We start from the raw sequence: 72,089 nt of genomic DNA, 5'->3' as shown, positions 1-72,089 counted from the left end.
AATTTAATCTTGTTAAAAAATTATGAAGTCAAAATAATTAAGGGTATTATAGCTTTTAGTAACTTTACCCCCTGTTGCAGGTAACATATTCATCGACGGAGAGAGATTGACGATGGAGTGGAAATTGTTTTCTCTAAGTTTATGGGTGTGAAAAATGTAATTGTGGCAAAACATGGATTGCGAAAATTGTCATCACTCTTCAAAAACTTTAGGAACAGGGAACCTTGAAGTGCAAAAGTCAAACTTATCCAAATAAAGATGACAGGAAACTCCATAGTTGAGTAAAAATTTACTTCTCCAGCATTAAAAATAAATCTTTGCTCGTCAACGAAGAGTGGACTGAAGGCGAAAGTGTCCTGAGTATCCATTCCAGTCCCCAGAAGTGTAATTTAAAATAAAATAAAAAAACCAACAAGAAGTACAAAAACATAAGAAAAACGTTAGTTTTATAAAAAATTTAGGTGGTTGGTCATTATTCTAATAGTTTTTTGAATATATTTGAAACAAGTTAAATTGAGTGGGTATTAGGATGTAGAATTTGAAAATTAACAAAAATATCCCTAGTTTGTTTATTAACTAAACACCCATTATAATAAAAATATTCAAGTAACAAAAAACACATCCAACCCATCATTAAAATTACGGACAGGAGGCCACCCCGTCGAGGGTGGCCGGAGTCACCGGATCAGTGCCCCACTATGCCCGATTGGATCTTGTGGCTCAGTGACAGTGATATGGCCTTTTTGACCAAATCCACGGGGATCTAGGACGGCCAGATCTGGCCTTTTCCAGAATTTAGTTTTATAAAAATTTAACCGAAACCCCAAACCACCCTCATAAAACACAATTGACACCAAATCCCATAAAACTATAAATTGACCTCCTTTCAGATAACGCAAAAAACTAGCTTAAACCAAATCCGAAAAATCCATAATAACCAGCTGTAACAACCAAAAGCAGAAGGATACTAAACCAAAGTTACAAGACAAGTGGTGGGAGATTTTTAGGTGGAACTTTAAACTCCAATCTTCAACCAATAAACGTTTTAAACTCAAACGAAAATCAAACCAGTTAATAGAAAACACAACGGAAACAAACCCACAAAGCAAAACACACACAGCACAAAAAAATTTCATTAACTGGACATATGAAAACAGTAGTAGTTGGGTTAAAGCTGGGAATTTATGCTGAGGATTCTTATTTGGCCTATCAATACAACTTTTTCCCTCAAAATTCTTTGTTGAACTAAAGGGACTCATTTTTACTCTCTTCTTGCATTGGAACAGCTTGACAGTGAATGTCTTTGCTGTTAGCTCTTGATTGTTTCGATTGGTTCCCTGATGCAATCCATTCCATTGCAATGAATGTGTAGAGTGTTTAATTCTCTCTTTTCCTTTGGTTTTACGGCGGTGTGGATTTGGCCGCTATAAAGCTATCACTCTGTGACAGATGGGATTTGCCTTTTTCCTTCTCTTCTCTCAACAAATTTCAGTTTCCATTTCTCTCTCCACGGTACAATCCACAGTTTCCAATCGGGGCTTTCAGGTAAGTTGTGGCTGAGTTTGTGGTGGTTTTGTGGCTCGGTTTGTGGTTGTTTTGGATGGTTTGCAGCTTGAGTCTGTGGTGGGGTTTGAATGGGTTTGTGGATGATTTGTGAATGATTTGTGATGGTTTTGGGGGGTTTGTGGCTGACTTATGAGTGATTTGGTGGTGGGTTGTGGTGGTTGTTGGTGTGTGGATGTTGTAAGAATCAGCATGCATGAAGATGGTGGAGATGGAGAATAAACGCATTGAAAGCATGGATTCAAAAACCGGTTTTAAACAAAGCATGGAATGGGATTATACATTCTCCTTTGCTTTAGATGATGAAGGATTAGCCCAAAAAGGAGACCTCCACACTTTAACACACAATTGACAGGCGGTTTAGAGAGTGGCGTGGCTTTTAAGAGAGTTTTAGTTTGCTTTGAGTGAACAAATGGTGTGTTCTGAATAAAAAATGCAACCTTTGCATTTATATATACTTGGGCCAAATTTGTAATTATTATGTTTCATTTCCAAGCACACAATACATCTTATTGTATAAAGGGACCCCACGAAGTTAGTATGTACCCTGGAATAATCAATATTATTCAAGGGCTGTTTCGTTAATGAAACACCCATAAATTTACCCTGTACCCTTTAAACTATTAAAATGTTGTTTTTGTTAATCGCATTAATTTAAACACTTTGAGAGTTTATCTTAACACTGAAGATTTAATATTAAATATAATTAATTATTGCTTGATCATTTTACACCCTGAAAAGGTACACAAAAGTGTTTCTATGTAACTATTACTATAGAAATCCCCTTATACCCTCGGAAGGTGCTAGCCCTCTTCAGATAATCATTTCTCTCTCTTAATCCTTCTCATTTATCAAGGGATATTGGGGTGACATGTAGGTACACGTGGATAGCCATGAGACGGTTCTGGATGAATCCGAAAAGCTGTCCGGAGGCAAACGACTATGGTAAAATCTAGCAATGGCCATAGTCCTTAAACACGAGGAATAACATACTTCATCGAACACATTTCAAGATCATACGTACATGAGGTAAAGGCCCTCCATTGAATATCCTGATCGAGCACGGATTCATGGAACGTCCCAATCCTCAAACTGATCTTCTCACTGAATCATCGATCAAATATTGTCCGGAACTCGTTCATCACAAAACGGGCTTTTGTTATGATTAATAATAGACTCTGGCCAGAGATTCTTTTTCTAACATTTATCCAGTTCATCTAGGAACTCGAACCGGATGGAGTCAGCAGTACTCCCGATATTATTTTACGAGTCAATGGATCCACTCTTGACCATCGTTCGTTTCTGCCTATGAACAACGCATGACAATAAGGCTTTATTGTATGAAACATGATTAGTCGTACTTATACCGTATTGAAACCAACAACATCCATATCGGATCTGACTCCAAGTCTCAGGTCAAGGACTACAGCGGCATGATATAACCAAAGAGAAATCATTGGACTACATGCTTTTACCAAGTGATTTGCGTATTCGGGCACGTTCGAAAAACATTCACCACGTAAATCCATACAATGCCCCAGTGACATGAACTATCATGTCATCCGTACTATATAACTCATGATATCTTTTGAAAGCATCGATATGCTACTGTGCAAATAATTGCCCAAATTATATTGCTTCCATAGGGAACCTTTTGGAAATTCACTTTACGATTAAATGATCATCTGGAACAAGGCATATACATACTTTATTTTAAATGAATGACTGAATAAAGGAAGCAATTTACATATATGAATTGAAGATAACTCTTTCGTCTATTATATGATATATATAGATACAAGACAAAATGTTCTGAAAAACCGACAACCGAATGCTTTCTAGGGCATTACACGAATATACACTAACAAACTCCCACTTGCACTAAAGCCATTCGTGTTGTATCTATACCAATCTTCTCAAGATGATGGGCCAATTGCTTCAGTGTCATCGCCTTGTCAGGGGATCGCTACAGTTCTACGGAAGGAGGTCTTCAGAATCAAAATCTCTCCAGCTCCAACGAATTCTCTCAAAATGGTGTACTTACGCAGAATGTGTTGGATTTTTGGTGTGCCTTTGGTTCTTGCATGTGCAATAGCTCAAGTCTTATCCACAAAACATGGTTATCGGCGTAGCAAGTTCGGAACCACACCAAGTTCAATACGAACTTTCGCAGTCTCCAAACAGCCTCTTCGCTGCTTCCGAAGAAGCAATGTATTCAGCTTCTGTAGTGGAGTCAGCTGTAGTTATCTGTTTGGAACTTTTCCAACTAACAGCACCTCTTTACATATAAAAAGTACCCGAGTAGACTTGATAGCATCAAGATCTGATTGAAGCAGAATCTGAGTGATCTTTGAATGTTTACCTCTGAACATCCATAATCAGAATAGATCCTTAGTTCTTCTCAAGTACGTAAGGATGATTTTACAACCGACCCTGTTTATACCCTGGTTTGGCCTGATATTGCTCGTAACCTTACATCATAAGCTAATCAGGTCTTGTACATAGCATTGAGTACATTAAGCTACGTACGACAGACGAATAAGGCACATTACGCATCCGCTGCCGCTCTTCATCGGTCTTTGGCCCCATTCCTTAGAAAGATAAAGGACCGTGAGGAGGGGGCAAGAGACCTCTCTAGAGTTCTCCATGTAAATCTTATTAGCATTTTTCTATGACAATGTCTGGTATAATCCAATTAACCTTTTCGTTCTATCTCTATAGACACGAAATCCAAAAAAGGCATAGGTCCTTCTCCAAGTCTTCATCTAGAAGGGTTTGGACAACCAAGGCTTAAACCTCGTCATATGCTATATCATTTTTCCACAAAATATGTCATCACATATAATATGAGAAATGTGATGCATGACAGTCTTTAACCCAGTTGTATACACAGGGCTCAGTCGGATTTGACAAAAAACCAAACGATTGATTCTGTCGTCAATCGAATGTTCCAGCCTCTGAAGCTTGCTTCAATCCCCGAAATGGATGATGCAATTTGCACACTTATGCTTTCAGCAGAGGATACAAAAACCTATCGGTTGTTCAGTAGGGTTGTCCTCAAAAAACCCATTGAGGAAAGCTTTTTACATCCATTGCCAAATTCAGAATCATGGTATGCTCGATGGCTGCATTTTATACGGATGGATTTAATAATAGCTAAGGGCGAGAGAAGGTTTCCTATCATCCACTCCTTGTTTTAAGAATAACCTTTGACCAGTCGAGCTTTTGAGGTTCTACCTCCCCATCCTTGTCAACTTTTCTCTTGAGACCCATTTCCACACTATAGGAACTATTCCCTCCGGTGGATCCAACAAGCGACCCTACTGACTGCATGCATTGATTCTATCTCAGAATCTACGCTTCCAGCCATTTTCATGAAATCTATCCGTATGCTTCGTCGTAGCTTCTAGGATCATCCCATGCTCATCTACTCCCACTAAGTAAGAAAGATTCAAAAATAGCTCATGGTAGGAAACCCCTATCTCTCTGGAGGTTTGATATTCTAGAAGAATTGTACTGGAACCATAGTATCATGATGAACGAGGGTCGTAAGTGGACGTTCCACTCTTCAGCAATCTCGGTTCTTGGCTCTTCGAACTCTTAACTTGAGTTAAATACTCTTCAACACCGCCTTCCTCCCAGAATCATTCTCGAGGGAAGCACGCATTTCTAATGTGAGATGACCCAGTTTCTTTAAGGAAAAACTCTTGAAACTTGTACTCAAGTATTCACCCACACGATCTGATCGTAGTATTTAATACTTTTTCCAGGTTTGATTTTCTACTCATTCTTGAATTCTTTGATTTTTCAAAGGATTAAGATTTGTATTCATAAATACAAAATACCCATATGTGACATGAGTTCATCTGTAAAAGTAATGAAGTATTCAAATCCTCCCCTGGCTTAAAGTACTGAATGGTCCACATACATCTGTATGTATGCGTTAATAGTTCTTTAGCTCGATTCTCTTTCTCGTAAGGAGACTGTCATCTTCCTGGGACTGATTCTGTTAGTGTATGCCATGGAACCAATCGTGGTATCGGTCCGAGGCATTTGTTTGATATTAGAGTGAATGATATAGTGTATATAATTTTATCTTATCAATAGAAGAAAGTGTGCTATTTTACACGTGGTTTATTGCTTCATTACTATATGTATAAATGTGAAATGTCCGGATGGATACAATCTTTAGAAGATCAAAAATCATCAAAAGGATTCCCTACATAGGTAATATAATTGGGCAAAATAGGACCATAGTAGCAATGCTGAATGCCTCCGTTAGAATTCATGGGATGGTAATTGGTGGGGGGTGATTATAAAAGTTATATCACTAGGGCATTAGCATGGAATACGCGGTTAGTGAAACTGTTACGAATATGGCCATTTATGTGATCACATGGAAATTTAAAATGTAGTCAATGGATTTATCATAAGAGCGTACTACGGTATTATTAATCCTTAGACCTAAGATATCAGGTTGGATTCTGCAATAACGCTTGGTGTACTAACATAAGGCTATCATGCCATGTGTAAAAGCCAAGTTGGCCCACAGGTTGTTTATGTGTTGAGGACAAGTGATAGTCAAGCGGATCCGTTACTTAGGTATAGATGATAGCACGTTCCTAGACAATGTCAGATACATTGGAAAAAGGAAATCTCGGCCGGGGATAAAATGTTACATGAAATGTTGTTTCAAGTGGACCGTTCCTATGCATAAATTAAAAGTCGATAAGATTTTGAAATACCATGAATAACATTCTTAATGGGATTAGATAACGGAAGGATTTGATTATACAACGTGTATGATTGTAAAAGGTTTGTTGGAGTTATGTATTGTGACTGAGGGGTTATGGCAGTGCTAGCTGATATCATAATCAGTGCTTTCGTTTTGTCATAAAGAGTATGACAAAAAATATCGAAAATAGACTGTTGATATTGGGCCCACCGGCCTAGGCCACAGTGAACCCCATAAGAGATCACACATAAAAAACGAAGGAGAATGGGGAAATAGTCAAAAGAGAAGTTGATTAGACCAGGTTGGCTAGCACCTACCAGGGTAATAAAGTGATTTTATTAAACATTTCTCTTATATACATTGGATTTACAAAGGGTTTGTGATTGTAAAAAAATTAGGGTTTAAAGGTATGTAACAAACATTAAGATCGTTAAATGTTATTTGATTAAATGTTATCCAATGTTATCATTTAAAGAAGTTTAAAACTTCATAACAATTGTGGAATTGTTTAAGAAGTCCAAAACAATTTGAAATTGTTGACAAGGATTCCTATATAAAGAAACTGATCTATCAATGTTTGTGTGTAGAGACAAAAAATCTCTAAGAACCCTAAATCGCTCTCTGGCCAACTTTCTCTTCCCTGGTGTGGATACTTTTTTGCTTAATTCTCTTGAAATTAAGAGTCTCCAGGTGGCTAAGGACTTAAGGTAACATGTCTACCTTACTATTCTCCAATTTGATGAAAGTTATTTTTTTAAAATAGACTATCTACTTGGTTATAGTATGATATGCTGGATCTCCCTGCATCTATCTTTAGATTCAATAGGTTGGAGAGGGTTCAGAAAGCATGAGGGTCAGGATCACACTTTCTCCAAGTTGTACTAATCTTCTCTCTCGATATGACCCAATCTATGAGGCATAGAATTTTAGGATTGATTCAGATCGAGTTCTTTATTAGAAAGGGTATGATTGAAGCATAGTCATTCAATATAGACATACAAACCATGTGGATTCACGTTTACCAATAAAAACATTTCCAAAATGATGAACATTCATTTCATTAAATAGTACATAATAACCTAGCTTTACACAAAGCAGAAATAGAAAATGATTGTTCTAGTGGCCTTTTCAAAGTACAATACTTTAAAACAAATCAAAACATGTCCTGAAAGGTAGTCTTAGTGGGCAACGTCCCCATGGCCTCGGCTTGAAAACTCGTGCACCATTTGCATCCTCAAAAGGATCCGCTTTGTCACCGCGAAAAAATTATGAAGTTAACTGTAAAGACATACAAAACAGAGATGTTTGCTTCTGGAATCTAATATCCAGGAATGCTATCATGACGTAACACTTAAATTCATAGTAATCATAAGACATGGTTCGTACATGCTTTCTTTTGCCTTTCTTCAGACTGTTTAGGTATGAGGAAAGTTCCTCTTCCAGTGTCCATATTCTCCATCGTGGAAACATGTTCCCTTTGCATTGCCTTCCTCTGCCTTCGAAGTTTGGATTCTTGAAGCTCTTATTCTTGGGTTAACTTTTGGGACCTTTCTTGGTAGCACTTGGGCCTTTTATGGCCTGCTAGTAGAGGCCGGCAAAGACATCCTCATGTCCTTTCCCTTTCACACTATGAAATTCTTTAAGCTAATTTAGCAATTCAGAAGAGGTTTCTCTCATCCTATTGAGATTGTAGTTAATTATAAAAGGTTTATAACTTGGAGGACAGGATTGTAAATCCAAATTCACTTGAGGCGGTCTGGCATGACCATCAGTTACCATCTAGTCGAATCTAATCCATGTCTTTAAGAGTATGATTATCTGGAGGTACCCCTTCCTCACTTATGCTAAAGAGGATCGCACCACAATTCATACTAACCAACTCGATTTTGCTCTATACAACTCTTTTAGGCTTGAGGATATCATAGCATTGAAACCTCTTCATGTTTAGTTTGAAGTTCTCTATTCATGGCGGACAGCATCGTAATTTTAGCCCTCTGGCTATCCTCTCTCCACTTTTCAGAGGGCATCAAGATCAGCTTGTGAGCATTCGATCAATATCAAAGGTGGAAGAGGTGCTTCCAAGACATAGGCAATTCTTTCAAAATCTAGAAAACAATTGCTAAGATTCTTAGCTAATCTTTTAGGTGGGTTCGATAAACATGTATTATCCATACCCTTAGGAGAACACTTTTGTTGGGCCATTTTTCGAATATTTATCACAAAGATGTGAAACTGCAAAGAAAAGTAATTTTATTAGTGTCTTGTAATTTTTTAAACCTTGTAGCAAACAAATTAGCTCCCACTATTTTATTCGAGTCCTACACTCCCTTAATAGGATCCGGAAACTTTCGTTGGATTAAAAATTTCTTTAGTGGGGAATCATTTTATCAAATTCAATTAACCTCAAATAATAGATTATTGGTTAATTAAGTTTAATAAGAGGACCTCTTTCCTTTTTTCCACTATATAAGGTTTGATCATATTCCTTGTCCTAGCTTCGGATACCTCACCTAATAATAGGCATTCTTGGTACCTAGGCTAAGTAAATCCGCAACCATTGTGCTTTCTTAGGATGGCATTTTTCATCATGTCATCACCATAAAAGAATCTGTCAAGGTAAAAATATCCATCCAAGAACAAGATCAGCTTACTTCTATGATATAAAGATTATGATCCCTCACATAATGGCAATCGTGGGATATTAAAATTTTTATCAAAGAATTTGTTATCCACCAATGTGTGGAGACTTGGATTTAATAATTTTAAATTGGGGAGATTAAGGTTTAACCCTTAGTTAATCATTTTTAGTATGCCATTTTAATTAACCATTCAGAACATATCAACATATATGCATAAATTAACGCATGTGGTTGACCATTGCTTTTTCGAAAATACATCCTAAGGCAAACTATTTACCCTATAATATATCTTCATTGGATTGTCATCACGGTGCCTTCGGTTCCCGTCAGCCGAGGCAATACAAATTAGATCTTAGGCACGGCAGCCCATAAAATAAATAACTAAAATTTACTTAACAAGCCAATTTATTAAAAGAATATTACAAAATTTTGAATATTTTGACAACAAAGGGCGCCAATGATCAACCCTCTAATCTAAATGCATTCATCACATAAATAAATATTAAACAGTCATACCAATATAATAAACAATTATTTAAAGTATTATATATATCTATATATTCGTAGATTATTATATTATATGCATGTGGTAATTTAATTATAACTTGGGTCATACAAACAATTACACATTTACTAGGAATCAGTACACAAACACTTTTTTATATTCACCCAAAGAATTATATATTATTAACTATTATCACATTTCAATACTTTTCACAAAAGTCATGCATGACATAGTAAATGGGATATATGACTCAAAAGAGTAATCATTCCTGACACGAGTTACTTTAACTAAAGTAAATACTTTTAGACACATGGTTTCTCAAAGCAATATGTCATTTGTATCATCCAATTTTGAAACCGATTTCCAAAACTAAATTTTACATTTCAAAAATATAATAATTCTGTCATGCAATGATGCTTATAGATAATTTACTCAAATTGTAAACATCCTACATTAAAACGTACCACCATCATACAACCATAAGATCACAATTCATCATATGAATGAAAGAAGGACATAAGTTGTACTAACATCAATTCCCACCACTAAACACTTGAAACATGTGCATACACTTCAGGCCAAAAATATACTTTATCAATTAAAGATACCACAGTTAGCATGTCAAAGGGTATTAAAACCATATAATAAAAAGTAATGGAAGAATCATGCATGAACATTTTTTAAATGATCATCATGGAAACATTTCTAAAACATCATTCATCTAAATGAAGGAAAAAATATCTTTGGCAAAAACAGTCATGGCCCTGAAAATGACATATATGCATGCATGTAGTTCTCAACACATTCTCATGCCATAACATCATCCAAACATGCTTTTAAATCTATTATAAAATACCCAAAAATATTAGAGGAAGAAGAAAAAATCTTGTTTTCCCAAAAAAAAGAGATGGCGAGAATCACACATGTCAAACATGCTTATTAAATCAAACAACTCATCCACCCCCCCTTACAAAGGCATGCTCATTATAAGCATTACCTCATCAAAAACATATGAGAATGAGAAGAAAATGTTTCTGAACATCTACCTCTGATATCCGTATGGCCGAGCATGCATGTAAAGATTACTATGAAAAACATCATTTGAACCATATACTAACATGCAAACTCAACCAAGTTTGATGAAACATATGAACACATGAAAAATGTCATTTTAGCTATAAATCCGACCATGCAAGGAGATTTTAGCTCTATACCATTGTAAGATCAGCATTGCATGACGAGTGGTGAGTGGAGAAATGAAAGCATGAAAGCATGGATTCAAAACCGGTTTTAAACAAAGCCGAAAATGCGATTATAACCTTCTCCTTTGTTTGGGATTGATGAAGAGTAGCCCCAAATAAAAAGATGAGACCTCACACTTTAACCCCCTGACAGGTTGGTTTAGCGAGTGGTCGTGGCTTTTAGAGAGAGTTTTAGTTGTGTTTGGGTGAACAATGTGTGTTATAAACAAAAAATGAATCTTTTGCATTTATATATACTGGGACAATTTGTAATTTTTATTTTCATTAAAGCCCAATAAAATCTTATGTTATAAAGGATCCCAGAATTTCTTATGCTGCGTTGAATAATCAATATTATTCAGGCCATGTAAACTAATTAGTTTAATAAGTACATAAATGTACCCTTTTACCCTTTAAATATTAAAAGGTTATTTTTGTTCATCTCATTAATCTTAACACTTTAGATATAATAATAAAAATAAGTAAGATTGCTGACATTTTAACCTTAAAAAGTCACAAAGTAGTTTCTATGAAACGATTACTATGAAAATCAGGATTACCATCGGAGGTGTGCTAGCCCTCTTCGAAATCATTTCTCTCTCTCATCTTCTCTAAACTTCTCAAAGGCGTATGCGGTATGACCATAGTAGGTACAAAGTGGTGATTAAGCGTGAGCCGGTTATGGATGAATGTGCAAAACTGTCCGGAGGCCCAACCCAACGACCTATGGTAAACATCTAGCAATGTGCCCCCAATATAGTCCCCTAAACAAGAGGAAGAATACTTATCGACCATTTCATGATAATACGTTACATGCAAATTAAATCTCATTGAGATATCTGAGCGAGGGCCAACGATTCATGGAAGTCAATCCTAAACTCGATCTTTTACCGAATATCGATCAAATGTCTGAAACTCGTCATCACAACTGCTTTGTAGGACTAATAATAGAATCTGTCAGAGATTATGGTTTTCGAATTTATCGAGTTCCGTCTAGGAACGCGAATCCGCAATGGAGTCAACTGTGTATCCCAATCCTTATATTTTCGATTCACCAAAAGTGGATCCCCTCTTGACCTCGTTCTTTTCGCATAGACCAACAACATATGCACCAATAGCTTTATTGTATGAAACACTTATTGTCTCGTATCTTACACCGTATGAACCTTACGCATCCATAGTCGGATACGACTACAATGTTCTAGGTCAAGGAACATCGACTGCATAATATAACCAAACGATAAATCATGCTACCATGTTTTTCCAAGTAATGTTTGTTAGTTTCGGTCACGTTCGAAAACAGTTCACCAACCTGTTAATCCTACCAATACCCCAGTGACACGACTATCATCGTCATCCGTACTTATATCAATCATGATATCTTTCGAAAGCATGAGATGACTACTGTTGCAATATAGTGTGGCCCAAATTATATTGCTTCCGTGAGTGGAACCCTTTTGGATATTCATTTACCGATTAATGACATCATCTGTAACCATTTTATACATACTTATTTTCAATGCATGACTGAATAAAAGGAAGCAATTTAATATATATAAATTGAAGAACTCTGTTTTTTATTATTTATGATATACTAGATACAAGACCAAATGCTCTAGGAACCGACAACCAAGAATGGTTATACTCGGGTCATCACTAATTACAATAACAGATGGGTGGTGTTTCTCTTCGAGGTTCGTCGTTGATGGTGTTGAAAAGGTGGATGGTGGTGATGGCTAGATGGTTGACAGTGATTGACGTGACGTGTAATCAAAACGTCAGATACAGTATAGTACAACGGTGTTTTGCAACTGTATAGAAGTCAAAAAATACTATTTGACTTATGCTAATTTAAGGGTGGGAATCTATAATTTCACAAAACCGGGAAACTTGCAACTTCACTAAACCTGGGTAGGAATAGTCATAAAGAATTTTGGTGAGTGAAGCCTTAGTTTTGTCATATTCATAACCTAAAGCGTCAAAAGTTGGGTCTTATTAACTAATTTTAACATAGGTTTTGATTGACTCGACTCAACAGTACGACGAGCTCCTATTGTAAAGGTGGGCACGTTTAGGTACTACACTATTTTTCCAATTCCGCAGGTACATCAACATCGTGACCTTACCATTTTAATATCATTCTACCAAACGGTTTGTTTGCTAGTCTTAAAGCAACTTTCGTGGTGACAGATACACATTGTCCAGGGCAATTGTATATACACAATGAATTGTATAAGAATGTCGCTCCCACAGTAGGCTCATTAAACTCTGTCAGGCCTGGTGTCACCTGAATATACAATCTTGCACCCCAGCATTAATTTTCCACACTATTACTACTTTCTGCTGGCCTTCAAACAATACCAAATGCTGGGGACAGTGCACACCAGGAAAACTAACCAAGTGTCGGTCCAGCCTGCTTCACTGAGCACTGTTCTTCAGGCTCTTTAAACTGGAAAAGCAGTGCTGTATCAACTGGACTGCCTGTCTTCCAAAAACTTTCATACGGCTTTCCTTTAACAAAACAGATTTGGATTCAGTATGGGGACCACATTTTTGGTTCAACTTCTCATATTATCAAACTTCCTTGAAGTGGATGAGATCCTTGTTTTGATCACACTTGGCACTCAAATTATTCCATGAAGCTTCTGTAGGTACCTGCAGTTAGACGAACTGCATATTGATATCTTCAAGTCTTTGATATGCATCTAAAATCTCTTTGTGTGGCGGCCTACAACAAGCCAATGGTCATGAGACACTCCTTCAACCAATCACGGCGTAGAGAAAGAATTCTTGCCAAACCGATGTTGAATCCATGAATATGAGAAATCCAAAACACTCTTAGATTCCTCACAGCCTTGTACCGCACCCCCCCTCTCACCATATCTGTACGCCAAGCAGTCATGCCAACACCATAAGCTTTGTCACCTCAAAAGAAATAAAATCCACGAAACCATGGCAAACTTGTAGGCACAAACTTGTCTTAGTGTACCTTCTTTTTCGCTGTCCCAGGGGTTCCTTCCCCCAAAATCTAAGAGCAAGCTTCCTCCTAGAAAAATATTAATATAGATAGAACGACGTTCCCGGTATTTAGAGAGTGGGATGAACCAGTCCCCATCCAGAAGAACAAATCTACAGGTCTCCTCTCTTACATGTTCCAACCATAGGAAGTCTATTTCATCCAACCATGGCTCTCGATCATTAGTTCGTTTTCCTGCCAGGAATATCGCGCTCTTTGGTTCCTGTATGCTCTTGCCAGCATGGACTGACATGTTGTGCAGCTTCTACAATCTTCGGAATCTCAAAAGGACTCATCCATTATTTGAGGAGGAGGCCACCAGACTCGAGATATTTGTCTAATCAAACCAGAGAAGCATCGTAGGGCGCATAGTGAACTGTCTCAAACAAAAGATAAGCAAACTTTATTAAGGAATAGGGGATTGGTCTAAAGAAACAACTAAATATCTTAAATCCAGAAAGAACCTTATATCTGCCAGGTAGATAACACAAAGAAGAATGACCCTGAATACTTTAAAGCAAATGAACATGAGAGTTATGTCCAAACTAAGGTTTTTTCTTTCCAATTTCTTAAGACAAGTGGGCAGAAAACCTTGATACCTTTCTACTAATATGTCGCTGAGTCAGAAGTAAATTAGATTGCACAAAAAGAATGCAGTGATGTAGCTTCAAGACATAGGTACGAGATAACAAATCATAACGCCTCTCGTCAAACTAGAATGATTGACACTATTGATACAACCGTAAATTAAATGCCCAAAAGAAAAGCTTGATTTTCCTTTTTGATGCATTCAAGGATTGGAAATTACTTTCTGTCTGTCATGACAAAATCAAGAAAACGTTTCCATCTACAAATAAACAACCATACATTAAGAAAAGCAAAGAAACGCAGGAAGCATAGTGTTAATAGGATTAACCCTACTATCAGTGACTTTCTAAGAACCAACCCCCCACAAGCACAATTTGTTCATTACATTAAGAGATTTCCTCAGCCCCAGCAAACTACCTCGACGCAGTGAACTCAGGCCCTGTAAATGAGCAAAATCAAACACTCAAGTTGCCCCCAAATTTTCAAGATGGTAAATATCAACTTCATAACAATCCAAAATATCGTCTTATGGCATTAGAACAGAACGAACCTTGCAGCACTAGATTTTTTGTGGAATATTAAGTGCTGAAGGAGAACCAAAACCTAAAGCTGGAATAAATTGTGGGCACAGGTAATTAGTCGTGATGCTATTCTTGCACTGGATTTCAGACATGGAATCTCCAACATTCTCCTACAAACATGTCATGAATACCCAGGAGGAATCAGCAATATAGAGGGCAGCAGGCACCAGTCTGCTTTCAAAGAGAACAATGTCAACGAACGCAACTCAATTCATGTTCCAGCCATATATGCTTGGGCTGAACCAAATCTTCTCATCATTTAGGAATGGGAGTGGCTGTGACCGCAGATAGGAGTTAAATGTAATGCATAAAATTCACAGTTTTGGCACATTTTGTGACAATCTGCAAGTAACTAGTGGAGATCCCAGACAACACTCCAGTACATGGCTTCTGTTGGGCAATACAACGAGGGAGACAATGGGACCGGAACAGATTGGCCCATATACATCATGGATGAACCTAAAAATAAGAAACAAACAATGGTTAAAAAACAAATATTATTCGCAACTAATTTCAGTTACACCAAAGTAAATTAGAGTCAACATTAGTTCCCCACTCATTAAGAGTCTTCGCAACCCCACCCTGATGTCTGAGCATACCGCTTCACAGAGCTTCCCAGATGCAGTTCACTAAATTTGGCGCCAGGTTCGAGCCGAGAGCCACACCTCTTTTTGGATCAGATTTCCCATGAGTTCAGGCAATTCACAAACCATATCACAGACATCTAACCAGGGTCGTCATCTAATGAGTATTGGTGTCTTAGATAAATCCTCATCTACATTCTGTCACACTTTAGGATGTTTTATAATGATTTCCTTGTAATCTAGGTGTAATGTATGCACGTGGTGTTAACAGTAATTATATATTCAAGTCTCCAGACCAGCAGTTTTTTATTATGCTGCAACACATGTTAAGTTGTCTAATTATACTGGGAGAGGAGAATTCTGGTTATTTTTGTTATGCTACCCCAATAGTGTTATCATTATGTGAATTTTCTGTAACTTCATGGTGTGTGTGACATAGTTAACATTAATTGGCCTTTGCTGAACGTGTTGAGCCTTCTGGTGGAGAGCCAGCAGGAGGTTGTGGGGTGGTTCAGATAGGTCAGTGAAGGCTGAGACCCCTGCTGCTGTTCAGATGCCTGACTTAATAGAACAGGTATTCAGATGATTACAATGGAACAGATAATTCTACAAAGAATCCCAGTGATCAAGGCATTGCAAATCTGACATCTCCGCCCCTCTAATTGATGATCTCTTTGGAGACAGTTCAGGTGCTGGTGCGAGCACCAGGAACAAAATAATGATGATGACCCGTTTGCAGATGTCTCGTTTCACACCAATGAGGGTCGAGAGAATGCAGAGGATCTTTTTGGGATGACTGTTGATGATAAGCCAGGTGTTTAATGAAAATCTTGGCATAGCCGATAAAAGGGCCTGAACTATTTGATATCTTTGGCTAAACTCTGAAGTTCTGTCAAAGCAAGAAAATCAGAAAAATGATGTTAATGACTTAATGGCTGGCTTGTCCATTAGGAAAACCTGTAATTCGGATCGAAAGGAGCTTCATCTGTGGCACCATCTGAACATATCTTTTCAGATCCGAAGCAATCTAGCAATCAGACCTCTGGCAATCATTTAGCAACCTACTTGGTCCAAACAGCTGGGATGAGTGCAATCAGCGCTTTCCCTTTGGTGCTATGCCATATAACATTCCTCCTGCATGATGTTCAATCCAGCTATTGCTTCTCACCAATAAATTATGGTGCCATGGGGAGTTTATTTGCTCAGCACAGTTCCTTGCTACAAGTCAACTTTCAACAGCTTGGTAACCTGAACGCTCAAATGCTGGTGGCAGTAATGTGATGGGAACTAAGGAGGCTATCCTTCACCGCTTCGATATATTCCAACCGAATTTTGCAGCTCCAACTCCTAGTCCAATGACAGTTCAGAAAGAGGAAACCAGAGCATTCGATTTATCTCTGTAAGTTTATTCTGGCAGTTGATTTTTATTTTTTAGTTTTTATATTAATCTTTTAGATGTTAAGTTTACATTGTATAGTTTGAGAGTTATTACTATAAACTCTTAAAGTTATAGTAATATAATGGTGCTTTAGTACTTTTTGAAATTGGAATGAATTTATATAAACATTGTGGCCCAGAGTTTTAAGATTTATATAAACATCTTATAGGCACAGAGTTGTAAAGCAAATTTGGACATCTTTTATCTGTCATTGCTCTTAATTCAAACAATCACTCTGTATTTGAAATTTACTTTTTCTCATTGCATATTTTCTTTTTATGCTTTTCTGGAGAAAATGAATCTTGAATTGACTCTTTTAAGTTGTTTTCGGAAGGATATGAAATCCATGATAATGTTGTGATCGTGTCATCATGGGACCATCTTGCTTCAGTCGTGATCCAAAGAGTTCTTTAAATTTGGGCAAATTGTCTACTACGAGGCAAGTAGATCAAAAGCAAGTTGTTTATCATACACCAAAGAGTTTCTACTTTTTTTGCAATAATGGAGGGAGGTATGGCTGAAAGAGCACGAGTAGAATTAGCTATTTTATTGTTTGTATTTGAGTTGGAAGAAGAATGAGACATTTCTGTGCAGTTAGCTCTTTTATAGTTTGTTTTTGAATTTGTCACTGATTTCATGCATTCCATTGTAATGAATCTGTAGAGTGTTTTCCCCTCTTTTCCTTTTTTTTTTTTTTTTTTTTTTTTCTTTTGGTTTGTTTCCCACATAAACAGAAGTAATGCTAATCTTGTGATAAATGAATCTGGACGGACAGAATAGTCAATAAAAATCATATACGTTGTTTACTTGTCTAACATTTGTATCTTAACTTATTGTAAATGACTAATAATGCATTGTCATTCATCTTTCACAAACACAAAGCTTTTGGAATGTTACAGTCTTTGGTTGGTTTCGCCATTTTCATAGAATTCTAAAGCTTCAAAAGTGGGGTGCATTTGTTGAACTCATTTTTCTGTAATGGGGTTTGATTGCTTTGACTCTAGAGCCCCTTTGCTTGGTTTGGCAAGCATGGCGCTCCTATTCTTACTTATGTGTGGGATTACACCTATATCAAATTCAAAATGACTTTGAAAGGGTTTTAAACAAGTACGGTAAAAGGGAATCATAGAACTACTTTGAAGGAAGAAATTAAGCAGTCACTAAATCATCAACTTTTTTGGTTTGTTGCAGCGTAATGCCATCCTCTCGCGGGCACTATAGAATATAACCTTTGGGTAGATTGTTAGCAAATTTATTTAAGAGTAGGCAACACCTACAATCTTTTTCAAAATTTTTTTTATAATCTGATGTGACAGCTCATAATTATATGTAATAGGTTATACCTGATATTATGTGGCTATTAATTGTGAATTACCATATTAGGGTTGTGAAAAAGTTTTTCGAAGAAGTTGTGGTTAGTATTACTCTTTATTTAATAGTGTCAGCGATGTTACTGGATGTGTTGTTACAACATTTAACCTCCGTCAATCAGTATTATATCGTCTCTTCTAAAAAAAAACAATTTACAGATTAGCAAAAAAACATCTTATAACTTTTATTTATTTATAAACCAGAGTCGAGTAAAAGAGAGAAAACTTATACAACCACCTCGGGTGGTCGAGTGGTTAATAGAGATTTTTTGAATGTATTTCTAAAAGATCTTGAGTTTGAATCTTTATCGTTGCTAAAAAGGTGGCCTTAGAGTTTTTACCTGACCACTTTACAGGATAGAAGATGCAGTTATAGCATCAATAACATCATCTGACCTCTTTACAAAGCAATTTAGTAACACCATCTGACTCATCTTTACAAAGCAATTTAAGGTATGGAAGAACTTAGGAGCACAGGCAAATCTGCTAGATTGATACTCATCAAATCAAAGGCTATGCATGTTTTATGCATGCTGCATCATCAACTGCAGGAATCTTTGGATGTCTTTGGCGTAAGTGGTGAGAACAATCCGATAAGCACCTGACCCGACTTCAATGGCTTCCTTTGTTGTGCTGTGTTTTTTAGCTACAGCATCCTCCACCTGGCCATCCTCATAGGTTGCCTGCAACATGAAAACACACCACAATCACGAAAGTAACCTCACTCAGAAGCTGAAAAGTCATAGCTAGGACCCTGAATCTATTCGAGTTTAAAAGTTCATCGATTGTATACAACGATGTTGAAACATTTCAATGTAGCAAATATTGCATCACCAATTGAAAGCTTGAAATTGGATTTATAACTTGCCTCGTGTATAAGGACTGTCGCTCCACAGGATGCTTCTGCTAGCGCGGGCAGGGCCTGGTATCACCTGAATATACAATCTTCCACCGGGTATCACTTTTCCGGCACCATTGATTTCTTTCTGATGCCTTCAAAACAATACCAAATGCCTCTTGATAGTGCACACAGGAATACTAATCAAGGTCTCCAACCCTGCTTCGTGGAGCACTTTCTTTAGGCTCTCTAGCAATGGAAAAAGCGCTAGAGTTATCAGACAGATTCAACTCAGAATGGAGCGCATTTTTATGGTTCAAATCCATTATTATTAGTACTTCCCTGAGCCAAAGGATCCTATGCAATTCAAATTGTGCTTAAAATCAATCCATGAAGATTGTAGTGTATCTACAGTTAATGAACTGATATCTAAATCTTCAAGTCTTTGATATGCATCCAGAAAATCCTTAAGTTGTGCTGGGCCTACAACGAGCAATGGTTCATGAGACACACCTTTAACAAGTCATGTCGTAGAGCAAGTATTCTTGCCAAAGCCAGCCTGGTGAGCAGCTGAATATGAGAAATCCAAATGCACCTTAGATTCCTCACAGCACTGTCAGCACCTCTATACCGTATCTGTACTCAGGCAGACAAGCCACAACAATAAGCTTTTGTCACTTCAAAAGAATAAAATAACGGAAAAGGATGGAAACCTTGTAGCAGATGTAACATGTAGTAAAAGTTTCGAAGTTGTTACCTTCTTCTCAGTTGTCCCAGGGTTCCTTCTCCACAATCAAGAGCAAGCTTCCTTTGGAAAAAAGATTATATAGATAGAACTAACATTCCGGTATTCATAAGGACGGGCAACCAGTCCCCAGAAGAACAATCTCTAGGTCATCTTTCCTTACATTCTCAAACAACTAGGAAGCTTTCTATCACTCATTTCTCCATTCCTCTTGTTCTGGAGGCTCTTCCAGATCTGGCTGACATGTTGCGCACGATCTACAATCTCTGGAATTTCCGATGTATTATCCATTAATTCTGAGAGGCACCCCAGACTTGGGATCTCTGTTCTATCAAGTCCAAGTGAGCATGAGGAGAAGAGGAACTGATCAAGTATGAAACACTGTTCAGGTTTCCTCTTAATAAAAAAAGCACTAAATCAGTATGAAAGCATAGTGTTAAGAGGAAACTGAGTCACTGAATTTCTCATCTAAACTAAATAAAAATATTCATACCTTCAGTAGATTTTTGCAGAACACTTTCGAAAGCCTTGCAACAGGACCCTAATATTTAAATTTGACCTTTTAAACAATAAAATACATGAGGTGCATGGTTGTACCACAGACAGACCCTCCTAAAACTCGGCCAAAGTGAAAAGAGACTGTGAGGTTTAAAATAAGAAATCAGCAACCTCTCTTTGTATGAGACAGTCAATACTTTGTCATGATATAATGCTAAAACATTAATCGCATAGTAAAAAAAAAAAAAAGTTTTGCAGAGAAAAAGAAAAAAAATTCTGATACATTTTCATTGGTTTCCTCATCAAGGACATCACACTGGAGTACCCCTGCATGTCTCGGAGCAGACCACGAGAAAGAAAATTATGTGATATACCGAGAAAGATCACCAATATTATCAGTCACTATCAATACAACAATATTCAACTCAAAAGAAGACAAACTTGGAAATATGTATTAGAGATAGGGATTACAAGGGAAAGAAAATGAATGTTGTTCGGAATTCCTACGTTGGTAAATAATCTTAGTGCTCGGTACAGAATACGTTGCAATCCCTGCAATAAGAAGTAGTTGCATTAAAGTAACAGAAAATTGATAGGTGTTCATATGTATGAAGCATCACAAACACATTGATCTTATCATCTATCTCCCGGCAGTTTTAGAAGATAAACAGTATATTACCACTGTTAAAATAAGACGAGAATGCCATTTTCCCACCCAAAGTTTACCCGAAGACTTTGCCCACCGACAACTTTGAAAAAAAAAAACCATTTCTTCACACCATGTAAATTTGTTAGACGATTAGTTTTAACCAAAAATAGACATTTAGTCGGATCAATCTAGTTTAGGGTAATATTGCTGACGTTCTAAATTACAAACAAAGATAATTATCTTCACTCACTTGAAAAACTAAGCACTAAACCCAAATCTTCAATTTCTATATTACAATGGAGGTTTCACTTTTTAAACTATGTTGTGTTTCTAAAAAAATTTGAAAGGATAATATTATTTTACAACTTATAATAATATCTGTCAATAAATATTTATAAAACTCAAAACATATTTCTTTTAAGTAGTATATTATTTGAATCTATATAAATTAATCCTAAAAAAAAAAATGTAAAAAGATAGAGAAATCCCTAAAATAAAAAATTTATGAAAATTTGAAAAAAAAAATAAATAAACACAACGAATTTTTTTTTTTTTGGTTAAATGATAATAATAGGTAAAATAAAATAATTAGTAAGAAAAATATAAAATATTAATATATTGAATAATAAGACATAAATAAATAAAAATTGGAAAACAAAAAAATTAAATTGGGCGAAAGTACCATGATGCGTGTTTGATAAATCGCTGGCACCATTGGATAGAAACGACTATCAACAACCAATATATGGGATTTTGTAGCTATCTCGTTTGCCTAAAAAAAAAGCTGAAAAGGAATTTGGCTAAACTTCTCCAACGAAACCCTATGCTAAGCTACCGTTCTTAGACGTAAAAATAACCTATACGAGAAGGATGGAACGATCCGGAGGTGATGCACTAGCGGATCTGCTGACTTCACACACGTAAGGAAAAACAACATGAAGCGACCGGAAAATTACGGGTGGTGTTTGCGTAGCACTCCGACACTCAAGTAGCAAGGACGTGAGAGAGCTATTAGTGAGGGCTGGGAGTAGAGAGGTTAACAGCAAGTCTATCGGGGACGTGCACTACGCAGCTGTAATGCGAAGTTCTCCAAAGGAGAACTTCGGTAGGTAATGTAATGTAATGCCTTGTGTAGAGGTGATGGTCTCTGGTTAAATAGTGACTGTATGGTTTCCAATCTGTGGGATGGAGTCTCGTGTAATAGGTATACCTTAGGGAGTAATCTTTGGTCCCCTTTCTGGAGTGACCAAGGGGGCCCGAGCATGACTCGGATACAGCGACATCTGGAGGGAATTAGGACAAAGTGGATTGCTTCTAAGAGTTCCAGTCTGAGTTTGATCGTAGGTGACGTAGGGCTCCCAATTTGACCATAACCAGAGAGTTGTTGGGATCAGGAGGCTCGGGGTCCAGTGTACATGACAATGACTTCATACCGACAGGCCTCATCATGGAGGATTCTGCTTGGGCTGCTCGGACTGGCCTAGGCTTTCCTTCTTTGTCAGAAGTGTTCCTCTTTGACCAATGACATTTTTTTATTTGGGCCCTACTTACAATGGTTAGGTAGATCAACCAAGGATCCAACCCTAACGATTGCCGAGGTGCGCTTCAGACACATTATTAGAAAATGGTAGCATCCTCACCCTCAGCGATCATGTGGCACTTCCCCGGTGTGCAATTCAGTTGTTAATTTTTTATTTTCATTTACTTTTATTTTAATTTATTTTAAACCATCTAAAATTATGAAACCAAAATTAGGGGCATTAAGATAAACGTATTGGGTGGAAAATGTGATTGCAACCTGTTAAAAATTATGAAGTCCAAGAATAAAGGTATTATAGTCTTTCTGTAATTTTACCTTGTTAACTTCTAATCAGGGAAGTCCTTGGAAGTGATAAAGTAGACCTGCAAATCGGGCGGGGGCTGGGTACAGGTTGGGTCTATCGGGTACAGGCCCGAAACGAGGCGATTTTAAACAGGTCCAATATTTTGGACTCGTACCTTACCCAATGCGAGTATAGGGGGACCGAGGGGTCCGCACTATCATTATAGTTGTTAATCTTTGCAATGACACCCTCATAGTTTGATGCAAGTTTAATATTTTATAGTTACGACTCCCATAATCATACTACTCCAAACTTCAATTAAATCACTCCTTTTCGGTTTGGTGAAAAACAAAAGTTCTATCGTTCAATTTTCATCTTCCAAGTATGAATAAAAGTAAATCCAAACCAATAAAATAAGGCTCAGTTAGGTTCATTATTTCTGATAGTTTTGGTAGAAAAATATTTGAAAAAAAAGTAAAATTGGGCGGGTATTACGATGTAAGATTGGAAAAACAAATAACAACTACCTCTATGTTGTTTAGTTTGTTAAAACCCTATAACTAAAATATTAAAAGTTAACAAAAACACATCAACCCGACCCATTAAATAGAACAGCCGGCCATCACAGCCGAAGGGTGACGGAGTGTGTTTTTCAATTTAAAAAAAATATTGGGTGTTATTAAATAACAAATTTATGGTGGTTCTAAAAACAATTAAAAATAGAATAACATTTGAAAATACTGACCTTTTAATATTTAACTTTTATGGGGAAGGATTCCGAATAGCGGGGGTTTTCTTTTTACAAGGGAAGCCTAAATTTCGCATATGTAAATGACTCAAATCAAAACATGATAAAGCAGCCCAAATTTGCAACCAAAAAATAATACAAAGCAAACAACCCCTTTTCAAATAAAGCACACAAATTAAATCCTACAAAACAAAAAAACCATTTTTCAGACCAAATTTTCCCACAATAGATCCATTGTCAAACCATCACTGGAGCTAGCAGCTAAGCAATCAAAAAGGAGAAGAAAAAATCTTAGATGCAGCCAAAACAAAAAGGACACAGAACATATAAAACGGCCAGCATAAACAACATATGCACAGACTAGGGGAAACTCCATTGCCCATAAAAACCCTACTCAACAAAAATTACACAACATAACAAGGACCAAAGAGGCAATTTCTGCGCTATCCACTTTAATCCAGCACAACAAAAACTTGCAGACCCCAATCAAAAGCTCTATGCCTCTTCTAGTACTTTCTGATTTCTCTCAAACCTAAAGTCATAGCCTAAAACGACTGCGGTTCTTCATACTCCTCACCGAAGGAATTTCGAGTAGCCTTGGCTAGTTTTAAGTAGCGCATTGCATCAGGGACTGCCTTGTTGTTTGAGTGTCTATTTAGCAAGCCTTTGAAGGTTGATGATTTGAAAGATGGTTTCTAGTTAGGATGAGCAGAGGAAGTGTGAAGCGACGGTGACGGGGGGAAAACGGGAGTTGAGTTTGTAAGGTGATTATGTTAGAGTGAGGGATGTGGCAGTATTATTATTATTTTTTTAATTTCAAATAGGTACCCGGGCACCCGTGGGTCGTTACCAGACTACCCATTTACAAAAAGGGTCAGGCTCGGGACGAATCCAAAAAATGGATCCAATCTTAAGGATTCATACCCTTATTATTTTTACTCGCCCAGTACTGGCCGCCGCCCGGGGTAGGGAACCGTTTGTCAGGTCTAGTGGACAAGTCAACGTTATCCAAAATAGAGAGAACAGTACTCATAGTTGAGTAGAAATTTTACCTCTCCAACATGAAAATAAAATTTGCTCGTAAACGAAGGCAGGACTGAAGGAGAAGTGTGCATGAGTATCCATTCCAGTACCCAGGAGCTGTATCTTAAAAAAAAAAAAAAAAAAATTCAGACACTTAAATAAAAACAAATAAGAAAACTTCAGTTCCATAAAAATTAAGAACCCGAACCACATCAAAAAATCACACTTGAATAGAATCCATAAACATAAAGTGACCTCTTTCAGAAAACTCAAAAAACTAACTTTAACCCAGTTCCCCAAATCCATAAAAACTAGCTATAACAACAAAAGCAGAAGTCCTAAACCAAAGTTACAAACAAAATTAGGAAACTTTGAACCTCAACTCTTCAACCAGAAAACGTTAAACCAAAAACAAAATCAAACGAGTTCATAAAAACACAAGAACAAACCCCACAAGGACAAAAACACCACAGCACAAAAATTTCATACTGGACCATATGAAACAGTACTAGTTGGGTTAAGCTTGGGCACTTTATGCTGCGGATTCTTATTTGGCATATAATAACTTTTCCCTCGACCTTCTTTTGTTGTGAACATAAAAGAGGATCTTTTTACTCTCTTGCATTGGAAACAGCTTCTTACAGTGAATTTGTTTGCTGTTAGCTCTTTGGATGTTTTCGAATTTGGTCACTGATTGCATGCATTCATTGCAATGAATATGCAGAGGGTTTTCATCTATATCTCTTTTGGAAACCACAAGTATGCTCTCATGAGAAGCGTGTCTATACACCCAAAATCGTTAATCCTGATAGAAGCTAATTAGGGAAAAGACATAAAGATAAAGGATAAGGAGGTTCAAGATTCACCCCTCTTTTTCATTTTTGGTTTTACTCTCACATAAACACAAGTAGCGATTATTCTAATATCAATTGACAGGCCTGATGGCCGTAATTAAGGCAGGTCAGTCACGTTGCGTCAATTGCGGCTCTCACATAAACAAGTATGCTTCTCCTGAATCATTGGACACTGTCAATTGATACAGGAAAGCATAGTGTGGTTATGTGAGAGCATCAAGAGCAAAACTTGACTGACACTGACCTTATTGTACGGACATCAGGCCTGCTATATCCTCACTCACTCTGATATGATATGCCTCTTAATTAACGGACCATCAGGCATGTAGATACCATCAACTCGAGATATGCCGCCATAATCCATTGACTCGATTCATTTGACCCACTTGATTATGATATGTCCATGATTGCCTGGATGACTCACTCGGATATGAAACTGCCTCCATCTAAACGGATGTGTATGTGCCTGCGAAAACTTTCTCTGTCTGTTTTATATGGAGATTTGGTAAAATGAAGTTCACTGTAAAGGCTTACGATTGTGATGTGGAAGAAAATTAAAGATGTTGAAAACAGATAATAGCAAATTGCCATCGCTTTTAATGAATTCTTCAATGACAAAAATTTTGGTGGTACAGCCTTTATTATCATTTTCATAAGAGTTTTAAACGGACTTTTTAAAACACAGATAATGGTGGTGACAACTTTTTCACTCACAAATTTTTAAAATACCATTTTATTATCCAAATTTATATTTCGACAGCGAGTAAACACGGTCAGATGTTATGGGCTTTTGTGAATCGAGAGGAGATAAATGACGTTTTTGATAGTAGCATGTTGAATTTGGGACTGATAGAATTAAAATCAATTAAGTGAGAATGGTGGTGTAACAAAACCCATAATTGTTCGATTGTCTACGATGGGTGGGTCCGGAAGTAGGGTTTGAGAGATTTTAACGAGTGATGATCGAAGAAAATAATGATGATGGTTTGAAATTATATTAATACGGAATCGAAAACAAAAATATAAATTTAGATAATAAAAATAAAATTTTAAAAGTTTATTGCTCGCTCTTCTCGGTGGCAGACTGGACATGGCTGTTTCTATCACATCCGAAAATATAAGTCAGGAAATTAATTGATGACACACTACAGACCCAATAGCAGCATATGACTCATATTGGCATTAGCTGTAAAAAAGCAATTTAACGTAGAACTTAAATGGAGAACCACGCAAATCTAGTAGGTCAGGTTCAATACTCACAATTCAACAGCTATGCGTGTTTTTTGCGTGTGTGTGGGCTCACAAAACTACAGGAATCCTTGGGTGTTTTTTTTTTTCTTTTTTCTTTTTGTAGACGACAGGCCGACCCAACTCAATGGCTTTCTTTTCTGTGCTGTGGCTTTTCGTTCAGCTTCCTCGGTTCACCGTTGCCACCATACAAAGGTTGCCTGCAACACTATAAACACGACAACAATCAGCAGCTGAATATTATCACATTAGGACCTTAAATCTATATGAAAGTTTAGTAATATCTATTTTATAACACGAGTGAAATGTTTCAATCGTAGCCATATTGCATCACCAATATAGCTTGAAGTTAGTTTTATAAAGTGATCGTGTATAAGAACTGTCGCTTAACGGAAAGGCTTCACTCATCACTTTCTTACAGGCGCTCTAGCAATTGAAAAAGCAGTAGATTCTACTAAAATACTGTTCATGAAAACAAAAGAAACGAAACCGAGGAAAGACGGAAGTGCAGAGAGAAACTTCCTGCTGTATATCATGATGATGCCAATGATACAAATATATACCAATAACCAAAGAATATGCTAACTAACTTATCCACCATACAATGGACAAAACTACCCTTATGTGCAGCTCATACAGAGCGACAAATAACAAAAAAAAAAAAAACAGTGACAGAATTCAGATAACCATGCCATCATTCTCTTCGTTGCACGTAGGGGCTGTGATGATTCATCCTCTAATAGTTCAAAATAACGTCTGAGCGAGGGGACCGTGTAAGTTAAACTCATTCTAAATAAAGCTTGACCAGAAACTCCATAAATGCGTTTAGTACAATTTAGTTAATCTCCAGCATATTAACATAAAATATTTGCTTCGTCAATAAAGAACAGGACTGAAGGCGAAGTTCGAGTTTTCCATTCAGTCCCCAAAGCTGTAATTTAAAAAAAGAAAAAAAAGAAATAACACCTAAATACACAAACAATTAATAAAACTTTAGTTTTACTTCGAGGTAACAAAATCAAGAACCAGGACCCACCTCACAGAAGAAACCGACTCTGAACAAAAGCCAAAAACAAGTTTTTTGACGACTTCTCTTTGATATTACGGCCTCTGGCACCAAGTGATGCTATCTGAACTAGAGTGTATATACACCAGGACCGATAATATGATATTACAGGCTCCATTGACCGCAGGCTTGACTTGACACTGCCTAATGACTGGGCATAGGAATGTATATCAGTTAATTTATATGTGTTTCGCCCATTGACGGATTGTCTGGCCTGCAAGCCTTTCCCATTTCTCGTTGTATGGTTACGATTTGGTAAAGAAGTTTCCCACTCTAATCTTTATCGGCTGCCTTCCAAACAATACCAAATGCCTGGGGAAGGACAGTGCACAACAGGGAAAATAACAAAGTCTCCAAGCCTGCTCAATGAAGCACTGTTCTTCAGGCCTACAATGGAAAAGCAGTGCCTGTACTATCAACTGGATTCCTGGTCATCTTCCAAAAATTTGCACAGATTTCCTTTAGCAAACAGATTGATTCAGTATGGAATCATTTTTATGTTCAAATTCATACATATTCATCAGAAAATTCCTTGAGGTTGACGGGATCTTTTTTGATTCACCATGCATTCAAAATAATTCCATGAAGTTCTGTAGTGTACACAAGTTAAGGAATGCATTTAGATCTTAAGTCTTGGCTATGCATCGTAAACAATCGTCTTGGGGGCTGGGCCGACAAGAAGAAGTGCATGAGGACACTCTTCAACAGATCCGTCCTAGAGCAAGAATTCTTGCCCAAACGGAGGTGCATCAGCATAGAATATGAGAAACCAAAACACTTAAATTCTCACAGATGCGCAACCTCTACCACCATATCGTAATCAAGCAGTCATGCAACACCAATAAGCTTTGTCACCTCGCAAAGACATAAATACCAGGAAACAATGGCAAAACTTGTAGCCAAAAATTTCTAGTTGGTACCTTTTTCAGCGCTCACAGGGTTACTTACCCACAATCTAGGCAAGTCCTTAGAAAAAACGATAACCTATAGAAACGAACAATTCCGGTATTAGAAGGCTGGGATGAACCAGTCTACCAGAAGAACAATCTCCAGGATCTCCTTATAACATTTTCCAAACAATAGGAGTTATCTCATCCAACCATGGTCCTACAATACATTCATCGTTTTCGTGCACAGGAGATATCTGCCCGCTTTGTTACCTGTATGCTCTTGCCGAAAGAATTGGCTGACATGTTTGTGCAGCATTTCGGCACAAATCGCATGGAATTCAGAAAGTAATCACCATTATTTGAGGGAGGGAGACACCAGACTCGGGATATGTTCCTATCCCCCCCCCAAATACAATTGAGCATGAGGACAGCAGAGTGAAACGTGGCAAACAACAAAGACAAAAAAGGCCAAATTTATTAAGGATGGGGGTTGGTTAAAAAGAAAACACTAAATATCATTAAATCCAGAATAGAACATTATTATCAGCATGTTAGCAGAAAAAACAAAAAAAGAAGAAGGCCCAGAATACTTTAAAGCAAAAATGGAAACAAAGAGGTATGGGTCCCAATTAAGGTTTTTTTCTTCAATTTCTAAGAGAAGTGGGACAGGAAAACCTTGATACTATTTCTATAATATGTCGCTGGTCAGAGTTGAAATGGAGAATATTACCAAAAAAAGAAGTGCGGATGTAGCTCAAACACAGATTTAGAGGACGAACAAATAATAAAACCCCCCCCCCCCCCACCATACATACATCAAGACATGATGCACATGTATTGATTACACTGAATTAATACGCTAAGAAAAAGCTGATTTCCTTTTGATGATCCAAGGCATGATGAAAGTACTTCTATGTCAGGAAAAACTCAAGAGAAAGTTCATCTAATAAAAAAACCAACGTGAAGCATTAGAGGAAAGAAGCATGGAAGAATGTGTTAAGAGGGATAAACCCTTATCAATGAATGTTCTAAGCAATAAAGCAAAGAAAATTGGTCATACCTATAGGAGATTTCAGCAGAAAGTAGCTTTCCGAAGGCATTGAATCAGGCCCTAGTTAAAACTGAGAAGAAAAATCACAAACTCATGTGCGCCCCCCAAATATTTCAAAGGGTAAATATCAAACTTCTAACAATCCAAATATGCGCTTATGCATTAGAACAAACCTTGCTAGCACTAGATCTTTGTGAGAATAATTAAGGTGTGAAGACGACAAAACTGAAGCTGGCAATATTGTGGGCAAGTAATTAGTCGTGAGTCTTTGCACTTGGATTTCAGAATGGGAATCCACATTCTTCCTAACAAAACATCCATGAAATACCCGGAGGAATCAGCAATCAAAGGAGCAGGCACCAGGTACTGCTTCAAAGAAGGCCAACAATGTTCAAGTAAGAAAACTCAATTTCATGTTCAGCCCCAATAATATGTGTGGGCTGAACCAATCCTTTCTCCATTTCAGGTAATGGGGAGGGGCTGCGACAGAAGAGTAGGAGTTAAATGAATGATACAAATCACGTCTTGGAATTCTTGTGAGCAATCTGCAAAAGTAACTACTGAGAGTTCCACAAGAACAAAACCCAGCTCCAGGGCTTTTGTGGGCAATAACGAGGAGGTACAATGGGACCAGGACAAGAGGGGCCGCATTACACACTGGATGGAACCAAAAATGCACAATAAACAATGGTTAAAATATAATGTTAGAACTAATTTCAGTTACACACCAAATCAATGAGGCAAACATAGTGTCTCCCCCATTAAGTAGCTTTGAAAACCACCACCATGTCTGCGCTATGCCGCTTCACAGACTCCAGATTGCAGTTCACTGAATTTGGGACCAGGTTTCAAAGCCGAGAGGCCACAGCCTTTTTTGGATCAAATTTCCCATGAGTTCAGCCAATTAACACAAACAATATCACAGGACATCTCACCAGGGGCGGGGCTTTCACGGGGACGGGCTTGGGCCGGGATTGCACTATCCCTACCCCGCTCGTCCCTGGCGTGCGGGATTTCTAAGGATCATCCCCCGGCCATATCGTCGAATTTTTCGGGGATTCCCACCCTATTCAGGACGGTCAGTCGAATCCCCGTGGGGCCGAGGCAAAACACCCTCTCTAGTTAGAGATACAGTTATGAGCAATAACATCATATTACTCATCTTACAAAGCAATTAAGGTAGGAAGCACTTTAGGAGCACAGGCAAATCTGCTAGATTGATACTCACAAATCAAAGGCTATGCATGTTTTTATGCATAATGCATCATAAACTGCAGGAATCTTTGGATGCGTTGCGGTAAGTGTTGTGAGAACAATCCGATAAGCACTGACCCCGACTTCAATGGCTTCCTTTGTGTGCTGTCGGTTTTAGCTACAGAATCATACACCTGGCCATCCTCATAGGTTGCCTGCAAACATCAAAACACACCACAATCACCAGCAAGTAACCTCACTTAGAAGCTGAATAAGTCATAGCTAGGACCTGAATTATTTCGAGTTTAAAACCCAGTTATTCAATGTATAACACGATGTGAAACTTTCAATGTAGCAAATATTGTATCACGAGCAATTTGAAAGCTTGACATTGGATTAAACTTGACTCGTGTATAAGGACTGTCGGCTCCACAGGATGCTTTGGCTAGCGCGGGCCGGGCCTGGTATCACTGAACTACAATCCTCCACCCCGGGTTTGTCACTTTCCGACACCATTGATTCTTTCTGATGCCTTCAAAACCAATTACCAACTGCTTTGAAGTGCACAACAGGAATACTAATCAAGGTATCAAACCCTGCTTCGTGGAGCACTTCTTTAGGCTCGCTAGCAATGGAAAAGCGGTTGATTGATCAGACAGATTCAACTCAGAAATGAGAGGCATTTTTCTGTTCAAATCACATTATTATTCTACTTCCCGAGACAAAGGATCCTTATCGCAATTCAATGTTGTGCTTAAAAGCAACCATGAAGATTTCTGTTCGTGTATCGCAGTAATGAACTGCATATCTAATCTTCACTTCTTTGATATGCATCCAGAAATGCCTTAAGTTGTGCTGGGCTACAACACAATGTCAGGAGGAACACCTTTCACAAGTCATGTCGTAGAGAACGTATTCTTGCCAAACCAGCATGGTGATCAGCATGAAATGCGAAATCCAAATGCAGCTTAGATTCCCACAGCACTGTCAGCACCCTCCATACGTATCTGTACTCAGGCAGACAAGCACAACAATAAGTTTTGTCAGTCAAAGATAACATACTAGGAAGAGGATAGAAAACCTTGCTAGCAGAGGTTGGAACATGTCGTAACAGTTTCGAAGTTGTACCTTCTTCTCAGTTTTGGCCCAGGGTTCATTTCCACAATCTAAGAGCAAGTTCCTTTGGGAAAAAAAGATTAATATAGATAGAACTACATCCGGTTATTCAGAAGGCCGGGCTGACCAGTCCCGAGAAAGAACCATCTCCAGGTCGCTTTCCTACATTTTCCATAACAACTGGAACTCCGATTCCATCCACTTTCATTTTCAGCAATGAGATATCACCTCGTTTGTTTCGGGAGGCACTTTCCAGATCTGGCTGACATGTTGCGCAAGCATCTACAATCTCTGGAATTTCGAATGTAAAATTCATCATTAATTTTTAGAGAGCCACAGACTTGGGATCTCGTTGATCAAGGCCAGAGGAGCATGAGGAGCAGAGTGAACTGAATCCGTATGAAACACTGTTCAGGTTCTCCTCTTAATAAAACAAAGCACTAAATCAAGTATGAAAAGGGCTTTAGTGTAAGAGGGTTAAACTCAGGCACTGAATTTCTCAGCTACACTAACTAAAAAACAGTTATACCCTTCAGTAGATTTTTAGCCAGAAAGACACAATTTCAGAACGCCTTGAACCGGGACCCTTAATATATTATAAAATAAAATATAAGGCAAAAAAAAAAAGGGAAAACCACTAAGTTCCCCCAACTATTTAAAACGTACCTAGCAACTTCTAACTATCGAAAATACTGTTTAATGACGTTAGAGGAAAATCGCAGCACTATACAATCTGGTGCGGGATATTAAGATGCTGCAGCGAACCAGAAAAACTCTGCAGTGGAATAATGTGGACACAGATAATAAGTTCGGAGGATAATCTTGCATTGGATTTTAGAATTGGAACCTCTGCATTCTTCCTACAAACAGCATGAATAGTCAGGAGGAATAATCAATCAGAAAAGGGCAGGCACCAGTATCGCTTTTATAGAAGAAACAATGTCAAGAAAAAGGACTCACATTTCATGTCCAGCCATAATATGTTGGGCTGAACCAAACCTCTTCATGCATATCTGGTAATTAGGGGTGCCTGTGACAGAAGTAGGACTTAAATGAATGATACAATTCACAGTCTTGGCACATTTTGTTGAGCAATCTGCATAGTAACTACTGAGAGATTCCACAGACAACAACTCCAATACGTGGGCTTCTGTTGGGCAGTCAACCAGTAGTACAATGGGACCAGGAACAGACGGGCCCATTACATCACTTGGATGAATCTAAAACAAATGAAATGAAACAATGTTTTAAAACATACATGAAGTGACATATTTCAGATACAGCAAAAGTTTATTAGAGCAACATGATTTTCCCTTTCATTATTTAACTTTGAAACTCACCATGGTGCCACAATCTGACTGCACTGACTTCCCAGATTTCAGGTCATCGTATTTTGGCCCAGAACTCAAGCCTAGAGCCATAGCTTTGTCAGGATCAAATTTTCCCATGAGTTCAGGCAATTCACAAACATATATAACAGACAACTCCCCGGGCTTTACTGCTGATCCTCCGGAGAAATTTGGTTTTAGGAGAATGGCTGATATTTTAACAACCTCATTATTGACAAGAACAAGGGGGTCGGTTAACTTTGTTAAATCAGTTAGAGTAGCATCAGAGGATGGAGATGTCCCAAAGCTCCTTGCGTGAACCATAGCATCACGTCGAATGAAAGACTTCATTGCATCAACTAAATACTTGAGGTCTGAAGGACCCCATACATTTACCTTTATGCAAACAAATGAAAATTTTAGATGATGGTGAGTAACCACCAAGCAAATCAAAATCTTAGTTAAAATACATGAGGTCAAGTTGTTACTCACAGACAGCCCTCCAAAATCGGCCAAAGTGAAAAGAAGACCTGTGAGGTAAAATAAGAATTCAGCAACCCTCTCTTTGTATGAGCAGTCCTAGTATTTGCTCATGATACTAATGCTTATAAACATTACTCAGCAATAGTAAAAAAAAAAAGTTTATGCAGAAAAAAGAAAAAAATTATGAATACATCTTGGTTTCTCCATCAAGACACTAACCTGGAAGTCCCCCTGCTGTCTCGGAGCAGACACGAGAAAGAAATATGTGATCTACCTGAAGAAAGATCCGCAATATTATCAGTCACTATTGCATCAAACAATATTCAAAAACTGAAGAACAAACTTTGGAAATATGTATTGATATAGGAAGAAAGAGAAAGAAAATGAAAGTTTACGGATATTCCTACGTTTGGTAATATAATCTTATGCTCGGTAGAGAATCGTTGCAATCCCTGCAATAGAAGTAGTGCATTAAGTAACAGAAAATTTTATAGACAGAACAGTTATATGCCACTGTTCAAAATAAGAGGGCATGACATTTTCCCACCCGAAGTTTATCGTAAGTACTTTGCCCGCCCATAAACTTTGAAAAAACCATTTTCCCACCATCGTTAAATTTAGACGTTAGTTTTAACAGTAAAATAGGCATTCTCGGATCATATCTATTATACGGTTAATATTACTTACGTTCCTAAATTACAAACACATAATAATTATCTCACTAACTTGAAAATTAACCATTTAAACCCCTCTCTTCAATTTCTATAATTACAATGGAGGTTTCACTTTTAAAGTGCATATGTTTCTAAAAAGAATTGAAAGTATATATATTATTTTTAAAAACTATAATAATATCTGTCAATTAAATATTTATAAAACTAGAAAACAATATTTCATTAAGATTTTATATATTTTATGAAATTGTATAAAAAATATAATTTCCAAAAATGAAAAAATTAAAAAAGAAGAGAATTCCGAAAATAAAAAAATTATGAAAATTTGAAAAAAAATTAAAAACTGAATTTTTTTTTATTAAATGTAAATAATTAGTTAAATATAAATATAATTATTAAGAAAATATAAATTATTAATATATTTGAAAATAATAATAATAAATTAAATAAAAATTCGGAAAATAAAAAAATTTAAATTTGGCGGCAAGTCCCTGATACTTGTTTTGCCAAAAAAAGTTGCAAAGANAATAATTATCTTCACTAACTTGAAAACTAAGCACTTAAACCCCTATCTTCAATTTCTATAATTACAATGGAGGTTTCACTTTTAAACTATGTGTGTTTCTAAAAAAATTTGAAAGTACATATATTATTTTTAAAAATTATAATAATATCTGTCAATTAAATATTTATAAAACTACAAAACAATATTTCATTAAGATTATATATATTTTATGAAATTATATAATATAATTTCCAAAAAAAAAAATGTAAAAAAGAAGAGAATCCCTAAAATAAAAAAATTATGAAAATTTGAAAAAAAAAATTAAAAACCGAATTTTTTTTTTTGGTTAAATGTAAATAATTAGTTAAATATAAATATAATTATTAAGAAAATATAAATTATTAATATATTTGAAAATAATAATAATAAATTAAATAAAAATTTGGAAAACAAAAAAAATTAAATTTGGCGGCAAGTCCCTGATGCGTGTTTGATAACATCGCTGGCACCATTGGATAGTAACCGATCTATCCAACCACAATAATGAGGATTTTGTAGCTATCATTGTTTTGCCAAAAAAAGCTGAAAAGATTTGGCTAATCTTCTCCAACTAAACACCTATGCTAAGCCTCCTCATTACTATAGACGTAAAAATCTACCTATACAGAAGGAGGGATTAATCCCGTGAGGTTGAGGCCACTAGCGATCTGCTGTACTTGCACACGTAAGGAAACAAACGTGAAGCGACGGAAAATACCGGGGTGGTGTTTGTCGTAGGCACTCCGACACTCAAGTTAGCAAGACTGAGAGAGGCTAATTTAGTGAGGGCTAGGGAGTAGAAAGGTTACCAGAAGTCTAGTCGGGGACTGTGACTACGACTGTAATGCGAAGTTCTCCAAAGGGAACTTCGAGGTCTGAAGATGTAATGTAATCTGCCTTGTGAGAGGGCTGGTCTCTGTTTAAATAGTGACTGTATGGTTTCCCAATCCTGGTGGGATTGGGAGTCCTCGTAGTAATCGTTCCTCCTAGGGATGTATCTTTTGGTCCCCTTATCCTGGCGTGAAAGGGGGCCCGAGCATGACTCGGATACAGACCTTGGAGGAATTAGGACAATAATGGATTGCCTTATAAGAGTTCCAGTATGAGTGTGATCCGTAGGTGACTGTGGGCTTCGAATTTGACCATAAGCCCAGAAGGTGTGTTGGGATCAGGAGGCTCGGGTCCAGATGGTACATACCAACTGTACTTCATACCGAATGGGCCTCATCTGGGGAATTCTAGCTTGGGTAGCATCAGGACTGGGCCTAGGCTTTCTTCTTTGTCAGAAGTGTTCCTCTATTTGGACCAAGGACATTTTTTGGCCCTAATAGTTACAATGGTTAGGTAGATCAACCAAGGATCCACCCAACGATGTCGATGGTGTCGCTAGACACACTATTAGAAATGGTAGCCATCCTCACCCTCAGCGACTATGTGGCCACTCCCACCGGGTGCAATTCAGTTTGTTAATTTTTTATTTTTCATTTCTTTTATTTTAAATTTATTAACCCTAAAATTAATATAAACCAAACTAGGGGCATTAAATAAAGTTTGGGTGGAAAATTGTGATTCAACCTTGTTAAAAATTATGAAGTCAAATAATAAAGGGTATTATAGTCTTTTCGTAATTTTACCCTTGTTAACTTCCTGAACAGGGACCTTGGAAGTGATAAGTAGACCTGGCAAAACGGGCAGGTGGGCCGGGTATAGGTCGGGTCTCTACGGACAGGCTTGAAACAGGTCGATTTAAATGGGTCCAATATTTTGGATTCGTACCCTACCTTATGCGAGTACGAGTTGACCCGCGGGTGCCCGCACTATTCATTCTAGTTTCTAATTCTTGCAATTACACCCCCATAGTTTATGCAGTTTTAATATTTTATAGTTACACCTCCATAATCATCTACTCCAAATTCAATTAAATTCACTCCTTTTCGTTCTTGGTTGAAAACAAAGTTTCTCTCGTTCAATTTTCATCTTCCAAGTATGAATAAAGTAAATCCAAACTCAATAAAACTAAGGCTCCGTTTGGTTCATTATTCTAATAGTTTTTAGAATAATATTTTGAAAAAAGTTAAATTGGGCGAGTATTACGATGTAAGATTTGAAAACTAACAAAAATACCCTTTATGTTTATTTATTTACTAAACACTCCTATAATAAAATATTAAAAGTTAACAAAAACACCCTCAACCCACCCATTAAATATGAACAGTCGGCCACCATCGTCGGAGGGTGGTTGGAGTGTTTTTGTAATTTCTAAAACAATATTTGGGAGTGTTTAGTTAAATTAACAAATTTAGGGGGGTTTAAAAGAAATTTAAAAATATAGAATAATATTTTGAGAATAATGACATTTTACTGTTTAACTTTATGGGAAAGGATTCCCAATAGCGTAACAACGAAGCCTAAATTTCTCAAATCTAAATGAATTCAAATCAACATGATTAAAGCAGCCCATTTTTTCAACAAAAAACAATTCAAAGCAAACAACTCATTTTCAAATAAAGCAACACAAATTAATCCTACAACAAAACCCATTTTTTAGACCAAATCAATAGATCCATTCATCAAACCATCCATGGAGCCTAGTAGCTAAGCAATCAAAAGGAGAAGAAAAAGATCCTTAGACTGCAGCAAAAACAAAAAGCAATAAGGCACACAGACCCTATAAACGGCCAGCATAAACCAACATATGCACAGCTAGACAACTCCATTGCCCTTAAAAACCTAATCAACAAAAATCTACACAACCTAACAAGGACCCAAAGAGGCAATTTCTGCTGCTATCCACTTTATCCAGCACAACAAAAACTTTCAGACCCCATACAAAAGCTCTATGCTCTTCTGGTACTTTCTGATTTCTCTCAAACCCACAGTTCCTAGCCTAAAACGGTGCGGCTTCTTCACTCCTTCCTTCGCCGAAGCTAACTTTCGAGTAGTCCTTGGCTAGTTGCTTAAGTAGCGCCTTGCCTCTGATGGACTTCCTTGTTGTTTGAGTGTCTGTTTCGTGCAAGCCATTTGAAAGGTTGATGATTGAAAGAGTGGTTTTCTATTTAGATTGAGGAGTAATACTACACATACATCATTTTCATACAACATTTTCCATACAACATTATGTGGCAATATATGATTGGCTAATTTAAAGTTAAAATTAAACTTTCATTCAATCACATCTTGCCACATAATGTTGTATGAGAAATGTTGTATGTGAATGATGTATGTGTAGTATTATTCTTAGATTGAGACTGAGGAAGTGCTGAAGCGGCGACGGTGGAAAAGATGGAGTTGAGTTTGTAATGTGATTATGTTAAGAGTTAGGGATTTGGCATTTATTATTATTATTTTTTTAATTTCAAACGGGTACTCGTGGGCACCCGTGGGTGTAACCAGACTACCCATTTACAAAAAGGGTCAGGCTCGGTACGAATCCAAAAAACTGGATCAGTCTTAAGGATTCATACCCTATATTATTTATTCGAGTACGGGCCGACCCATGGATAAAGACCCGTTTTGTCAGGTCTAGTGACAAGTCAACGTTATCCAAATAAGAGATGACTAGTACTCCACAGTTGAGTAGAAAATTTTACCTCTCCAGCATTAAAAATAAATCTTTGCTCGTCAACGAAGAGCAGGACTGAAGGCGAAGTGTCCTGAGTATCCATTCCAGTACCCAGAATCTGTAATTTAAAAAAAAAAAAAAAAAAAAAAATCAACACTTAAATTACAAACGAATAAGAAAACTTCAGTTTCATAAAAATTTAAGAACCCTAACCCACCTCACAAAATCACAATTGAATAAGATCCCATAAACTATAAATTGACCTTTTCCAGATAAACTCAAAAAACTAACTTAAACCCAGTTCCCCAAATCCATAATAAACTGGCTGTAACAACCAAAAGCCAGAATGTACCAAACCAAAGTTACAAACAAAATTAGGAACTTTGAACTCAAATCTTCAACCAGAAACGTTAAACTCAAAAACAAAATCAAACCGAGTTCATAAAAACACAACTGAACAAACCCCACAAAGCCAAAAACACACAGCACAAAAAATTTCATTACCTGGACATATGAAACAGTACTAGTTGGGTTAAGCTTGGGAACTTTATGCTGAGGATTCTTATTTGGCATATCAATACAACTTTTTCCCTCAGACCTTCTTTTGTTGAACCTAAAAGAGGACTCATTTTTACTCTCTTGCATTGTAACAGCTCTTACAGTGAATTTCTTTGCTGTTAGCTCTTTGATTGTTTTCGAATTTGTTCACTGATTGCATTGCATTCCATTGCAATGAATATGCAGAGTGTTTTCATCTCTATCTTCTTTTGGAAACACAAGTATGCTTATCCTGAGTAGAGTGTATATACAACCAGCTCGCTAATCCTGATAGAAGATAATTACGGGAAGACATAAAGATAAAGGATAAGAGGTTCAGAATTCACCCCTCTTTTCATTTTTGGTTTTACTCTCACATAAACACAAGTATGCTTATCCTGATATCAATTGACAGGTGTCAATTGATATCAGGATAAGCATACTGTATTTATGTGAGAGCCTCAATTGACGCAACTTGACTGACACTGCCTTAATTGACGGCCATCAGGCATGTGTATACTCACTCACTCTGATATGATATGCCTCCATATCCATTGACTCGCCTTCATTGACCCACTCTGATATGATATGCCTCCATTGACTTGCCTTCATTGACTCACTCTGATATGAAATGCCTCCATCTAACGGATTGTATGTGCCTGCGAAAAATTTCTCATATCCTCGTTATATTATTGAGATTTGGTAAAATGAAGTTTCACTTGTAAATGCTTACGATTTTTATGTGGAAGAAATTAAAGATGTTGAAAACAGACTAATCATGCAATTGCCATCGCTTTTAATTGGAAATTCTTTCACATGACAAAAATTTTGGTTGGTTACAGCCTTTCTTATCATTTTCATAAGAGTTAAAGGACTTTTTCCCACCCAAATAATGGTTTGACGACACTTTTTCACCCACAAACTTTTAAAATATCATTTTACTATCCAAATTTATATTCCAATAGCGAACAGAGTGTAAACACAGTTTAGACTGTTGTGGCTTTTGAAGAGAGGAGATCAATGAGTCTTTTGGTAGTAGAAGGTTGGATTTGGGTGGTTGGAATTAATCAGAATTTGACTTAGAAGGGGTGGCTGCGCAAACCCTAATTGCTCGATTGTTTGCGATTGGTGGGTCGCGAAAGTAGGGTTTGAGGGATTTTAGTGAGTGATGATCGAAGAAAATAATGGTGATAATTTGAGGTTGTAACAATGCCGGAATAAAAAACAGAATATAAATTTAGATAATAAAATAATATTTTAAAAGTTTAGGGGTGAGAAAATGCCATTAAACCATTAAGCCAGTGGGAAAATGTTGTTTACTCTTTTCGTAACTCTAAAGCATCAGAAGTGGGTGTCGTTGTCAAACTTTCACTCACCTGCTACTCTTTTCAGTGGCCAGACTGCACATGGCTGTTTCTATCACATCAGAATATATAATTCAGGAAATTAATTGATTACATACTACAGCCCCAATAGCAGCATCTGACTCATCAATTGGCATCTCATCTTTAAAAAGCAATTTAAAGTAGAACTTTAAATGGAGAACACGCAAATCTAGTGGGTCAGGTCAATACTCACCAAATTCAAAAGCTATGCGTGTTTTTTGCGTGTGTGCCTCATCAACTACATGAATCTTTGGGTGTGTATACGACAAGCACCTGACCCAACTTCAATGGCTTCTTTTGCTGTGCTGTGGCTTTTCGCTTCAGCTTCCTTGGCTTCACCGTGCCACCCTCAAAGGTTGCCTGCAACACTATAAACACGACCACAATCAGCAGCTGAATATTCATCACCTAGGACCTTAAATCTATATGAAGTTTAGTAATCATCTATTTTATAACAACGATGTTGAAATGTTTCAATTTAGCAATATTGCATCACCAATTAATAGTATTTGTTCATGATATAATGCTTAAAAACATTACTCAGCAATAGTAAAAAAAAAAGTTTATGCAGAAAAAAGAAAAAATTATGAATACATCATGGTTTCTCTATCAGACACTAACCTGGAAGTCCCCCTGCTGTCTCGGAGCAGACACGAGAAAGAAATATGTGGACTACCTGAAGAAAGATCCACAATATTATCAGTCACTATTGCATTAAACAATATCAAAAACTGAAGACAAACTTTGGAAATATGTATTGACATAGGAGAAAGGGAAAGAAATGAATGTTTCGGATATTCCTACGTTTGGTAATATATCTTATGCTCTGTACAGAATCGTTGCAATCCCTGCAATAGAAGTAGTGCATTAGTAACAGAAAATTGATAGGTGTTCATATTTAGAAGAATCACAAACATGATCTTCATCTCATCTCCCTGGCAATTTTATAGACGTAACAGTTAATACCACTGTCAAAATAAGAGAGAATGACATTTTCCCACCAAAGTTTACCGATGACTTGCCACCGAAACTTTGAAAAAACATTTTTCCACCATCGTTAAATTTAGACGTTAGTTTAACAGAAAAATAGACATTCTTGTCGGATATATCTAGATAGGGTTAATATGCTTACGTTCCTAAATTACAAACAAGAATATACTTCACTAACTTGAAAACTAAGCACTTAAACCCCTATCTCAATTTCTATAATTACAATGGAGGTTTCACTTTTAAACTATGTGTGTTTCTAAAAAAATTTGAAAGTAATATATATTATTTTTAAAAATTATAATAATATCTGTCAATTAAATATTTATAAAACTACAAAACAATATTTCATTAAGATTATATTATTTATGAAATTATATATAAATTTCCAAAAAAAAAAAGTAAAAAGAGAGAATCCCTAAAATAAAAATTATGAAATTTGAAAAAAAAAATTAAAAAACCGAATTTTTTTTTTGGTTAAATGTAAATAATAGTTAATATAAATAATTATTAAGAAAAATATAATTATTAATATATTTGAAAATAATAATAATAAATTAAAAAAATTTGGAAACAAAAAAAATTAAATTTGGCGGCAAGTCCCTGATGCGTGTTTGAAACATCGCTGGCACCATTGGATAGTAACCGATCATCAACCACAATATGAGGATTTTGTAGCTATCATTGTTTGCCAAAAAAAAGCTGAAAAGATTTGGCTATCTTCCAACTAAACCTATGCTAAGCCTCCTCATTAATATAGACGTAAAAATCTAACTATACAGAAGGAGGGATTAATCCGTGAGGTTGAGGCCACTAGCGATCTGCTGTACTGCCACAAGTAAGGAAACAAACGTGAAGCGACGGAAAATACCGGGGTGGTGTTTGTCGTAGGCACTCCGACATCAAGTTAGCAAGCTGAGAGAGGCTAATTTAGTGAGGGCTAGGGAGTAGAAGGTTACCAGAAGTTAGTCGGGGACTGTGACTACGACTGTAAGCGAAGTTCTCCAAAGGGAACTTCGAGGTCTGAAGATGTAATGTAATCTGCCTGTGAGAGGGCTGGTCTCTGTTAAATAGTGACTGTAGGGTTCCAATCTGGTGGGATTGGGAGTCCTCGTAGTAATCGTTCTCTAGGATGTATTCTTTGGTCCCCTTATCCTGGCGTGAAAGGGGGCGAGCATGACTCGGAGTAACATTGGAGGAATTAGGACAATAATGGATGCCTTATAAGAGTTCCAGTATGGTGTGATCGTAGGTGACTGTGGGCTTCGAATTTGACCATAAGCCCGAAGGTGTGTTGGGATCAGGAGGCTCGGGTCCAGTGGTACACAAACGTTCAATACGAATGGGCCTCATCTGGGGAATTCTAGCTTGGGTAGCATCAGGACTGGGCCTAGGTTTCTTTTGTCAGAAGTGTTCCCTATTGGACCAAGGACATTTTTTGGCCCTAATAGTTACAATGGTTAGGTAGAGATACCAAGGATCCACCCAACGATGTCGAGTGGTGTCGCTAGACACACAGAAATGGTGCCATCCTCACCCGCGACCTATGTGGCATCATCGGGTGCAATTCAGTTTGTTAATTTTTTTATTTTTCATTTCTTTTATTTTAAATTATTAACCCTAAAATATATAAACCAAACTAGGGGAATTAAATAAAGTTTGGGTGGAAAATTGTGATTCAACCTTGTAAAAATTATGAAGTCAAATAATAAAGGGATTATAGTTTTTCGTAATTTTACCTTGTTAACTTCCTAAAAGGGACCTTGGAAGTGATAAGTAGACCTGGCAAAACGGGCAGGTGGGCCGGGTATAGGTCGGGTCTCTCGGACAGGTTGAAACAGGTCGATTTAAATGGGTCCAATATTTTGGATTCGTACCTACCTTAGCGAGTAAGAGTTGACCCGGGGTGCCCGCACTATTCATTCTAGGTTCTAATTCTTGCAATTACACCCCATAGTTTATGCAGTTTTAATATTTTTTAGTTACATCTCCAAATCATCTACTCCAAATTCAATTAAATTCACTCTTTTCGTTCTTGGTTGAAAACAAAAGTTTCTCTGTTCAATTCATCTTCCAAGTATGAATAAGTAAATCCAAACTCAATAAAACTAAGGCTCCGTTTGGTCATTATTCATAGTTTTTAGAATATATTTTGAAAAAAGTTAATTGGGCGAGTATTAGATGTAAGATTTGAAAACTAAAAAATACCCTTTATGTTTATTTATTTACTAAACCACTCCTATAATAAAATATTAAAAGTTAACAAAACACCCTCAAACCCACCATTAATATGAACAGTCGGCCACATCGTGGAGGGTGGTTGGAGTGTTTTTGTAATTCTAAAACATATTGGGAGTGTTTAGTTAAATTAACAAATTTAGGGGGGTTTAAAGAAATTTAAAAATATAGAAATATTTTGAGAATAATGACATTTTACTGTTTAACTTTATGGGAAGGATTCCCAATAGCGTAACACGAAGCCTAAATTTCTAAATCTAAATGAATTCAAATCAACATGATTAAAGCCGCCCATTTTTCAACAAAAACAATTCAAGCAAACAAATCATTTTCAAATAAAGCAACACAAATTAATCCTACAACAAAACCCATTTTTTAGACCAATCAATAGATATTCATCAACAATCCATGGAGCCTAGTACAAGCAACAAAGGAGAAGAAAAAATCCTTAGACTGCAGCAAAAACAAAAAATAAGCACCAAGACCCTATAAACGGCCAGCATAAACCAACATATGCACAGCTAGACAACTCCATTGCCCTTAAAAACCTAATCAAAAAAATCTACACAACTAACAAGGACCAAAGAGGCAATTTCTATGCTATCACTTTATCCAGCCACAACAAAAACTTCAGACCCCATACAAAAGCTCTATGCTCTCTGTACTTTCTGATTTCTCTCAAACCACAGTTCCTAGCCTAAAACGTGCGGCTTCTTCACTCCTTCCATCCCGAAGCTAACATTCGAGGTCCTTCGCTAGTTGCTTAAGTAGCGCCTTGCCTTGATGGACTTCCTTGTTGTTTGAGTGTCTGTTTCGTGCAAGCCATTTGAAAGGTTGATGATTGAAAGAGTGGTTTTCTATTTAGATTGAGGATAATACTACACATACATCATTTTCATACAACATTTTCCATCAACATTATGTGGCAATATATGATTGGCTAATTTAAAGTTAAAATTAACTTTCATTCAATCACATTTGCCACATAATGTTGTATGAGAAATGTTGTATGTGAATGTATGTGTGATATTCTTAGATTGAGACTGAGGAAGTGCTGAAGCGGCGACGGTGGAAAAGATGGAGTTGAGTTTGTAATGTGATTATGTTAAGAGTAGGGATTTGGCATTTATTATTATTATTTTTAATTTAAACGGGTACTCGTGGGCACCCGTGGGTGTAACCAGACTACCCATTTACAAAAGGGTCGGGTGGGTACGAGTCCAAAAAACCGGATCAGTCTTAAGGATCATACCCTATATTATTTATTCGAGTACGGGCAATCTTCAAGTCTTTGATATGCATCCAGAAATTCCTTAAGTTGTGCTGGGCCTACAACCAGCAATGGTTCATGAGACACACCTTTCAACAAGTCAAGTCGTAGAGCAAGTATTCTTGCCAAACCAGCCTGGTGATCAGCATGAATATGAGAAATCCAAATGCACCTTAGATTCCTCACAGCACTGTCAGCACCCTCTATACCGTATCTGTACTCAGGCAGACAAGCCACAACAATAAGCTTTTGTCACTTCAAAAGAATAAAATAATAGGAAAAGGATGGAAAACCTTGTAGCAGATGTGTAGTAAAAGTTTCGAAGTTGTTACCTTCTTCTCAGTTGTCCCAGGGTTCCTTCTCCACAATCTAAGAGCAAGCTTCCTTTGGAAAAAAGATTAATATAGATAGAACTAACATTCCGGTATTCATAAGGCCGGGCTGAACCAGTCCCGAGAAGAACAATCTCCAGGTCATCTTTCCTTACATTTTCCAAACAACTACGAAGTCTATTCTCATCCACTTCATTTTCATGCACATGAGATATCACCTATTTTGTTTCTGGAGGCACTTGCCAGATCTGGCTGACATGTTGCGCAGCATCTACAATCTCTGGAATTTCCGAATGTAATTCATCCATTAATTCTGAGAGAGCCACCAGACTTGGGATCTCTGTTCTATCAAGTCCAAGATGAGCATGAGGAAGCAGAGTGAACTGATCAAGTATGAAACACTGTTCAGGTTTCCTCTTAATAAAACAAAGCACTAAATCAAGTATGAAAGCATAGTGTTAAGAGGGATTAAAACTGAGTCACTGAATTTCTCAGCTAAACTAAATAAAAAATATTTCATACCTTCAGTAGATTTTTAGCAGAAACACTTTCAGAAAGCCTTGCAACAGGACCCTAATATATGTATAAAATAAAATATAAGGAAAAAAAAAGGGAAAACCACTCAGTTACCCCAAACATTTAAAACTGTAACTAACAACTTCTAACTATCGAAAATACTATCTAATGACGTTAGAGAAAACCTCGCTAGCACTATAATCTGGTGCGGAATTATTAAGATGCTGAAGAGAGCAGAACTCTGTAGCTGGAAATAATTGTGGACACAGATAATTAAGTCATGCTGATAATCTTGCATTGGATTTTAGAATTGGAACCTCTGCATTCTTCCTACAAACAGCATGAATAGTCAGGAGGAATAATCAATCAGAAAAGGGCAGGCACCAGTATCGCTTTTATAGAAGAAACAATGTCAAGAAAAAGGACTCACATTTCATGTCCAGCCATAATATGTTGGGCTGAACCAAACCTCTTCATGCATATCTGGTAATTAGGGGTGCCTGTGACAGAAGTAGGACTTAAATGAATGATACAATTCACAGTCTTGGCACATTTTGATGAGCAATCTGCATAGTAACTACTAAGAGATTCCACAGACAACAACTCCAATACGTGGGCTTCTGTTGGGCAGTCGACGAGTAGTACAATGGGACCAGGAACAGAGAGGCCCATTACATCATTTGGATGAACCTAAAACAAATGAAATGAAACAATGGTTTAAAACATACATCAAGTGACATATTTCAGATACACCTAAAGTTTATTAGAGCAACATAATTTTCCCTTTCATTATTTAACTTTGAAACTCCCCATGGTGCCACAATCTGACTGCACTGACTTCCCAGATTTCAGATCATCGTATTTTGGCCCAGAACTCAAGCCTAGAGCCCTAGCTTTGTCAGGATCAATTTTTCCCATTAGTTCAGGCAATTCACAAACATATATAACAGACAACTCTCCAAGCTTTACTGCTGATCCTCCAGAGAAATTTGGTTTTAGGAGAATGGCTGATATTTTAGCAACCTCATTATTGACAAGAACAAGGGGGCGGTTAACTTTGTTAAATCGGTTAAGAGTAACATCAGAGGATGGAGAATGTAAGGAAAGAGGTGATATCTCATCTCCATCCTCTGATGCTACTCTAACTGATTTAAGATGTCCCAAAGCTCCTTGCGTGAACCATAGCATCACGTCGAATGAAAGACTTCATTGCATCAACTAAATACTTGAGGTCTGAAGGACCCCATACATTTACCTTTATGCAAACAAATGAACATTTTAGATGATGGTGAGTTACCACCAAGCAAATCAAAATCTTAGTTAAAATTGACTATTTGAAATATTGACCTTTTAAACAAATAAAATACATGAGGTCAAGTTGTTACTCACAGACAGTCCTCCAAAATCGGCCAAAGTGAAAAGAAGACCTGAGGTGAAGTAAGAATTCAGCTACCCTCTCTTTGTATGAGCAGTCCTAATATAACCATTGTAACGAGGACGCTTATGCTAAGCCTCCTCGTTACAATGGTTAGGTACATCAACCAAGGATCTACCCAACGATGTCGATGGTGTCGCTAGACACACTATTAGAAATGGTAGCCATCGTCACCCTCAACAACTATGTGGCCACTCCCACTGGGTGCGATTCAGTTTGTTAATTTTTTTATTTTTCATTTCTTTTATTTTAAATTTATTAACCCTAAAATTAAATAAACCAAACTAGGTGTGAAAATTATATTAAATAAAGTTTGCGTGGAAAATTCTGATTCAACCTTGTTAAAAATTATGAAGTCAAATAATAAAGGTATTATAGTCTTTTCGTGACTTTACCCCTATTAGGTAACATATTCCATGGACGGAGATTGACGATGGGTGGGAAATTGTTTTCCTCTAAGTTTATGGGTGAGAAAATGTAATTGTGGCAAACATTGGGTGATGGAATGTTGGATTTGAGTGGTTGAAATTGATCGGAATTTGACTTGGAAAAGGTGGTTACACAAACCCTAATTGCTCGATTGTTGACGATTGATGGGGTCGACGAGAGTAAGGTTTGAGGGATTTTAGTAAGTGATGATCAAAGAAAAGAATGATGATGGTTTGGGATTGTAACGATATTGGAATCGAAAACGGAATATAAATTTGGATAAAAAAATAGTATTTTAAAAGTCTATGGATGAAAAAATGTCATTAAGCCATTATTTGAGTAGGAAAAAAGTTGTTTCCTCTTTTCATAACTCTAAAGCATCAGAAGTGTGTGTCATTGTCAAACTAACTTCTAATTTTCACTCAACTGCTCCTCTTCTCAGTGGTCGGACTACATTTTCCCTGGACATGGCTGTTCCCATCATATAATTCAGGAAATTAATTGATTACATACAACAGCCCCAATAACATCATCTGACTCATCAATTGGCATCTCATCTTTAAAAAGCAATTTGGTAAATGATGTTGCAATTCACATGTCAAAGCTTACGATCTTAATGTGGAACAAAGATGTTGCAAACAGAATAATCATACATTACCATCGCTATTAACTGCATATTCTTTCCAACAGACACAGGTTTTGGTGGGTTACAGCCTTCCGTTTTTTGTCATTTTAATAAAATCTAAAGCTTCAAAGGTGGGTGTCATTATTGAACCAATTTTCTCACATGAGGTATAATTTGGCTCAAGGAGCATTGCATATTAAAATGAATTTATAAGGGTCCTAGAAAACAAGTATAGTATTAGGGAATCATAAAAAATCACTATAATCACTCAATTATTGTTTATCAAGAAGCTACACGTACAGTGTCAATAACATCATCTGACTCATCAATTGGTATCTCATCTTTAAAAAGCAATTTAAAGTAGGGAAGAACTTTAGGGAGCACAGGTAAATCTACTAGGTTAATACTCATCAAATCAAAATCTATGCACGTTTTATGCGTGTGTGCCTCATCAACCACAGGAATCTTAGGGTATCTTTGGCTGAAGTGTGTGAGAACAATCCGATAAGCACCTGAACCGACTTCAATGGCTTCTTTTGTTGTGCTGTGGTTTTTTGCCAAAGCTTCCTCCACCATACCATCCTCAAAGGTTGCCTGCAATATGATAAACAGAACACAATCAGCAGTCATTTCCAAGGATAGTAACCCACTCAAGCTGGATATTCATCACCTAGGACCCTAAATCTTCTACACAGAAAAGCATTATGATGTGCCTTTGATTTAATAAGAGAACCTCATGGCTAAGTTCATTTCTAAATTCTTTATGAAGCCCTTGGGATATTTGACTAGCGTGGCCAAGTCCGATATCAAGTAATAGTCAACTGCTATACTTAAACATTGTACCAGAATCATGGATTATATAACAGCAGTGTTGGAAAAATTAAATTGGCAACATTCCATTAACAATTGAAAACTCAAAATTAACTATATAACTTGCCTCATGTATAAGATCTGTCGCTCCACAGGATGCTTAAATTAACTCCTGGCAAGGCCTGGTGTCGCCTGAATATACTATCTTCCACCCAGGTATTAAGTTTCCCACACTAGATAATCTTTCTGCTGCCTTCAAAACAATACCAAATGCCTGGAGGCAGTGCACAACAGGAAAACTAACCAACGTCTCCAGCACTGCTTCACCGAGCACTTTCTTCAGGCTCTTCAGCAATGGAAAAGCAGTGCTGCTATCAACTGGACTTCCTGGTCTCTTCCAAAAACTTTGCATACAGCTTCCTTTAGCAAACAGATTTAATTCAGTATGGATCACATTTTTATGGTTCAAATTCTCATTATTATCAGTACTTCCTTGAGTTGAGGGATCCTTATTTGATTCACCATTGCATTCAAAATCATTCCATGAAGCTTCTGTAGTGTACCTACAGTTAAGGAATTGCATATCTAGATCTTCAAGTCTTTGATATGCATTTAAAAATCTCTTTGGTTGTGCTGGGCCTACAACAAGCAATGATTCATGAGACACTCCTTTCAACAGATCACGTCTTAGAGCAAGAATTCTTGCCAAACCGGCATGGTGATCAGCATGAATATGACAAATCCAAATACAACTCAAATTCCTCACAGCATTGTCAGCAACCTCTACACCATATCTGTACTCAAGCAGTCATGCAACACAATAAGCTTTGTCACCTCAAAAGAATAAAATACCAGGAAAACAATGGCAAACCTTGTAGCAAAAATTTCTTAGTTGTTACCTTCTTTTCAGCTGTCCCAGGGTTCCTTCCCCACAATCTAAGAGCAAGCTTCCTTTAGAAAAAAGATTAATATAGATAGAACTAACGTTCCGGTATTTAAAAGGCTGGGATGAACCAGTCCCCAGAAGAACAATCTCCAGGTCATCCTTCCTTACATTTTCCAAACAACTAGGAAGTCTATTCTCATCCAACCATGGCTCCTCAATCATCAGTTCGTTTTCCTGCACAGGAGATATTGCCTCTTTTGTCCCTGTATGCTCTTGCCAGAATTGGCTGACATGTTGTGCAGCATCGACAATCTCTGGAATCTCAGAAAGTAAATCATCCATTATTTGAGAGGGAGCCACCAGACTCGGGATATTTGTTCTATCAAATCCAAGTTGAGCATGAGGACGCAGAGTGAACTGTTCAACAACAAGACAAAAAGGCCAATTTTATTAAGGGAATAGGGGGTTGGTTTAAAAAGAAAAACTACATATCATTAAATTCCAGAAAGAACATTATATCATGCCATGTAGCAGAACAAAAGAAGAATGGCCCAGAATACTTTAAAGCAAAAATGAAACAGAGAGTTATGGTCCAAACTAAGGTTTTTTTCTTTCCAATTTCTTAAGAAAGTGGACAGAAAACCTTGATACTATTTCTATAATATGTCGCTGAGTCAGAAGTTAAATGTAGATTGCAAAAAGAATGCAGTGATGTAGCTTCAACACAGTATTTACGAGATAACAAATAATAACACCTCTCATCAAACTAGACATGATGCACACTATTGATTACACTTAAATTAAAATGCCAAAGAAAAAGCTGATTTCCTTCTTTGATTGATTCAAGGCATTGATGAAATTACTTTCTGTCAGAAAAATCAAGAAAAAGTTTCATCTAAATAAACAAACCACTACATTAAGAAAAGAAAGCATGGAAGCATAGTGTTAAGAGGGATTAACCCTCTATCAATGAATTTCTAAGACAAACCAAAGAAAATTTGTTCATACCTTAAGGAGATTTTCAGCAGAAATACTTTCAGAAGGCATTGAATCAGGACCCTAGTAAAATGAAGCAAAATTAAAAACTCAGTTGCCCCCCAAATATTTCAAATGGTAAATATCAACTTCTAACAATCCAAAATATCGTCTTATGGCATTAGAACAAACCTTGCTAGCACTAGATTTTGTTGTGGAATTATTAAGGTGCTGAAGAGACCAAAAACCTTAAGCTGGAAATAATTGTGGGCACAGGTAATTAAGTCGTGATGCTATTCTTGCACTGGATTTCAGAATTGGAATCTCCACATTCTTCCTACAAACATCATGAATACCCAGGAGGAATCAGCAATATAGAGGGAGCAGGCACCAGTACTGCTTTCAAAGAAGGAACAATGTCAAGAAAGCAACTCACATTTCATGTCCAGCCATAATATGTTTTGCTGAACCAAATCTCTTCATCCATTTCAGGTAATTGGGAGTGGCTGTGACAGAAGTAGGAGTTAAATGAATGATAAAATTCACAGTCTTGGCACATTCTTGTGAGCAATCTGCAGAGTAACTACTGAGAGATTCCACAGACAACAACTCCAGTACATGGGCTTCTGTTGGGCAATCAACGAGGAGTACAATGGGACCAGGAACAGATGGGCCCATTACATCACTTGGATGAACCTAAAAATATGAAAATAAACAATGGTAAAATATATATTTAGCAACTAATTTCAGTTACACCAAAACTAAATTAGAGCAACATAGTTTTCCCCTCATTAATTAGCTTTGAAACCCACCATGATGTCTTAGCTATCCGACTTCACAGACTTCCCAGATTGCAGTTCACTAAATTTTGGCCCAGGTTTCAAGCTGAGAGCCACAGCCTTTTTTGGATCAAATTTTCCCATGAGTTCAGGCAATTCACAAACATATATAACAGACATCTCACCAGGGGCGGGCCTTCACGGGGACGGGTTGGGCCGGGGATTGCACTGTCCCCTCCCCCGGCCCGTCCCCGGGTGCGGGGATTTTTCTAAGGATCATCCCCGGCCCAATCGCCGAATTCTTCGGGGATTCCCCGTCCCATTCAGGCCAGGTCGGTCCGAATCCCCGCGGGGCCGAGGCAAACACCCATCTCTAGTTAGAAGATACAGTTATAGCATCAATAACATCATCTTACTCATATTTACAAAGCAATTTAAGGTATGGAAGAACTTTAGGGAGCGAAGGCAAATCTGCTAGATTGATACTCATCAAATCAAAGGGTATGCATGTTTTATGCATAGCTGCATCATCAACTGCAGGAATCTTTGGATGTCTTTGCCGTAAGTGTGTGAGAACAATCCGATAAGCACCTGACCAGACTTCAATGGCTTCCTTTGTTGTGCTGTGTTTTTGAGCTACAACATCCTCCGCCTGGCCATCTTCATAGGTTGCCTGCAACATGATAAACACACCACAATCACCAGCAAGTAACCTCACTCAGAAGCTGAATAGTCATAGCTAGGACCCTGAATCTATATCGAGTTTAAAAGTTCATCAATTGTATAACAACGATGTTGAAACATTCCAATGTAGCAAATATTGCATCACCAATTGAAAGCTTGAAATTGGATTTATAACTTGCCTCGTGTATAAGGACTGTCGCTCCACAGGATGCTTCTGCTAGCGCCGGGCAGGGCCTGGTATCACCTGAATATACAATCTTCCACCTGGGTATCACTTTTCCGACACCATTGATTCTTTCTGATGCCTTCAAAACAATACCAAATGCCTCTTGACAGTGCACAACAGGAATACTAATCAAGGTCTCCAACCCTGCTTCGTGAAGCACTTTCTTTAGGCTCTCTAGCGATGGAAAAGCGGTAGAGTTATCAGACAGATTCAACTCAGAATGGAGCGCATTTTTATGGTTCAAATCCTCATTATTATTAGTACTTCCCTGAGCCAAAGGATCCTTATGCAATTCAATATTGTGCTTAAAATCAATCCATGAAGATTCTGTAGTGTATCTACAGTTAATGAACTGCATATCTAAATCTTCAAGTCTTTGATATGCATCCAGAAACTTCCCTTAAGTTGTGCTGGGCCTACACCAGCAATGGTTCATGAGACACACCTTTCAACAAGTCAAGTCGTAGAGCAAGTTTCTTGCCAAACCAGCCTGGTGATCAGCATGAATATGAGAAATCCAATGCACCTTAGACTCCTCACAGCACTTCAGCACCCTCTATACCGTATCTGTACTCAGCAGACAAGCCACAACAATAACTTTTTTCACTTCAAAAGAATAAATAATAGGAAAAGGAGGAAAACCTTGTAGCAGATGTGTAGTAAAAGTTTCGAAGTTGTTACCTTCTTCCTCAGTTGTCCCAGGGTTCCTTCTCCACAATCTAAGAGCAAGCTTCCTTTGGAAAAAAAGATTAATATAGATAACTAACATTCCGTATCATAAGGCCGGCTGAACCAGTCCGAGAGAACAATCTCCAGGTCATCTTTCCTTACATTTTCCAAACAACTACGAAGTCTATTCTCATCCACTTCATTTTCATGCACATGAGATATCACCTATTTTGTTTCTGGAGGCACTTGCCAGATCTGGCTGACTGTTGCGCAGCATCTACAATCTCTGGAATTTCCGAATGTAATTCATCCATTATTCTGAAGAGCCACCAGACTTGGGATCTCTGTTCTTCAGTCCAGATGAGCGAGGAGCAGAGTGAACTGATCAAGTATGAAACACTGTTCAGGTTTCCTCTTAATAAAACAAAGCACTAAATCAGATATGAAAGCATAGTGTAAGAGGGATAAAACTGAGTCACTGAATTTCTCAGCTAAACTAAATAAAAATATTTCATACCTTCAGTAGATTTTCAGCAGAACACTTTCAGAAGCCTTGCAACAGGACCCTAATATATGTATAAATAAAATATAGGAAAAAAAAAGAAAAACCACTCAGTTACCCAAACATTTAAAACTGTAACTAACAACTTCTAACTATCGAAAATACTATCTAATACGTTAGGAAAACCTCGCTAGACACTAACTGGTCGGAATTATTAAGATGCTGAAGAGAGCAGAACTCTGTAGCTGGAAATAATTGTGGACACAGATAATAAGTCATGCTGATAATCTTGCATTGGATTTTAGAATTGGAACCTCTCATTCTTCCTACAAACAGCATGAATAGTCGGAGAATAATCAATCAGAAAAGGCAGGCACCAGTATCGCTTTTATAGAAGAAACAATGTCAAGAAAAAGGACTCACATTTCATGTCCAGCCATAATATGTTGGGCTGAACAAACCTCTTCATGCATATCTGGTAATTAGGGGTGCCTGTGACAGAAGTAGGACTTAAATGAATGATCAAATTCACAGTCTTGGCACTTTTGATGACAATCTGCATAGTAACTACTAAGAGATTCCACAGACAACAACTCCAATCGTGGGCTTCGGTTGGGCAGTCGACGAGTAGTACAATGGGACCAGGAACAGAGAGGCCCATTACATCTTTGGATGAACCTAAAACAATGAAATGAAACAATGGTTTAAAACATACATCAAGTGCATATTTCAGATACACCTAAAGTTTATTAGAGCAACATAATTTTCCCTTTCATTATTTAACTTTGAAACTCCCCATGGTGCCACAATCTGACTGCACTGACTTCCCAGATTTAGATCATCGTATTTGGCCCAGAACTCAAGCTAGAGCCCTAGCTTTGTCAGGATCAATTTTTCCCTTATTCACAATTCACAAACATATATAACAGACAACTCTCCAAGCTTTACTGCTGATCCTCCAGAGAAATTTGGTTTTAGGAGAATGGCTGATATTTTAGCAACCTCATTATTGACAAGAACAAGGGGGCGTTAACTTTGTTAAATCGGTTAAGAGTAAATCAGAGATGGAGATGTAAGGAAAGAGGTGATATCTCATCTCCATCCTCTGATGCTACTCTAACTGATTTAAGATGTCCCAAGCTCCTGCGTGACCATAGCATCACGTCGAATGAAGACTTCATTGCATCAACTAAATACTTGAGGTCTGAAGGACCCATACATTTACCTTTATGCAAACAAATGAACATTTTAGATGATGGTGAGTTACCACCAAGCAAATCAAATCTTAGTTAAAATTGACTATTTGAAATATTGACCTTTTAAACAAATAAATACATGAGGTCAAGTTGTTACTCACAGACAGTCCTCCAAAATCGGCCAAAGTGAAAAGAAGACCTGAGTAAGAAAATTCAGCTACCCTCTCTTTGTATGAGCAGTCCTATATAACCATTGTAACGAGGACGCTTTAGCTAAGCCTCCCGTTCAATGGTTAGGTACTCAACCAAGGATCTACCCAACGATGTCGATGTGTGCGCTAGACACATATTAGAAATGGTAGCCATCGTCACCCTCAACAACTATGTGGCCACTCCCACTGGGTGCGATTCAGTTTGTTAATTTTTTTATTTTCATTTCTTTTATTTTAAATTTTTAACCCTAAAATTAATAACCAAACTAGGTGTGAAAATTAATTAAATAAAGTTTGCGTGGAAAATTCTGATTCAACCTTGTTAAAATTATGAAGTCAAATAATAAAGGTATTATAGTCTTTTCGTGACTTTACCCCTATTAGGTAACATATCCATGGCGGAGATTGACGATGGGTGAAATTGTTTTCCTCTAAGTTTTGGGTGAGAAAATGTAATTGTGCAAACATTGTGATGGAATGTTGGATTTGAGTGGTTGAAATTGATCGAATTTGACTTGGAAAAGGTGGTTACACAAACCCTAATTGCTCGATTGTTGACGATTGATGGGGTCGACGAGAGTAAGGTTTGAGGGATTTTAGTAAGTGATGATCAAAGAAAGAATGATGATGGTTTGGATTGTAACGATATTGGAATCGAAAACGGAATATAAATTTGGATAAAAAAATAGTATTTAAAAGTCTATGGATGAAAAAATGTCATTAAGCCATTATTTGAGTAGGAAAAAAGTTGTTTCCTCTTTTCATAACTCTAAAGCATCAGAAGTGTGTCATTGTCAAACTAACTTCTAATTTTCACTCACTGCTCCTCTTCTCAGTGGTCGGACTACATTTTCCCTGACATGGCTGTTCCCATCATATAATTCAGAAATTAATTGATTACATACAACAGCCCCAATAACATCATCTGACTCATCAATTGGCATCTCATCTTTAAAAAGCAATTTGGTAAATGATGTTGCAATCACATGTCAAGCTTACGATCTTAAGTGGAACAAAGATGTTGCAAACAGATAATCATACATTACCATCGCTATTAACTGCATATCTTCCAACAACACAGGTTTTGGTGGTTACAGCCTTCCGTTTTTGTCATTTAAATAAATCTAAAGCTTCAAAGGTGGGTGTCATTATTGAACCAATTTTCTCACATGAGTATAATTGGCTCAAGGAGCATTGCATATTAAAATGAATTTATAAGGGTCCTAGAAACAAGTATAGTTTAGGGAATCATAAAATCACTATAATCACTCAATATTGTTTATCAAGAACGCACGTACAGTGTCAATAACATCATCTGACTCACAACTTGGTATCTCTCTTTAAAAAGCATTTAAAGTAGGGAAGAACTTTAGGGAGCACAGGTAAATCTACTAGGTTAATACTCATCAAATCAAAATCTATGCACGTTTTATGCGTGTGTGCCTCATCAACCACAGGAATCTTAGGGTATCTTTGGCTGAAGGTGTGAGAACAATCCGATAAGCACCTGAACGACTTCAATGGCTTCTTTTGTTGTGCTGTGGTTTTTGCCAAGCTTCCTCCACCATACCATCCTCAAAGGTTGCCTGCAATATGATAAACAGAACACAATCAGCAGTCATTTCCAAGGATAGTAACCCACTCAAGCTGATATCACACACCTAGGACCCTAAATCTTCTACACGAAAAGCGTTATGATGTGTCTTGGTTTAATAAGAGAATTTCATAGCTAAGTTCATTTCTAATTCTTTATGAAGCCCTTGGGATTTTGATTAGCATGCCCAAGTCCATATCAAGTACATTCAACATCTTAACAGAATCATCGATTATATAACAGCAGTGTTGAAAAATAAAAATTATGGCAACACTGCATTAACAATTAAAAAGTCAAAATTAACTAGATAGCTTGCCTCATGTATAGAACTGTCGCTCCACAGGATGCTTCAATTACTCCTGGTAAGGCTGGTGTCACCTGAATATATAATCTGCCACCCAGGTATTATTTTCCCACACTATTTAATCTTTCTGCTGCCTTCAAAACAATACCAAATACCTGGGGACAGTGCACCAACAGGAAAACTAACCAAGGTCTCCAGCCCTGCTTCACTGAGCACTTTCTTCAGGCTCTTAGCAATGGAAAGCAGTGCTGTAATCAACTGGACTTCCTGGTCTCTTCCAAAAACTTTGCATACGGCTTCCTTTAGCAAACAGATTTGATTCAGTATGGACCCACATTTTTATGGTTCAAATTCTCATTATTATCAGAACTTCCTTGAGTTGAGGGATCCTTTTTGATTCACCCATTGCACTCAAAATCATTCCATGAAGCTTCTAGTGTACCTACAGTTAAGGAACTGCATTCTAGATCTTCAAGTCTTTGATATGCATCTAAAAATCTCTTTGGTTGTGCTGGGCCTACAACAAGCAATGGTTCATGAGACACTCCTTTCAAGTTTCAACAGATCACGTCGTAGAGCAAGAATTCTTGCCAAACCAGCATGGTGATCAGCTGAATATGACAATCCAATACACCTTAGATTCCTCACAGCATTGTCAGCACCCTCTACACCATATCTGTACTCAAGCAGTCATGCAACACCAATAAGTCTTGTCACCTCAAAAGAATAAAATACCAGGAAAACAATGGCAAACCTTGTAGCAAAAATTTCTTAGTTGTTACCTTCTTTTCAGCTGTCCCAGGGTTCCTTCCCCAAATCTAAGAGCAAGCTTCTTTAGAAAAAATAATTATATAGACTAACAACGTTCTGGTATTTAGAGGTGGATGAACAGTCCCCCAGAAGAAACAATCTCCAGGCATCCTTCCTTACATTTTCCAAACAACTAGGAAGTCATTCTCATCCAACCATGGCTCCTCGATCATTGTTTGTTTTCCTGCACAGGAGTATCGCCTCTTTTGTTCCTGTATGCTCTTGCCGAATTGGCTGACATGTTGTGCAGCATCGACAATCTCCGGAATCTCAGAAAGTAACCATCCATTATTTGGGAGGGAGCCACCAGACTCGAGATATTTGTTCTATCAAATCCAAGATGAGCATGAGGACGCAGAGTGAACTGTTCAACAACAAGATAAAAGGCCAAATTTATTAAGGGAATAGGGATTGGTCTAGAAAGAAAAACTAAATATCATTAATCCAGAAAGAACATTATATCATGCCAGGTGACATACAAAAGAAGAATGGCCCAAATACTTTAAAGCAAAAATGAAACAAGAGTTATGGTCCAAACTAAGGTTTTTCTTCTCCAATTTCTTAAGAAAGGGCAGAAAACCTTGATACTATCTCTATAATATATCGCTGAGTCAGAAATTAAATGTAGATTGCAAAGAATGCAGTGATGTAGCTTCAACACAGAATTTACGAGATAACAAATAATAACGCCTCTCATCAAACGGACATGATGCACACTATTGATTACACTTAAATTAAATGTCAAGAAAACGCTGATTTCTTCTTTTGATTGATTCAAGGAATTGGTGAAATTACTTCTTCAGAAAAATACAAAAAAAGTTTCATCTAAATAAACAACCACTACATTAGAAAAGAAAGCATGGAAGCATAGTGTTAAGAGGGATTACCCCTCTATCAAGAATTTCTAGACAAACCAAAGAAAATTTCTTGTTTGCAGAATGACATTGAATCAGGACCCTAGTAAAATGAAGCAAAATCAAAAACTCAGTTCCCCCAAATATTTCAAATGGGAAATATCAACTTCTACAATCCAAATATCGTCTTATGGCATTAGAACAAACCTGCTAGCACTAGATTTTGTTGTGGAATTATTAAGGTGCTGAAGAGACCAAAAACCTAAGCTGAAATATTGTGGGCACAGGTAATTAAGTCGTGAGGCTATTCTTGCACTGGATTTCAGAATTGGAATCTCCACATTCTTCCTACAAACATCATGAATACACAGGTCAATAATAGTTAAGCTGAACCAAATCTCTTCATCCATTTCAGGTTTGGAGTGCTGTGACAGAAGTAGGAGTTAAATGAATGATAAAATTCACAGTCTTGGCACATTCTTGTGAGCAATCTGCAGAGTAACTACTGAGAGATTCCACAGACGGTTCTGTTGGCAATCAACGAGGAGTACAATGGGACCAGGAACAGATGGGCCCATTACTCACTTGGATGAACTGAAAATAAACAATAAATATATTAGCAACTAATTTCAGTTACACCAAAAGTAAATTAGAGCAACATAGTTTCCCCCTCATTATTAGCTTCGAAACCCACCATGAGTCTGAGCTATCCAACTTCACAGACTTCCCATTGCAGTTCAAATTTTGGCCCAGGTTTCGAGCCGAGCACAGCCTTTTTTGGATCAAATTTTCCCATGAGTTAAGCAATTCACAACACATATCACAGACATCTAACCAAGGGTGCTCATCTCTATGAGTATTGGTGTTGCTTATCTGAACATCTCTCTCACAGGCTACTTTGATTTTCCTTTTGTACTAATCGTCAGATATCTGTTGTTTATTATGCTGCATGTTGATTGTCACACAAGTTAGTTGTCTGTATTCCATTTAATTGTCGCAATTTGTGCATGTAACAGGTGTTGTAGCCTTCCTTGTGTGGAGAGCCAGCAGGAGGTTTGGTGGGTGGTTCAGATATGTCAGTGAAGGCTGAGACCCCTGCTGCTGTTCAGATGCCTTACTATAGACACAGGTTTATTCAGATGATTACAATGGAACAGATAATTCTACAAAGAATCCCAGTGATCAAGGCATTGCAAATCTGACATCTCCAGCCCCTCTAATTGATGATCTCTTTGTAGACGGTTCATTGCTGGTGCGAGCACCAGTGAACGAATAATGATGATGACCCGTTTGCAGATGTCTCGTTTCACACCAATGAGGGTCGAGAGAATGCAGAGGATCTCTTTTCTGGGATGACTGTTGATGATAAGCCAGGTGTTAATGAAAATCTTGGCATAGCCGATAAGAGGGCCTGAACTATTGTATATCTTGGCTCAAACTCTGAAGTTCTGTCAAGCAAGAAAATCAGAAAAATGATGTTAATGACTTAATGGCGGGCTTGTCCATTAAGGAAACTGTCAAATTCGGATCAGAAAGGAGCTTCATCTTGGCACCATCTGAACATCTTCTCAGATCGAGCACACAAATCTAGCAATCGACCTCTGGCAATGCATATAGCAACCTACTTGGTGCCCAAACAGCGGGATGAGTGCAAATCAGCGTTTCCCTGTGTGCTATGCCATATAACATTCCTCCTGGCATGATGTTTCAATCCAGCTATTGCTTCTCAGCCAAATAATTATGGTGCCATGGGGAGTTTATTTGCTCAGCAAGAGTTCCTTGCTACAACGTCTAACTTTCAACAGCTTGGTAACCTGAACGCTCAAATGCTAGTGGCAGTAATGTGATGGGAACTAACGGAGGCTATCCTTCACCGCTTCCGGATATATTCCAACCGAATTTTGCAGCTCCAACTCCTAGTCCAATGATCATTCGAAGAAAGAGGAAACCAGAGCATTCGATTTTATCTCTGTAAGTTTATTCTGGCCGTTGATCTTTATTTTTTAGTTTTTTTTTATATCTTGTTTCAAGGTGTTAAGTTTACAGTTGTATAGTTTGAGAGTTATTACTTAAATAACTCTTAAGTTATAGTAATATAAAGGTGCTTTAGTACATTTTTGAAATTGGAATGAATTTATATAAACATCTTAGTGGCCCAGAGTTTTAATGATCATATAAACTTCTTATAGGCACAGAGTTGTAAAGCGAAATTTGACATCTTATCCGTCATTGCCTAATATTATTTGTCGGGTTTATTTTGTAAATTTGATATGTGTTGCAAGTTTAAAACAATCACTCTGTATTTGAAATTTACTGTTTTCTCATTGCATATTTTCTTTTTCGTGCATTTTCTGGAGAAAATGAATCTTGATTAATTGACCTCTTTAAGTTGTTTTCGGAAGTGATATGATAATCCATGATAATGTTGTGCATCGTGTCTATCATGTGGGACCATCTTGCTTCAGTTTGTGATCCAAAGACAGTTTCTTAAATTTTGGGCCAAATTGTCACTGAGGCAAGTAGATCAAAAGCAAGTTGTTTATCATACACCAAAGATGGTTCTACATTTTGATAGCCCATATGTGGTATTGATCACCGTTGAAGGTTGGAAAAGTAAGGGAGGTTGTGTGCTGTGCCATTGAATCAGACTATGTGGAGTTTGACAGGAGGTTTTTCCATAACAGAGGCTGAGAAAATGAGTGAGAAGAGTTGAGTTTATTAGGCCCTTAAGATCAGTAGAGCTCTGATACCAATTGTTGGTTCAGTTGGAGAGATGATGAGAGTAAAGAGAGAGTGTTTTGTAAAAGAAAGGGACGGCAAAAGCTGAAAGTTTTCTATGTATTACATTCACTGAACAACAAACATATATACAAAGCAACTCCACTGTTTTACCTAAAGCAGCCTACTGCAGTGGATTAAAAAATAGTACATTTGAATTTAAACAAATACATATACCAAAACATGTCTTAGTCTCAACTAAACATGTCAAACCAAAAACAACTTGACTGTGCCAAATGTCTGCTGCAACAACTACAGCAACCCAACCAAAACAGAATTGTTGCTGCCAAAATATTGTTTGAACCTTCAGCCAAATTTTGTTCCATTTCCAGCAGGTTATCACCAACTTCATCATATATAAACATCTTAGTAGCCCAGAGTTTTAATGATTTTATATAAACATCTTATAGGCACAGAGTTGTAAAGCGAAATGGACATCTTTTATCTGTCATTGCCTAATATTATTTATCAGGTTTATTTTGTAAATTTGATATGTGTAGCAAGTTTACAACAATCACTCTGTAATTGAAATTTACTGTTTTCTCATTGCATATTTTCTTTTTGATGCATTTTCTGGAGAAAATGAATCTTGCTTAATTGACCTCTTTAAGTTGTTTTCGGAAGTGATATGATAATCCATGATAATGTTGTGCATCGTGTCTATCATGTAGGACCATCTTGCTTCAGTTCGTGATCTATTTCTTAAATTTTGGGCCAAATTGTCACTGAAAAGGCTTATTTATATGAGGCAAGTAGATCAAAAGCAAGTTGTTTATCATACACCAAAGATGGTTCTACATTTTTTTGCAATAATGGAGGGAGGTATGGCTGAAAGAGCACAGAGTAGAATTAGCTTATTTTATTGTTTGTATTTGAGTTGGAAGAAGAATGAGACATTTATGTGCAGTGAGCTCTTTTATAGTTTGTTTTTGAATTTGTACACTGATTTCATGCCATTCCAATGTAATGAATCTGTAGAGTGTTTTCTCCCCTCTTTTCCTTTTTTTTTTTTTTTCCTTCTTTTTTGGTTTGTTTCCCACATAAACAGAAGTAATGCTAATCTTGTGATAAATGAATCTGGGACAGGACAGAATAGTCAATAAAAATCGATATACTGTTGTTTACTTTGTCTTAACATTTTGTATCCTGATGAAATGTGTCTTGTTATTGTAAACTGACTAATAATGCATTGTCATTCATCTTTCACAACCACAAAGCTTTTGGAATGTTTACAGTCTTTGGCTGGTTTGCCATTTTCATGGAAATTCTAAAGCTTCAAAAGTGGGTGGCATTTGTTGAACTCATTTTTCTGTAATGGGGTTTGATTGGCTTTTGACTCTAGAGCCCCCTTGCTTGGTTTGGCAAGCATGAGTGCTCCTATTCTTACTTAGTGGTGGGAGGTGGGATTACACCTATATATCAAATGACTTTGAAAGGGTCTTTTAAACAAGTACGGTAAAAGGGAATCATAGAACTACTTTGAAGGGAAGAAATTAAGCAGTCACTATAATCAATCCAACTTTTTTGGTTTGTTGCAGCGTAATGCCATCCTCTCGCGGGCACTATAGAATATAACCTTTGGGTAGATTGTTTGCATAATTATGTAAGAGTAGTGCAATACCTACAATCTCTTCTCATAAATTTTCTTTTATAATCTTGACCTGACAGCTCATAATTGGTCAGTTTGTAATAGGTTATACCTGATATATTGTGGCTGATTAATTGTGAATTACTATATTAGGATTGTTAAATAAAGTTTTTTTAGAAGAAGTTGTAGGTATAGTATTACTCTTTATTAACAGTGTCAGCGATGTTATTGGATGTGTTGTTACAACATTTAACCTCCGTCAATCAGGTATTATATCGTCTCTTTTAAAAATAAAAACAATTTACAGATTACGCAAAACAGACATCTTATAACTTTTATTTATTTATAAACCAGAGTCGAGTAAAAGAGAGAAAACTTTATACAACCAACCTCGGGTGGTCGAGTGGTTTAATAAAGATTTTTTAATGTATTTCTTAAAAGATCTTGAGTTTGAATCCTTTATCAGTTGCTAAAAAGGGTGGCCATTAGAGTTTTTACCTGACCACTTTACAGGATAGAAGATGCAGTTATAGCATCAATAACATCATCTGACTCATCTTTACAAAGCAATTTAAGAAACACCATCTGACTCATCTTTACAAAGCAATTTAAGGTATGGAAGAACTTTAGGGAGCACAGGCAAATCTGCTAGATTGATACTCATCAAATCAAAGGCTATGCATGTTTTATGCATAGCTGCATCATCAACTGCAGGAATCTTTGGATGTCTTTGGCGTAAGTGTGTGAGAACAATCCGATAAGCACCTGACCCGACTTCAATGGCTTCCTTTGTTGTGCTGTGTTTTTTAGCTACAGCATCCTCCACCTGGCCATCCTCATAGGTTGCCTGCAACATGATAACCACAGCACAATCACCAGAAAGTAACCTCACTCAGAAGCTGAATAGTCATAGCTAGGACCCTGAATCTATATCGAGTTTAAAAGTTCATCGATTGTATAACAACGATGTTGAAACATTTCAATGTAGCAAATATTGCATCACCAATTGAAAGCTTGAAATTGGATTTATAACTTGCCTCGTGTATAAGGACTGTCGCTCCACAGGATGCTTCTGCTAGCGTCGCGCAGGGCCTGGTATCACCTGAATATACAATCTTCCACCCGGGTATCACTTTTCCGGCACCATTAATTCTTTCAGATGCCTTCAAAACAATACCAAATGCCTCTTGACAGTGCACAACAGGAATACTAATCAAGGTCTCCAACCCTGCTTCGTGAAGCACTTTCTTTAGGCTCTCTAGCGATGGAAAAGCGGTAGAGTTATCAGACAGATTCAACTCAGAATGGAGCGCATTTTTATGGTTCAAATCCTCATTATTATTAGTACTTCCCTGAGCCAAAGGATCCTTATGCAATTCAATATTGTGCTCAAAATCAATCCATGAAGATTCTGTAGTGTATCTACAGTTAATGAACTGCATATCTAAATCTTCAAGTCTTTGATATGCATCCAGAAATTCCTTAAGTTGTGCTGGGCCTACAACTAGCAATGGTTCATGAGACACACCTTTCAACAAGTCATGTCGTAGAGCAAGTATTCTTGCCAAACCAGCCTGGTGATCAGCATGAATATGAGAAATCCAAATGCACCTTAGATTCCTCACAGCACTGTCAGCACCCTCTATACCGTATCTGTACTCAGGCAGACAAGCCACAACAATAAGCTTTGTCACTTTAAAAGAATAAAATAGTAGGAAAAGGATGGAAACCTTGTGGCGGATAGTTGCTACCTTCTTTTCAGTTGTCCCAGGGTTCCTTCCCCACAATCTAAGAGCAAGCTTCCTTTGGAAAAAAGATTAATATAGATAGAACTAACATTCCGGTATTCACAAGGACGGGCTGAACCAGTCCCCAGAAGAACAATCTCTAGGTCATCTTTCCTTACATTCTCCAAACAACTAGGAAGTCTATTCTCATCCACTTCATTTTCATGCACATGAGATATCACCTCTTTTGTTTCTGGAGGCTCTTGCCAGATCTGGCTGACATGTTGCGCAGCATCTACAATCTCTGGAATTTCCGAATGTAACTCATCCATTAATTCTGAGAGAGCCACCAGACATGGGATCTCTGTTCTATCAAGTCCAAGATGAGCATGAGGAAGCAGAGTGAACTGATCAAGTATGAAACACTGTTCAGGTTTCCTCTTAATAAAACAAAGCACTAAATCAAGTATGAAAGCATAGTGTTAAGAGGGATTAAAACTCAGTCACTGAATTTCTCAGCTAAACTAAATAAAAAACATTTCATACCTTCAGTAGATTTTTAGCAGAAACACTTTCAGAAAGCCTTGCAACAGGACCCTAATATATGTATAAAATAAAATATAAGGAAAAAAAAAAAGGGAAAACCACTCAGTTACCCCAAATATTTAAAACTGTAACTAGCAACTTCTAACTATCGAAAATACTGTTTAATGACGTTAGAGAAAACCTCGCTAGCACTATAATCTGGTGCGGAATTATTAAGATGCTGAAGAGAGCAGAACTCTGCAGCTGGAAATAATTGTGGACACAGATAATTAAGTCGTGCTGATAATCTTGCATTGGATTTTAGAATTGGAACCTCTGCATTCTTCCTACAAACAGCATGAATAGTCAGGAGGAATAATCAATCAGAAAAGGGCAGGCACCAGTATCGCTTTTATAGAAGAAACAATGTCAAGAAAAAGGACTCACATTTCATGTCCAGCCATAATATGTTGGGCTGAACCAAACCTCTTCATGCATATCTGGTAATTAGGGGTGCCTGTGACAGAAGTAGGACTTAAATGAATGATACAATTCACAGTCTTGGCACATTTTGATGAGCAATCTGCATAGTAACTACTGAGAGATTCCACAGACAACAACTCCAATACGTGGGCTTCTGTTGGGCAGTCGACGAGTAGCACAATGGGACCAGGAACAGACGGGCCCATTACATCACTTGGATGAACCTAAAACAAATGAAATGAAACAATGGTTTAAAACATAAATCAAGTGGCATATTTCAGATACACCAAAAGTTTATTAGAGCAACATAATTTTCCCTTTCATTATTTAACTTTGAAATTCACCATGGTGCCACAATCTGACTGCACTGACTTCCCAGATTTCAGATCATCGTATTTTGGCCCAGAACTCAAGCCTAGAGCCCTAGCTTTGTCAGGATCAAATTTTCCCATGAGTTCAGGCAATTCACAAACATATATAACAGACAACTCTCCAGGCTTTACTGCTGATCCTCCAGAGAAATTTGGTTTTAGGAGAATGGCTGATATTTTAACAACCTCATTATTGACAAGAACAAGGGGGTCGGTTAACTTTGTTAAATCAGTTAGAGTAGCATCAGAGGATGGAGATGTCCCAAAGCTCCGTGCGTGAACCATAGCATCACGTCGAATGAAAGACTTCATTGCATCAACTAAATACTTGAGGTCTGAAGGACCCCATACATTTACCTTTATGCAAACAAATGAAAATTTTAGATGATGATGAGTTACCACCAAGCAAATCAAAATCTTAGTTAAAATTGACTATTTGAAATATTGACCTTTTAAACAAATAAAATACATGAGGTCAAGTTGTTACTCACAGACAGCCCTCCAAAATCGGCCAAAGTGAAAAGAAGACCTGTGAGGTAAAATAAGAATTCAGCAACCCTCTCTTTGTATGAGCAGTCCTAATATTTGTTCATGATACTAATGCTTAAAAACATTACTCAGCAATAAAAAAAAAAAAAGTTTATGCAGAAAAAAGAAAAAAAATTATGAATACATCATGGTTTCTCTATCAAGACACTAACCTGGAAGTCCCCCTGCTGTCTCGGAGCAGACACGAGAAAGAAATATGTGATCTACCTGAAGAATGATCCACAATATTATCAGTCACTATTGCATTAAACAATATTCAAAAACTGAAGAACAAACTTTGGAAATATGTATTGACATAGGAAGAAAGGGAAAGAAAATGAATGTTTACGGATATTCCTACGTTTGGTAATATAATCTTATGCCCGGTACAGAATCGTTGCAATCCCTGCAATAGAAGTAGTGCATTAAGTAACAGAAAATTGATAGGTGTTCATAGTTAGAAGAATCACAAACAATGATCTTCATCTCATCTCCCTGTCAATTTTATAGACATAACAGTTATATACCACTGTTCAAAACAAGAGAGCACGACATTTTCCCACCCAAAGTTTACCGTAATTGCCCACCCATAAACTTTGAAAAAACCATTTTCCCACCATCGTTAAATTTAGACGTTAGTTTTAACAGCAAAATGGGCATCCTCGGATCATATCTATTATCAATAATGCTACGGACATCGGGATTTTTACACCGAAATATTATACTGGCTTACGTGTATCACGCCTCTTATGTTTTTAACAATTTTTTTCGAGTGAACGGCCGTCCATCAAATTTGGACGGTCGTTCACTCACATGGACGTCCGTCCATATTATATGGACGGGGGTCCATATACTAGGGACAGGCATCCACATTTAATGGACGCCCGTCCATAAGTAAAATGAAATAATTTTTTTTTATAAAAACTAGGGACGGCCGTTCATCCGTTATGGACGGCCATCCCTTAATTTTGGACGGGCGTCCGCAAATAAGGGACACCCGTCCAAACCAAAATATGAAAATAAAATAAAAAATTAGGGATGGCCGTCCATAAATTTTGGACGGCTGTCCCTTAAGTTTGGACGAGCGTCCATTCCTAATGGACGCCCGTCCATACTTTAAAAAAAAAAAAAAAAACACCTTCGCTCTTTTCTTCTTCTTCTTCTTCACTACTACCTGGGAACCTTTGCTTAGCACAACCCATCCGCCGTCTTTGTCATAGCTTAGCAGTTTCTTGATTTCTTGCATCATGGGGTCGTGGTCATCAGCTCTGCCCAGTTGAGTCTTGGAGAATAGCATGCTCTCGAGACGTGTCCAGAAGAACCATACCATGGTGAGGTCTGGCCACGCCTGACTTAGCTTTTCAATTTGGATGCTTGCCATGATTCGTCGCACTTGTTCCCTCTTGGTGCTCTTCCCCACATACACCATCTCCAAAGGGATGCGTGCAGCAGTTGCAACTGTGCGTGCTGCGTTTGTGAATTTACGTATCCATTCTAGATCATCTCCTCCATACAAGAAAATGTATTCTCCTTCTCTAATCTGAGTACAAAACAAAATAATCCCATTTTGAGAATTGCTTCCGCTAGCAACCAAATTTCCCTCCAGGCTGATGATGACTCCACTCTTCCTCCTCTCATTAATGCAATGAAAGTTTATACTCTTAGTGGGGAACTTACCAATGGAACGAATCCTAAGGATGGTTTGCTTCTAACTTCATTATTTAATTTTGGGATATTATTTCTTCTGATTCTGATTAAAGGTTATTTTTGTTTTGTTTATGCTGTAATTCAGTGGGAGGATTAGGATTGCTGCAAAATGGATTTGAGGTGTTACAGGGATGGAGTGGAGCGAAGAAGAAGAAGAAGAAAAGAGCGAAGAAGGTGTTTTTTTTTTTTAAATTATGGACGGGCGTCCAATAGGAATGGATGCCCGTCCCTGTTCGGAATGGATGCCCGTCCCAAACGTAAGGGACAGCTGTCCAAAATTTATGGACGATCGTCCCTAATTTTTTTTTTTTTTCATATTTTGGTTTGGATGGGCGTCCCTTATTTGTGGACGCCCGTCCAAAATTAAGGGACGGCCGTCCATAACGGATGAACGACCGTCCCTAATTTTTATAAAAAAAATTTATTTTATTTTACTTATGGACGGGCGTCCATTAAATGGGGACGCTCGTCCCTGGTATATGGACCCACGTCCATATAATATGGACGGGCGTCCATGTTAGTGAACGGCCGTCCAAATTTGATGGACGGCTGTTCACTCGAAAAAAATTGTTAAAAAAATCAGAGGCGTGTTACACGTAGGCCGGTACAATATTTTGGTGCAAAAATTCCGGTGTCCGTAGCATTATTGATCTATTATACGGTCAATATTACTTACGGTCCTAAATTACAAACACATAATAATTATCTCACTAACTTGAAAATTAACCATTTAAACCCCTATCTTCAATTTCTATAATTACAATAGAGGTTTCACTTTTAAAGTACATATGTTTCTAAAAAAAATTGAAAGTATATATATTATTTTTTAAAAATTATAATAATATCTGTCAATTAAATATTTATAAAACTACAAAACAATATTTCATTAAGATTATATATATTTTATGAAATTATATAANCCAAACCATGGATTTAATGATGATTACACGTTTCAGTTTGATATAAAATGAAGAAGACCCCTTCATTAAGGGGATTCGGCCATTTTCATACAGAGAGAAAAATCTCTCTCTCCTGTAAAGACATTTTACTTTTCCAACTCTTTTGTAAGTCAGTCCGCAGTTGCGACTTGACCCACACTAATATCAATATAAATCAGTGGACGTAGGACATGCTACCTTAGCATCCGAACCACTTAAAAAACTCCATTTGCATTTATTTTCGCTCTATATATTCCATTTTCACGTGTATTTAACAGCCAATCAACGTTACGCACGTGAGAATTCGTTGGTGCTTAAAATGAGCATCAACAAGTTCTTTAATGTTAAGATAGAGGCTATGGACAAAACACCACCCCTGCTTCCAAGTAGCAGCAGGTGCGCTTAAGCCCACAACTGAGTCCTCTTAATCCCTGGATCACTAAGCATGTCCATTCTGGATCATATCAACACCCTTTTCATGACCTTTCTAAGCTTTGCATCTCTATTAGTGTAAGTGAGAAAATGAAAGCTGACCTTTAAAGTACAAACAAGCAGTTTATCTTAAAAGAAGTACAAACAACAAGTTTGTTCAGAGTAGAAAACCAAAACCCAGGCAATCATAGGCTATCAACCTGTGTAAAGGGGTAGCAAGCACAAATTTAAAACTAACAATTATAGAAATATTCTCAAGCTATTCATACAAGCCTCTTGCATCACGCTTGAACAAATAAAAGGATCATGACAAATGAAAAACAGAGCACGAACTCATGACCATGGAAAAACAGAGCAGCTACTGTTAGAACTCAAGCCCAAATAGAACCCAGCCCAAAAGATTGGCCTGATAGGTGGAAGAGTCCCTGGGTTTAAGTACCACACTTGATGGGTGTTAGGGGTGAAAATTACATTAAATAAAGTTTGGGTGGAAATTGTAATTTAACCTTGTTAAAATTAATATAAACCACACTAGGGGTGAAAATTACATTAAATAAAGTTTGGGTGGAAATTGTAATTTAATCTTGTTAAAAATTATGAAGTCAAATAATAAAGGGTATTATAGCCTTTTCGTAACTTTACCCCCTGTCAGGTAACATATTCCATCGACGGAGATTGACGATGGGTGGGAAATTGTTTTTCTCTAAGTTTATGGGTGTGAAAATGTAATTGTGGCAAACATTGGATTGGAAAATTGTCATTCACTCTTCAAAATAACTTTCGGAACAGGGACCTTGGAAGTGACAAGTCAACATTATCCAAATAAAAGATGACAGGAACTCCATAGTTGAGTAGAAAATTTTACCTCTCCAGCATTAAAAATAAATCTTTGCTCGTCAACGAAGAGTAGGACTGAAGGCGAAGTGTCCTGAGTATCCATTCCAGTCCCCAGAATCTGTAATTTAAAATAAAATAAAAAAATCAACACTTAAATTACAAACCAATAAGAAAACTTTAGTTTTATAAAAATTTACGGTGGTTTGGTTCATTATTCTAATAGTTTTTAGAATAATATTTTGAAACAAGTTAAATTGAGTGGGTATTAGGATGTAGAATTTGAAAATTAACAAAAATATCCCCTATGTTTGTTTATTTACTAAACACCCCTATAATAAAATATTCAAAGTTAACAAAAACACCTCCAACCCACTCATTAAATACGGACAGAAGGCCACCACCGTCGAAGGGTGGCCGGAGTCACCGTATCAGTGCATGACCGATTGGATCTTGCTGGTCGTGCATTGATATGGCCTTTTTTGACCAAATCCACGGTGGATCTAGGACGGCCAGATCTGGCCTTTTCCAGAACTTTAGTTTTATAAAAATTTAAGAACCCAAACCCACCTCATAAAACCACAATTGAACAAAATCCCATAAACTATAAATTGACCTCCTTTTCCAGATAAACTCAAAAAACTAGCTTAAACCCAATTCCGAAAAATCCATAATAAACTAGCTGTAACAACCAAAAGCCAGAATGTACTAAACCAAAGTTACAAACAAAATTAGGAACTTTAAACTCAAATCTTCAACCAAAAACGTTAAACTCAAAAAGAAAATCAAACCCAGTTCATAGAAACACAACTGAACAAACCCCACAAAGCCAAAAACACACAGCACAAAAAATTTCATTACCTGGACATATGAAACAGTAGTAGTTGGGTTAAGCTTGGGAACTTTATGCTGAGGATTCTTATTTGGCATATCAATACAACTTTTTCCCTCAAACCTTCTTTTGTTGAACCTAAAAGAGGACTCATTTTTACTCTCTTGCATTGTAACAGCTCTGACAGTGAATTTCTTTGCTGTTAGCTCTTTGATTGTTTTCGAATTTGTTCACTGATTGCATTCCATTCCATTGCAATGAATGTGTAGAGTGTTTTCATCTCTCTTTTCCTTTGGTTTTACGGCGGTTGGATTTGGCCGCTATAAGGCTATCACTCTGTGACCAGATTTGGATTGCCCTTTTTCCTTCTTCTTCTCTCAACAAAATTTCAGTTTCATTTCTCTCTCCCAGGTACAATCCCACGTTTCCAATCGGGGCTTTCAGGTAAGTTTGTGGCTGAGTTTGTGGTGGTTTTGTGGCTCGGTTTGTGGTTGTTT

General features: G+C 37.3%; 3 protein-coding genes and 2 pseudogenes across 3 annotated transcripts; all 5 read right to left on the bottom strand.

The window, feature by feature from the left end:
* Positions 1-18,784: 18,784 nt before the first annotated feature.
* Positions 18,785-40,952, bottom strand: LOC116128249 (tRNase Z TRZ3, mitochondrial-like). The gene is made up of 17 exons (XM_031413969.1): positions 40,508-40,952; positions 39,709-39,790; positions 39,099-39,384; positions 38,623-38,712; positions 34,222-34,266; positions 34,034-34,088; positions 33,824-33,861; positions 33,344-33,727; positions 32,964-33,223; positions 32,769-32,863; positions 32,148-32,294; positions 31,969-32,053; positions 31,810-31,894; positions 31,026-31,102; positions 19,856-19,880; positions 19,612-19,734; positions 18,785-18,943 (listed from the first exon to the last, which is right to left on the bottom strand). Exons 3-17 carry the CDS (start codon positions 39,237-39,239, stop codon positions 18,785-18,787), a joined length of 1,809 nt encoding a protein of 602 aa, XP_031269829.1. The 5' UTR covers positions 39,240-39,384; positions 39,709-39,790; positions 40,508-40,952.
* LOC116128248 lies at positions 40,593-46,985 on the bottom strand (annotated as a pseudogene).
* A 1,565-nt stretch (positions 46,986-48,550) lies between these two features.
* On the bottom strand, positions 48,551-52,467 carry LOC116128202 (tRNAse Z TRZ4, mitochondrial-like). The gene is given in 7 exon segments (XM_031413896.1): positions 48,551-48,942; positions 49,286-49,952; positions 50,058-50,461; positions 51,053-51,103; positions 51,212-51,356; positions 51,456-51,715; positions 51,832-52,467. Coding segments are annotated over 7 exon segments (1,986 nt in total). The 5' UTR covers positions 51,979-52,467; the 3' UTR covers positions 48,551-48,630.
* LOC116128247 lies at positions 52,211-59,645 on the bottom strand (annotated as a pseudogene).
* A 3,909-nt stretch (positions 59,646-63,554) lies between these two features.
* LOC116128246 (tRNAse Z TRZ4, mitochondrial-like) lies at positions 63,555-71,762 on the bottom strand. Its single transcript, XM_031413967.1, has 12 exons — positions 71,622-71,762; positions 70,792-70,881; positions 67,211-67,255; positions 67,023-67,077; positions 66,813-66,850; positions 66,295-66,678; positions 65,915-66,174; positions 65,670-65,814; positions 65,489-65,539; positions 64,967-65,349; positions 64,253-64,868; positions 63,555-64,062 (listed from the first exon to the last, which is right to left on the bottom strand). Exons 1-12 carry the CDS (start codon positions 71,760-71,762, stop codon positions 63,787-63,789), a joined length of 2,484 nt encoding a protein of 827 aa, XP_031269827.1. The 3' UTR covers positions 63,555-63,786.
* Positions 71,763-72,089: the final 327 nt, after the last annotated feature.

The sequence above is a fragment of the Pistacia vera genome, unplaced genomic scaffold (genome assembly GCF_008641045.1).
Source record: "Pistacia vera cultivar Batoury unplaced genomic scaffold, PisVer_v2 Contig198, whole genome shotgun sequence".
In the NCBI taxonomy this organism is placed as follows: Eukaryota; Viridiplantae; Streptophyta; class Magnoliopsida; order Sapindales; family Anacardiaceae; genus Pistacia; species Pistacia vera.
The sequence above is the reverse complement of the archived record's forward strand: the minus strand, read 5'-3'. Positions and strand labels throughout refer to the sequence as shown.

What these genes read in the sequence shown, in the direction of transcription:
- LOC116128249 (XM_031413969.1), bottom strand. Translation starts at nt 39,239, where the DNA reads ATGCAAGAGAGTAAAAATGAGTCCTCTTTTAGGTTCAACAAAAGAAGG. An exon ending in GTACTGTTTCATATGTCCAG is followed by an intron (nt 38,713 to 39,098) that starts GTAATGAAATTT and finishes TTTAAATTACAG; the next exon opens with ATTCTGGGTACTGGAATGGA. An exon ending in AGGAAGCCATTGAAGTCGGG is followed by an intron (nt 19,881 to 31,025) that starts GTCAGTGCTTAT and finishes ATTGTGGAGAAG; the next exon opens with GAACCCTGGGACAACTGAGA.
- LOC116128246 (XM_031413967.1), bottom strand. Translation starts at nt 71,762, where the DNA reads ATGCAAGAGAGTAAAAATGAGTCCTCTTTTAGGTTCAACAAAAGAAGG. An exon ending in TTATTTTTAATGCTGGAGAG is followed by an intron (nt 67,256 to 70,791) that starts GTAAAATTTTCT and finishes CTTCTATTGCAG; the next exon opens with GGATTGCAACGATTCTGTAC. An exon ending in GACAGCAGGGGGACTTCCAG is followed by an intron (nt 66,851 to 67,022) that starts GTTAGTGTCTTG and finishes TTTACCTCACAG; the next exon opens with GTCTTCTTTTCACTTTGGCC.